Raw genomic sequence first — 72,089 nt, forward strand, 5'->3', positions numbered from 1 at the left:
TTTGTGTTTGTTTGTTTGTTTTCATTTTCCTGTAGTTCTTTTTTGCACGTGTCTTTCTTCTTTCAGAACAATTACATTGTTTTCGAAGAAGTAATCGGTTTAAGACCCTACAAAAAAATTAAAAATTACAATACCTTAATGTGTAACGCTTATTACGGGATTAGGAGTCAAATACCCTGAACTTTCTAACGTAATAAAATGTATTTTGGAGGGTTTTTTCCCCCCCAACATAATAAAACGTATTTGATGCTAGCAGCTGAAGCATATTTTCTAAGAACTAATATAAATCTCATTACCCTTCTGGCTACAGTATCCGGAAACACCTGTTATGTAGTGGTATTGAGAACTCAGATTTTCCAGGATAGACACACTGTAGTGGTATAAAGAAATGTAATATGTGTGGGTGGGTGCAACCGGCAGTTCTAGCTATTGTGATATATGTTAAATAATCCAAGAACAAATGTGTTTGAATATCAATGGTCTTTCTCACCTGTTTCCAATTCTTTTAAAACTTTGCATTTTTAAAATTAAAGATGCAAATGGATATTGATTGGAGCTCAACTTTGACGACAACTCATTTGCCATGCCCTACTTCTAGTATGTTTTCCAGGTTTTCAGTCTGGCCTAAATCTTTTCCGTTCTTTACTGTAGTGCTCTTCCATCAAAATGCTGGTCTTACCATCCAAGTGCCATGCTCAGACAGCCAACCTTGGCTTATGTCCATTCCAAAAGTTAAGCAAAACCACTCTTGGTTAATACTAGAAGGGAGACCGTTTGGGAAATTCAAGTTGCGGGGGATATCAGAAAAGGCAATGGAAAACCACTTCAGTAGTGGTTTAATTTTCTGTATCAATAAAACGAATTGGTTGTGTACAGATATTGACCAGGGTTCAAGTTCCCTCTCTCATCTGTCTAGGTACATAGGTGTGCAAGTATGTGTACTTTTTAATAAAAATGTCATAAATATGGAGACCTGTAAACTTTCAAAAGGGCATGGATTACTGAATTATATTAGAAATATTTTTCAATAACATTTTAAAAATTAAAAATGTTTTCTGCTCTATTAACATTAAAGTCACAGAAAGTGCAGTAGAACAGAAGTAAAGGTTGAATTGCAAATGCAGAAGGAAATGAACTTTCAGAAGTTGAGAATTTTTCAAACAAGCATTTGATGCAAAAATAAAACTAAATCCTGCAGATCAACCAAACTCTTTTAGAATCTTCCCGAGGAAGAGAAAACAGAGGGCTGGACTGTAGGACAGTCTAACAGTCCTTCAGCATTTTCTCCCATGGACTGAAAAGTTCTAATAAAATAAAATCAGCTTTGGGAAGTTCCAGTTTCAATTTACTCTTTGTTTGAGAGCAACCCTATTTCTATTTGGACTTTTTAATCAAATCGGAAGAACTCTCCTATAATTAAATATAAACTTATTGAAAGTGCAGGTCTTCTGTTGGATGCTGAAGCAGACTAGCAGTATTGATACATTTCATTAAACCATTGATTGTTTAATATTGAATTGCTGAATAAACAAAAATGGGTTGAATTCACCCAATCAGAATACATCCAAATTTTGTATTTACTCCATTTATTAAACCAAAACCTCACCGATCATACTATAGTTTAGTGCGTGTTTTAATTAAGCCACTAGGTTTAATGAGATTTCCACATAAAAAGCCCTTCCAAATGTATGAAGCTATAATTTCCATTGTTCGCTGTCAATGTCCAAGTCTTGAATAAAGAATGAATGTAATAAGTGGACTTGATTATCTCCAGATAGGCTATAGGAAATTGACACAAAGGTTGCAATAGAATTGTTTGCAAATCTTTGGGACTGTTGTAGTCTTCCCATTTTTGGATTAGCAGAGAGGTGTGTTATCTCTTCTCTGAGAGTGGCTGATGTAAACTGTCTAAGAAAATAAACAAATAGTATTCTATCTTGCTGCAAACTCATCATTTTGGACCTCTACGTGGTATTTTGGTGACACTTTTATTGACTATTTCATTTGCCGTGAGCTCAGATGCCAGAAATTTTGGTGTTCATACTGGGAATTATGCAAATAGCATAAACTACATAAAGTACATCATATTTAGTGACAAAAGAGAGTTTTTTAATTTCCTCATTATTCCTATTACAACATCTTTGTCAATGGGGAAAAATCCACCACCATAGAGAAAGATTATCCAGAGGTGGTATTCAGCAGGTTCTGACCAGTTCTGAGAACCGGTAGTGGAAATTTTGAATAGTTCGGGAGAACCAGTAAACACCACTTCTGACTTTCCCTGCCCCCATCTATTCTCTGCCTCCTGAGTCCCAGCTGATGGGGAGGGAATGAGGATTTTGCAGTGACCTTTCCCTGGAGAGGGGTGGGAATGGGGATTTTGCAGTATCCTTCCCCTGCCACATCCACCAAGACATGCCACACCAACCAAGACATGCCCACAGAACCAGTAGTAAAAAAATTTGAATCCCACCACTGGATCATTCATATAGAAAAGGTTAACTGATCTTTTGGTCAAATAAATGATTTTGAGAATCCCATTGTGTAGAAGCAAAAATAACAGCAGAGATTTTAAAAAATTACTTCATGAAATGATTGCAGACTATAGGCAAAACACTCTGTGCTCATTTTTAAATATGTAGTACAACCTCAGTTTAAGAAACACGAACATTCCACTTGTTCTTAAATGTTCAGAGTTGCTTTATTCTTCTGTGGCCAGTATTGAACTGTAATGTGTCTTTCAGAGTACAGTACACTAGCCTTTTGTTTAACAGGAAGATCAACTAGCTGTTGTGCAACACTCCCACCCCTTTCCCCAGTACAGTTATCAATTTAAACCATTTTCTTGCGATGGCAAAATTAAAGAGACTTTGTTGGTGACGTGACGTTTCTATACTGTACAACGAAAAGCCCATTTATGTATAAGATCTATAGATTTCTTTCTGAAGATTTCTGAATACTGCACTTGGAACCTTTGATTAGAACCATACATAGAAAGAAATGTGATTCAAATTTAGAGACGGAAGCTAGCAAACAAAGGTTCAGATCCTAGGATTAGGTCCAAGTGTACAAGTAGCATCAAAGGAGTTTTTTAGATTCAGTTATAGTTATAGACTAGGATTTATATCTGATCTCACTTCTAATGTTAGGTATGACTACACTGGTTATAGATTGTTCCACTGCTTATGTGGCAAGCAAAAGCAGATATGAACTGTAGTCAAAATATAACCCCTTATTCATGTATTAATTTGTAATAGGATCAGAATAGCCTGCCTCTTGCTTTCTCTGCATTGTTTCTAGTGCTCTTGTAAGCTGTTAGCATAGATCCCTTCCCCATATTTTTCACTAAGATTATATCACAAAGTTTTAATATTTGTTAGAAACCCTGTGTCTGAGTTTTTTCCCCACTTCAGGACACATTGTAGGGAGAGCTTGTAGCTTTTACATTTAAGAATCTGAATTAGGAATCTTAATATATTTATACTTATTTAATTATTAATATTCACTATAAGGACTAACACAAAAACAGAATAATATTTCCTCTTTCAAAACTAGCAACCTCCATCCATGTATAATGAACAGGACAAATTTGCAAAAGTAGCGTCTGTTGGCTTGTCTCCATCTTTGGTGAAATCAAGTTGCAGTTTGTCCAATGTAATAAAATCAATACTAGGTTAAAAAAGTAGATCATATATTTTGTGGGTTGTGCTTCTCAAAATGAATTTTAGAAATGCTGTTGTAATGGAATGTATGGATTATATGCTGTTCAGTATTTGGTTTACTGATTCATAATCAAACAGACCTCTGGGGTTTATACAATTTAGACAAATATGCTTGCTTGAACCACAGTTTTACCATTATATTCTTGACTTCGCATCCACAAGAATCTCTAGGATCACAACTACTGAGATGTGTTTCCCTTTCAAGTCTTGTTGTGTTGCCTACTTTTGAGAGGGAGGAGCAAAGAATAATGAGAGTGTACACCAAGACTCCCAGCTGACGATCTCCTCAGCTGCCAAGCTGAAGCAAGCAGACACCTATACCAGATAGCAGCAGTATAAGATGATAATGGAGGCAAATTAACACTGAGTGATAATGGAGAAAGCATAATTTCATGCTGTGCAGGAGGAAGGACTGAAAACCCACACAGATATTTAACCAAGAAAATTCTATGAATCATAACCTACCTCTCTTGAAAAAGGGAAAAGACTGCAACTCTGAGGAAAATGGAAGGAAAGAGAGGAAAAGGACAATCATAGAATCACAAGGTCAGGTTCAAAGTAACACCCTCCCGATGAAACTGGCCGAACTGAATCCCGCCAAAGACTGGCTGTGTGACGGCAGCGAGAAACCCCATTCTTGGGAGTACCTATCATCCATCCATGCCGCTGGTAAAGATGGTTTCCAGGCCTGACACACAAGGCTGGAAGGGACCTCGCAAGTTTACTAGTTCAACTCCCTGCCCAAGGAAGGAACTCTTATACCATCTTGGGCAAATTGTTATCCAATCTTTTCTTGAAAACTTCCAGCGATGGAGCACCCACAATGCCAGAAGGTAAGCAGTTCTATTAATTAATTGTTCTCACTGTCCGGAAATTCTTCCTTATTTACAGCAGTGAGGTTGACATTGCAATTACTTCCGTCATTCAACCTACATCAGGGGTGTCCAAACTTGGGAACTTTAAGACTTGTGGACTTCAACTCCCAGAATTCCCCAGCCAACTGGCTGGGGAATTCTGGGAGTTGAAGTCCACAAGTCTTAAAGTTCCCAAGTTTGGACACCCCTGACCTACATAGATGCTCTTCTATGCATTCCAGAGTGTCTATATATATTTTTTCTGTTAGTAGTATCGTACAGTGAACCAGGGTTACTCTTGCCGTAACTCTGTACAGTAAAAGAAAACACTTTTTGATTTTTGGTTCAATTTAAGCAATCAGCACTTTTATTTATTTGTTTACATTTCAGTTTAAACAATCAGCTTATGTGGAGATACTGATCACAACCTAAGCTTTTCGTTTTGGTTTTCTGCTTCCTTCATGTCTCCTGCAATTAATCTGCTATTTATAGAAGTTGTAATAAAAATGTCCAAGTTTTTTTTCCTCCCACTAAGATACCATGGTGTTCGGCACAGGTCTTAAGCCCTATTTGTCTGGCATTGTAGCTATTTCACTGAATGCGTCATCAGCGCTTGGAATTTTTATCATCCATTTATATCAAACAGTTCCATAGTTAAAGTAACCTTTATGAACATTTCTTTGAGGTGAAAAGAAAGTGGCAAAATGCAAAAGAGTTGATCATATTTTTGTTGTTATCGGCATCTCACCTTTATTTTCTCACAGAAGTCAAACTGGCATATCAAAAACTCTGAGATGTATTTCTATGTAGGCAATTCAGGATGCCATTCAATGTTCTATGTATAAACCTTATTTCTCTTCCCAAATCTGTATTTCAATCATGAATATTAAACCAAAATGTTGGATCATGGCACAAGCCCAAAATATATATTAGTATAGTGTTAGTAGAAGTACTACACTTACAGCATACAGATGTTGAAACCTGACCATTTCTTAAAAATCTTCTAAGGTGGGTATTTAATCTTCTAAGGTGGACATCCATTCAAATGTTGTTGAACGAATAGCATTTATGAGATTCACATTCTTTAAAACTCTGCCCCATCGACTGAGTATTAGAGGACATTGCAGCTCTGGAAAAGGCCATTCATGGTATTGCTATCACTGGTATCAATGGGTATGGGCAAGGTAGGTCAGAATGCTGAAAGCAACATCATAATGTCTCAGTGCAAGCCCCACCCCTTTTCTCTTTCTGTTATGATATCATCCCAAAGAGGTGGAGCTTACAGACTGAGTGACCCTGCTTTTGACATTCTTATGAAAGCAATGAGATCTTATAAGCACTTCCAGTTACATTTGTAACTCTAAATACAATGTACACATGTTCTAGAACCATGACGGTGAACCTATGACACGCATGCCACAGGTGGCACGAGGAGCCATATATGCCAGCACTCAGCTCCGCCACCCATGTACACAGCGGCCAGCTGATTTTCAGCCTTCTGGAGGGCCAGGGGAGGCCATTTTCGCCCTCCCCAGGCTTTAGGAAAGCCTCTGGACCCTGGGGAGGGCAAAAATTCCCCCTCACACAGTGGTCGCTTGCGCATGCGCAGGTGGGTTGCTCATACATGCATAGGTGGGTGGGCTCATGAGCGATAGTGTGCGCACACACAGCTTTGGCACACCTTTGGAAAAAGGTTAGCCATTAAAGTTCTAGAAGAACAAGATAGACAAGTTTCAGGTGAAGAAGAAAACAACGAAAAATAATGTGCACCTACAATAAAAGGCCAGATCACAATAAAAATAGCACTTAGACTTATATACCGCTTCACAGTACTTTACAACCTTCTCCAAGTGGCTTACAGAGTCAGCATATTGCCCCCAACAATCGGGGACCTCATTTTACCTATTTTAGAAGAATGGAAGGCTGAGTCAGCCTTGAGCCTAGTGACTTATTGGAATCAATTTGGTCAATAAGGGAAGACCATAGCTCTCCTATTGATTTTAGATGACACATTTCAAGCATTTAGGAGGCTCTGTTTTTTTAATTATTCCATGATATTCACAGCAATTGTCTTAAAAGTATATTAATTTTTGAAACACAGCAAGAAATAATAATGATATTGAATGCACGTTAAAGCAGCTTTTCAAAATCCATATTAAACCTAAACCTGATATGTAAAAAGTTGCAAGAATTTGTTACAGTACTGATAGGGAGAACAAGACAACAATCCTAGACTACTCATAGCAATTTATCTTTACACTAAATTGGGATTAAATTAAAAATGCAAACCCACCTAATACCAAAAACTCAATTCAATAAGGCTATTGCATAAATCAGTTCAAGCACTTCTTTATTGTGAAAAGATAATTTTGCAATTGAGTAGTTAAAATGTAAACCACCATATAAGGGTATTTAAGGATATTGCCCCACTGTACAATTTTATCTCGATTTAAGTAATCACTATATTCAAGATTTAATCCACTGTCTCTTTCTTGGAGTCATGTGCAAAAACATCACTTGAATCCAAGTGAGTGATGCTTAGAGGACTGACAGCTAAAATTACCCAAATGGTTTTAGTTTCCATTCTGCCAGGCAAGTAGTTTATTGGATCCCATTTAAGTGTCAAATTATGAGACATTTTTGGGGTTGTCTCCAGTTACCTCCCCTTACCCACTCCCCACTTAGCATTCTAGCATTTTGCTGCGAATGCAGGATTCACTTAAGGGCTTTTCAAAATCAATTGAGTCTTAATTCATTGGTTGTGACAGGAGTTGACCAACCGGTTTATTGTCTCAGCCTACATGCAGGACTGTGAGAGAGTGACTGACCCAAAGTCACCTAGCTGGCTTTTATGCCTAAAGTAGAACTAGAATTCAGTCTCCTCGATTCTAGCCTGGTGCCTTAACTATTAGACCAAACCACTAGACCAGTTGCCATTTCACTCAGACATAATGTCTATGGTTAAAGCTTGGGTGTGTGTATGTGTGTGTGAGTGAGGGCCCAGTGGACTTGTTGACCGAAAGGTTAGCAGTTTGAGACCCAAGTACTGTGGGATGGGGTAAGTTCCTTGCCTTGCTCCAGCTCCTGCCCACCAAGCAGTTCAAAAGCATGCAAAGGGAAGTAGATAAATAGGTACTACTTTGGTGAGAAAATGACAGCATTCTGTGTGCCTCAACACATAGTTTTAGCTATGTATACTATTGTTTGTATGGTTTTTAAATTTATACCTGTACACCGCCCCGAGTCCCTTCGGGGAGAGGGGGCAGTCTAGAAATCTAAATAAATAAGTAAGTAAGTAAGTAAGTAAGTAAGTAAGTAAGTAAATAAATAAATAAATAATAAATAAATAAATAAATAAATAATAAATAAATAAATAAATAAATAAATAAATAAATAAATAAATAAATAGTCATGCTGACCAGATGGAAGTGTCTTTGGGCAACGCTGGCTCCAGTGGCTAGGAAACGGAGGTGAACACTGCCCCCTAGAGTTGAACACAACTAGTCAGGGGAAACCTTTACCTTTTTAGCTGAAGCTTGGTTTCTAATTTAAAACGTTTGCTGAAATAATAAACAGCTGAATGGCTCAAGCCCAGATTAAAAATGGTTGATGTCAGTGGCTAATGAATGTCTATCAAATCAAGTCTGCCAACCAAGAGCCTTCTAATCATTCTGACTGGCAGTTATTATTCAACTCCTCTTGAGGACACACTACAAGGCAAAAATGGCTTAAATTGTAATCCTAGCCACGTTTACTAAAGGAAATTCCCCAAGCGTCTTCTGAATAAATATACTTGTGAGATGGGTGGGAATAAACTCTGCAAAATAATGGCATGTAAGATTTCATATATAACTTTTAGCATACAAAATTTCACATATAACTTTTTATTAGAACTTTTAAAAAGAAAAGTAAAAAATTAATACAAAGTACCGGTAATATAACATAAGGAAGACAAAACACAAAGAAGTAGCTTCAATAGAAGCCAGAACATTTTTTTTAAAGAACTGACTGACAAACAATTAGAAAAAAAGCTATGAAACATTTCAATAATCATATTTCAAGATATGATTATTGTGTTGAGATTGTTATATACATGGAGATGGAATGGTCTGAGACTATCCACTATGGAGGAATGGTTGGTGAAATTGACAGATCTTGCTGAAATACACTAACTTTTTTTAATGAGAGAAAAGATATCTACATTTTGAGTGATTGGAAACCTCTTATGCACTTTTTGCATTAAAAAAATGAACTTGTGATTTGTGGCTTTGATGATTATAGAAAGAGTATCACATTGTAATTTAGAGACGGGTTAAAATATAAACTGCTGTGAAGGATATTGGGAACTATTTCTTTGTATCTTTTTTCTTTGTTTTCTGTTTTTCTTTTCTTGCACTTTGGCTTTTACTTTGCTTTCTTTTTCTTTTCTCTTTCTTCCTTTATAAAAGGATATAAGATTTCAGATTTAAGGAGAGAATTATTTCACCCCCATTCCCTTCTGAAAGACTTTCATAAAATAGAAAGTACCATGTATACCTGTAAAAAACTGCTAAAGGATGGAATCATTTTATACTAATCTTCTGATTGGGAGTGGGTTGGGGTATCACCCTTACTGCTTTTCCCCAAAACCACTTAGTTGCTATGATGCCTTCACATATACAAGAATAACATAAAAATATTACATTTTTTTTAATCACATAAAAGGCTGGGCAATGTTCCAAATGCAGTCTTAACATAAACCAGGCATGTCCAATCTGTGACCTCTGCCTGCATTCAGTCCTGGACAACTAATAAAGCAGCCCCGTGTTACAATAAAAAATATTAAAAAGGAATGTTTGTTATTTATATACACTATTTATATATTTTATATGTGACCCAAGACAATTCCTCTTCACTCAATGCGGCCCCGGCAGGCCAAGACACAAATCCATTACATCCGTGACACAACTATTCCAAGTATTGGCAGAAAGCCTCATTATAAAGTTTCAATGGCACAACTTGAAAGACTGCAGCAACTACAGAGTAGTTAGTGTGCCCAACTCCTGCTTAATCCTGTACTTTCAATACCGATCAGAGATGTAATGGTCAATGGAAGGGGTTTATATCTTTACTGCATCTATCGGATTATTGGCCATCTACCAATTATGTTACCGTCCTTATTTACCTCAGTCCTACTCAAGCTAGAAAGTGGGCAGGTTTCATCTTGAGTACACAAAAAGCTGAGTAAGGATCCAAAGGTTAAAAAAACAAGACACAAAAACATGGAAGAATACAGGTCACCAAGGAAGAGACCATAAAGATAGTTCAGAATGTTAAAGATGTTGTCCAGAAAGCCACATAGATTCTGATCACATTATTCCCTTTCAAGATAAACTGTGTTAGGCAAAGCACAGGAAAGGGACATGAAGTAGTAGGCCATACTGATTAAAATCATGAGGAAAAAAAACATAGGTTTGTTTGTTTTTTAGAAAATGGGTGTGATGGGGGTGGGGAGAAGATTGTTAAGTGCTTGGCAGTCAACACCAATGCATACAATTTACTCTGGGCAAGTAGCAGAGATCTTATTGATTCATATGAAGACTATGAGTTCAATTCATATCCACATCAAAGCCCCACATTTTGATATAACCACACAGTGTCCCCTCATTACATGTTGGGAGGTGTGAAGCGACCTCTTTCTGCACAATACTTGAATTCTGAATATGTCCTGAGTTCGATTCAGTATCCCAATATGTAAATAACTTAAATGGTTACAATTTATTTTATTTGGAACGAGATGATAAACTGGCGTTGCCCGGGTATTTATTTATAGGGGGAAAATATCTGGACCAAATGTAATTTCTAGTGTTGGATTTTCCCCCTTACCAGAGTGACCCTCCTTGTGAAGTACTGTGAAGCCATTACCATGGAAACTCCACTGCGCTGTATGGTAGAAGCCATTTTACGGCAGTATAGTAGATTTAAAGGCACAACAGGCTGCATCTTAACAGAACACACACCCTGAGGGGTGTTAGGGGAGTCTGACACCACAGTATTTTTCTCCACAGAGTAAGTTATTTGAGTACAAAGTTTGGTTGAAATTGCTGGAGGCGTTCCAGAGTTATGCTGGAACATATACACACAGAGCCATTTTTACATATATAGATTCTGGCTGGGTGGCTGCCCTCTTTGTTTTTCTCCTTTTTCTTAAATAAGTTCCTCTTTTATATCAAGAGACTTAGCCCAACTGTTTTTAAAAGAAAGTCTTCATCAAATTTTGTGACCTGCAGGTCTACATACAGCATGTGCTTTCATGTGTAAATCCTGTGTTTCTGGGTATGAGGCCAGAACAATCAGAAACTGATCATTCCGGCCTTTAAAAAAACCAGACAGAAAGGATCCATCAGCTGCAGAAGCATGGAAGTACAGAGATTAGGTACTAGCCAGGGTTCAGTGACATGCATTTTACATATCCACTCACTGCCTGTAACTTTCAAAGTTTTGTTCATCAAAGTATTTAATTATCAATTACATTTCATCAATTTTCTCTATCCTATTCTGTCTGGAGAGTAACAGATTATTAAAATTGACCTGATACATTATCACTGCATTATAGCTATTTCTATTACAATAATATCATACTGCTTCTAATATATTAAAATGATTTCTGTCATGATGCCCACTGCGTTGCAAGCTAGATTTAAACTGGGTCCACTATTTTTTTTTGCCACATTTTACTTACTCAACTGCTTTACTTTAGAGGGAGAAGACTGCCACCTGCTGTCCACATCCATCTATTGCCTTTATTTGATTCAGCCACTGCCAATGATCGGTGTTCATACATGCTAATCCATAATTAAGAGAATAATTGTTTACTGAATTAACCCAATTGTTTGAACTGTAACCTGCAATGCTGGTTGAATTTGCAAAATACTCCAAACCAGAGATTAGCCAATGTTTTATCCCAGCATGAGGCAGCCAATGTCTTAAACCACAGGTGACTAATTGGACAGATTTCCAAACAACTACCCTGGAAATTCTAAGATGATGGGAGAAAAGTCAGACTAGCTCAGTGCATGCCAACATTCTCCACAGCTGATACTCAAGGGTATCTGGCTAAGCACAGTTATCAGAAGTTGCTAGTTTTTGCAGCCTTACAATTCCTAGGAACTATAGGAATCAAGAAAGGATTACTGAGAGTTTAGTTCAGCAGTGTCTGATGTGAGGCAGGCTGACTAGTTTTCTTGCATCCAGCTATTGGTAGTTTATTTTATTATTAATCACCAATTTAATTATGTAGATCAATAAGTAATCTATACTGAGCAACTATGATCTAAGTATTCTAAATACAGGTTCCTTTAAAACAAGGATGGGTAACTTGAACCCTTCTCTGACCGTGATTGCTAAAAATTGGCAACAAGGTTTTCTGTCATTATGAGGGAAACTTAACATGCATAGAGAATATTAATAGGCCTCAAAACTTTACCAAAAAAATCCAGGAAAACATGCAAAATATCTTGATACAATTTACTATGATCTCCGTCATAGATGTCATATGCAACCCAAGGCTTACCTGCTCTTAAATTAACATGCTTAAAAAAAAAAGCACTACTCCCTATCTTATCCTGTTTTTTTTTAATTTGCAAATATCACACTTTAATTACAGCAAGGTAAAAGAAGAAGGAGACTCCAAGGCTTGAAGTTCCTCAAAGTTTCATTTTATTAGAGATGTCATACTGGCACACCTGGGAAAACCCAAATCTGAGAGTTCTGAGTTTTCCCCACCCAAAAGAAAGTCAAAGATCCATCCCCTGCACCCACAAGTCCATCACATGGTCCAGTGAATACACTGTACCAACTGGAGACAACCCCCAGTCACTCCCACCCAGGTGCCGGCCGAATGCCCTTGATTCCCTGAGAAAGGAATGTTGTTATGGCTAATCTTCCACCACTCCTTGTGATTCCCCCCTCCTGTTTTCCTAGGCACTAAATGTGGCAGCCCAAAAGCTCCAATGAAAAAGATGGCTTCCAGGGCTGACAATGCCTTAATTTTGATCATTTCATAATATTCATATCACAATACATAATGGTTTATCCAGTATTGTAACTATTATACAATCATAGGAATAATTAAAAACTAACCAACCACAAAAGTTATCTGATTACACATTGAAGTTTGCCATGAAAGAAATATCGTGACTTGTAATCTGTGGAAAAAGTACACTAATATTATGGTTTTGTGCCAGCGTTTCTGAATATGATTGTATATTAACCATCATATTCACACATTTCCTGGGATACAGTATCCTGAGCCAAATTAGAAGCAGATTATGAAACAAACAAGAATGAATCCTCTCATATATTCAGTGATACCAATATGTAGGTAACAACAGAACAGAGGTTTTTTTGTATGTTAAATATGAAGATAAAGGTTAGAGAAAAAACTATGTTTTGAAAAACAGAGTCTCTGAAATAAAGTGATATTCAAATGTTTCCTTGAATGGTTATTGGCTGACCAAATGTCTAACCAAAAAATCAGCAATTGTTTCAGAGATTCAAAACTATTAGAGTTAAAGCTGTGCCCTACAGCAAAATACTGAATATGATAAATATGTATCATTTTCCAGTTGTCTCCCTAAGCAGTTTTGCTGATCAAATAAATAGGTAACTGATGGACATGCAGTATAAATGATTGAACACAGCTAATTTAATTCATCTGGAGGTTATATAGCACTATCCCTATAAGCATTTAATGTGTCATTTCAGGCTTCAGTGCAAAACATAAATACAGTTAATAGTCTGACAAGGCTGGCGCCTGATCTGATTAGCAGCTGAGCATTGGAATAATAATCTATGTTGCACTGTGTCAGTGACAATGTGTGTTCAGCAATCTTAATCCCTGAACCTCACAAATTCATGTATATTAAGAATGCTTCCCGTAAATCAATCAAAGATACGTAGCATCAAAAGTCTCCTCTCCAGCCCACCATCCCGGCTAATAGCAATGGATAAGCTTTCTCTCCATAAAGGCATCTATTCCTTTCATAAAGCTGCCTTTAAAAAGGGTCTCTCCTATCTTTTGTGAATTGAAATTTTGTGGGCGGGTTACAGGCATTTCACCAAATGGCAGGTTGGTCTTTCTTCAAAACAGCTGCCATAATGGGTAATTACATCAATTTACTTTTTTTTTAAAGGCTAATAATGTTGCAGTTTCTTGCTGCCTTTAGGATCCCTACCCATCAATTTTACCTTTTTGTGTGGTTGGATAGGTAATCATGGCTCCTTACAGAAAACATGGGGTGGCCGCCAACCTCCTTTTTTTCCCTAAATGCCTTAGGCCTGATTTTTTTTTTTAATTCTTGGAAACAAAATGATACTGATGATTGGTTCTTTGCAACATTAACAGGCTTTTGTGCTTTGATTAATGAAGAGCAAGTATTTAAAACACACTCCAATTTCATCCTTCGGATCAAATTCAAGTGACTAAATATGAAGCAGCCTTATTATATGCCAGAGAAGTTTCTTAGGTGACCTTGGGTCAATCTGTCCCAGCCCAGCTTACTTAACAGGGCTGTTACTGTGGGGGGAAATAGAAGGGGTGCTAAGTAGGCCAACGTACTTGTATTAAAAAAGCCTGGACATTGGTCAGTGTTTCCCTTCATTAAGTCTGCATGCAATTTTAGGGCATGCCATGAATAAAATAAATTCCTAAATTTCAACTATTTAGTATTGTTCAGATACTTAGATCTGCCCTATAAACTTCCCTCAAATTAAACTGTAGCTTCTTTGGTCTGCTGAGGCTGCTATAAGCAGTCCTGAGAAACAATGTCTTTCTTATCTATACAAGAGGCATGAAACTGGTATAACCCTCAGCATTGCAGCCTTTCTTTTGTTGTAGCAAATACAGAATTTAATTGTGTGTCCTTTGAAATACAGGCCTACAGTGGAGCCTCAGATCATGAACACTTCTGACCATGACCGAATTGGGTGCCGACCTAAAAATCTGCTGTATGTTTCACTCTGTTCACGAACACATCCTCGGGTGGTGATGAAACACAGCCGCAGCGGTTTTCCCTGCTGCATGATTTCCCCTTCCACACCTTTTTGTGTGTGCACGCATGCTCAATCAGTCTTGCTTCCAGTCATGACCAAATCGGATGCTGACCGAAGTCCTGGAATGGATTACAGTCGTGACCGGAGGATCCACTGTATATACCTCCAGTGCATATTAAATTGGTTATGCTCAAAACATTTTTATACCCACATTCCTCTGGAAAAAGAATATGCAGGTATTCTGTTAAATGTTTTCCCATGACCATCAGTTAGAACAGAACATGCATGACAGTCCCACGTTCTTATAGTTTGACTCAAACTTTACTGAAATGCGAGGTTAAGAATAACTTTTCCCCTTGCTTTTTCCCCCTAGAGTATTTGTTTAAATGGCAAAGTCAGTTCACCCAATCTCCATTACACAATTTAAAAGGCAACAACATAGTAGTAGCAAGTATTTAATATTTTCAACGTAGCATTTCATTTTACATTTTACTGAACATAATGTTTTTTTCCAACAAATTGGAGCACTTCCCTGGAGTTATTAATTCTGGCTTAGTACTCATTAGATAATTATACACCACCAGTATATTTTTAATAGGGATTCCTTCAATAGGCATTTACCTTGTACAGTGTATTTATTCTTTAAAAAGACAAACAAATCTAACCCTCTACCCATATTAATACATAATCACAGTGGGCAAAACTATGGAAAGAGCTATTAGTTTTACACCTTGAATATTGCCTGGGTAAATTTTTACTTTTTAAACTCAGGTGAACCTCCATCCAATTTCTTCTTGCGGTGCCCTAAATATTCCACCCTTCACTTATATATGTTATATGTTGTATGTGGGTGATTTTTCATATCATGGTATTTTCAGGGAATCAGATTTATTAACATTGTAAAATATTTCTCCATTTCTTTCCAGTTTTCACTGCTCAGTGGATCATTGATGACCACATAGACATAATGAACTGAACAGATTACGTATCTTCTCTCAAATAAACATCACTGTATGAAATTGAAAGGATACGTGTAGATGGATACATGAAAACTAGATCAAGCACAACTTGTTCTGAAGTTAGTTATAGGAATTTCTAACTAAGAAGAGTTTCATTTTTTAAAGTAGATTTAACTTCAGTAAAATCAGGAAGCTGTAGCAAAATTGAAACAAAATTCACAAATATTGGCAGGTTTTTTGAGAGAACTATTATTTGAAATTATTCATGTTTCACCTGCTAAAAATTAAAAATAAGCAAATTTTACACTTAAGGTAGCATTTATTATTGCAAAAATATGTGTGCAATAGAAATGCTACCATTAAGAGTGCAGACCTCATACTGAATGATAGTTTTCAAAGAATTTTTAAGCTGGATCTTTTTGACTGTAGCTTTTAGTAGTATTTCCCCATCATCCGAGAGGGATTCAGGCAAGACTGCTTTGTTTCCTACACAATTTCTGCTACTTCAGAAACAAAGTGAAATTGTCTGATACTATAGATGTATAAAATGTTCCATGCATGATATAGCAGGCTTTAGGAGGCCAATGCCCAAACTGATATGCATGTTTTGGCATGATGGACTGATGGGTGGGGGATGACGACATGACAGGAACCCTAACCTGAAGGGAAGGCAAATCCTGGGCCAATCAGTGCGAAAGGCAAGCCAATGCTATGTGCCATTCTGGAATGCCAACAATGGCAAAGGATAGGGAAGGCACCAGGAAAATGGGGGCAAGGGCCCCTGGTATATGCCCTAGTACAGGGGTGTCCAAACTTGGGAACTTTAAGACTTGTGGTCTTCAACTCCCAGAATTCCCCAGCCAGCATGGCTGGCTGGGGAATTCTGGGAGTTGAAGTCCACAAGTCTTAAAGTTCCCAAGTTTGGACACCCCTGCCCTAGTAGAACACTGGAGGTGGCTTAAAGAGAAAGCACTGGGGAAAGGGATGGCACATCCCCTCTTTCCCTTCCTCTTTGGCTGTTCCCAGTATAATGAGATATGGCTTACTGGGAAGCACTGAGGGAGAGGAAGGGAAAGAGGAGCAATACATGCCATCTAATCCTATTTGGCCTACTTGGATTTTGTTCCATAACCAAAGCATTCTGGGTTTGGGTTGTGCTAAGCTGTGGCTGATATAGAAAAGCTCAACAGGACATTGGGATCACAGCAGATTGTTTAAAACGTTCTTCCTAATTCATGTACACCCCTGCATAACATGGAGAAATCAATAGACACACCTCATAATTTACATTCCTAAAAAGGTCAGATTTTTTTTTTCTGGAGCACCTAATTACATACATTTAAATAACACTATTTATTAACATAAACAGATGTCATCACGTTTTGAAATCTAAACAGTCACTTTCAGACCTTCAAAAAAAGATGCTGCTTGAGCTAACTACAGCATTTGCTTTCTTTTCCTTTTTTACTTGCTGTCCCTTGTATTTGCAGAACATAATTAACTAATGAGAGCTTTGCCGTATTTGATAATCATCAGGAGTTTAAGTATGTACATACACATCTTTATGTATGTATGTACACAAGTATATACAATCTCTATATGAAAACTACTGAGGCATTATATTTCACACCACTGAGGTAGTACTTTCAGGATTAATACGCATTAGTCGTGAAACATTCCTCAGATCCTGCAATTGCTTAGCAGGTTTTCCAACACCTTCCTCAAATCTTTTTTCTACAACAGGAAGAACAGTTTCATAAAGGAAAGATGCATTTTGCCTGATGAATGCTTTCTTCTCGGGATCCTGTTCACACCGTAAACTGTAATCAACATGTTGGATGGCCACAAGGATTATCTCCATCAGACTTTCTAGCAGAACCATATGCAGCTCAGGGAAATACAACTTGAGAGCGTCCTCCAAGAAAGCCATAGTCTGTTTCGTGAAAGCCACAACAGTGTAACTAAGATTCACCCAGCAGTCATCTCCAGTGTACTGGTCAAAACTGGTCACACCACAGCTCTTCATTTCCTCTCTAAGCTTTCCTAAGGCTTCCGGGGTCATCAGGTTCATTCTCCTCCACATCTCTTCAGAGTTGCGATGTTTTGTGGCCTCAATTATGATGTCTTTGTTGCTCTGCAGAGCCCCTTTGATATCCTTTACTAGTAGGGCATGAATAATGAAGGTCAAATCCAGACCAATATCGCCAAGTTGTTTACAATGTTCCTTTGCCACCTTCAACAACAAATGACATTAAATTAATTAAATTTAAAAATGTTGTACAATACAGAGATGGCAAAATAATCTTCCTATTGGAAACATTAGAAAACACTGAAATATGACTTTAAACCAATCTCTGCATAGTATTACAGGATCATTAATAGATAATTGTCTAATCCAGGGATGGGCAACATTTTAATCAGCTGACAGCCACATTTCTTGGAAGACTTTGTTGCCAAAAGTCAATGAGGGATGTTAATACCTCTTGCATACATAATAGGCAGAAAGAAGAAGGGGATGATGGAAGGAATACCAAATATAATTTGAATTCAGAAGGCAGTTCTCTTCTTCCAGGGCTTTATTCAATATAGGACAAATACCTCAAAGTTTGTATAAAGCTCAAAAGAGGTTTTGTGCCACTCAATAAATATGACTAGACATTGCCTCATAATTGGAGCCAAGACTTTAAGATGCATTATTTCTTACAAACTTAAGTTTCTTATTCAACAGAATGTACTCAGAAGAATGTACTCAGTTTAAGCCCCATTCTTGGCTTTTATTGTCCCATCTAATGTTAAAGACAGTGCAGCTCTAATCCATGTAATACTACTTATGCTAAAATTTAAGTAAAAATAACAAGTTTGCAGTAACCATCTTAATTTAAAACATACAACTGAAACTTATTTCATACATTTAAAAGAAATGTATTGTCCAGTAATTTAACTATCCCTAATGTTAATGCTAATATGAAATAAAACTGGATAAAAGACAAGTTTCATTTCTACTGCCGTATTTTTTGGACTATAAGACACACCGGAGTATAAAATGCACCAGGATTTTGAAGAGGTAAATTTTTTAAAAACCCGTTTTTGCCCTCCCTGGCCCTCTGAAGGCCTCCCAAACCCTCTGCATGCCCTGGTTTTTGTGAGGAGGGGAGGGCAAAAATGCAACACATGGGGGGTTTTGGGAGGCGAAAAATATTCACAAAAAAGGGGCAGAGGGTTTGCGAGGCCTGTAGAGTGTTCCTGGGGGCTGGGGAAGGCAAAAACCAACCCGTTTTTTTGCAAAAAAAGGGGCATGCAGAGGGTGTGGGAGCCCTGTAGAGTGTTCCTGAGGGCTGGGGAGGGCAAAAAACGGGTCTCCCAAACCCTCTGCGGGTCCATTTTTACGAAAAATGGGATGCATGGGACGGGGTTTTGAGAGGCCAAAAATGCTGTATTCAGTGTATAAGACGCACCAAAATGTTCACACTCTTTTTTTGGGGGAAAGGTGCGTTTTATACTCCAAAAAATACGGTACTCCCACCATTCAGATTAACAGAAAAGAGTAGTCTGTATTCTATTTCAGTCTTTTCAGAGATAAGAGATAAATAAAAAATGACGGCAGATGGTATCTGCTTGTATCTTGTTTTGGACAGTTAAAAAGCAACATTAGATTATACAGAGGCTCATCTTTTGTTCTATAAAGCAAAATATGCTTTTTCAGGTAAGACAGGATCTGTGGTTAAGATCCAGGTGCACTGCAGAGGCAGTGCATATGACTAACCTGTATTTTTCAAATAGGAGAGGGAGAGTCTGTTTACCACTAGCAGAACTGGAAATGGAAATGTTGCTGTCTTCCAGATCTTTTACCAATTGCTCATAGGCATTTTGTTTTGTGTAACAAACAAGTTGCTGTATGTGCATTTCTGCTCTCCCATTACATTTATGTGTGTATCTGCATTAGGAGGCCCCAGCATAAATTCCATGTCTTTGATATGACAAGATGGGAGGATTTAGGGCTGAGCAGCTACTACATTTGAAAACACTGCCCAAATACCTCTCCCGTAGGGATGCACTGACAGACTTTTTTCAGGATTTTACTCCATTCTTCCTTTACTTACCTTTACACACTCAGCCGCAGTAGATAAACTCTCCTTACTATCAAACACCTGTTTGCTAAACGCATCTACAAACATCCGCATGGTAGACCGGGCCCAGACTACAAAAGCTGAGTAACACCCACTGTTTCCAGCAAAGTCTGTCTCAAACTCTCTTGCAGTCTCTAACAGGCTGGTAAAGAAGACGTGACAAAGTTTGTGGATATACAGCAATGTGGCACCCTCAATGCGCAACTGTCGGATGGCTGTGTGAACAGCGGCTTCCCTATTTTTCAAGAAAAGTTCACACGCCTTAGTTGACTGGCCCAAGCGAATGAGCTGAGAAACAGCCCGCCGGGTAGCTCTGGGTCCTCCTCGGAGAGACCTATCCGGAGACAATTCAAACACAAGGACCTCAGTGAGCTGTCGGACTCTTTCATCCACCTTTGCTCGCAACTCTCTAACCATCTGGGTAACAGGTTTGTCACTCAGATATTCCTTCAGCTTATCTAATAAATCAACCGCCCCTTCAAAGTCCCTCTGAGCAATGCAGACATCCAAGTCTTCTGGCAGTTCCTGAATCCATTCTAAAGACAGATCCACCATTTCTTCTTCCGGCGTCACCTTCTCTTCTTTCTCCACCTTCTCTTCCTCGTCTACTTCAAATGGATTAGTAGTCTCAGCAGGCATTGGAAGAGCCCGCGTTGGGACCTCCTGCTCCAGCCTCCGTTTCTCACTGAGAACTCGGTTTCTTTTGGCCTCCTCCAGTACTTCCAACCACTCTTTCTTGATCTTGGCATTCTCAGCTTGGAAGATGCGACTCTCAGGGAACATCAGCAGCTTGAACATATCCTTCATGGGGGGGTTGTCCTTGACATTAACCACCGCCAGCCCATCCAGTGGGTAGAGGGCATCGTAACGGTACATGCCCCGCCGGTTGGGCAGCCATGCTGCCACCAGCAGGCAATCGTTCATAAGGAAAGCGTGGACTTTCTGGATCTGGACCATGTGGTCAGCATCGTACTCCACAAGGTCCCCGTTGTACACTAGGTACTTGCCAGGACTCTCTGGGAGGAGGTCCCGACAGCCCTCCACTTTCTCCAGGAGGGTGGTGAGAGTTCGCTGCCGGCCCTCCTCGTTGGCCGAGGCGTCCTTGCCTGAGAGAGGCAAGAAAGGGTTGGTGTGAGGGTCGGCGGCGGCAGCTGCAGCGCGCCAGGCTCCCGCGACGGCCGGGTCTTCCCTCTCGCCGACATTGGCCTGCAGCAAGAGGGCCTGGGTGACGGTTTCCATGATGCCTTTCTGCTCGGTGAGGATGTGGCTGAGCTGGTACATCTCACTCTCCAGGTAGCTGATCTCGCGGGCCGTCTCGATGAACTGCCGGTAGTTCTGGTAGACGTTGCGCTTTAGGCTCTGCGCCGTCTCCTCGCTCAGCGCCTGGATGCGCTGCCGGTGCTCTTGCAGGTCCCGGTCCCCGTCCGACTGCTGGGACAGCTGCTTCACGTACTCTTCCGCCGCGTAACTCCCGGACTCCAGCTGCCGTCGCAAACGGCTAGCGCCGCCGACTGCGGCCACCTCCCCTAGAGACACCGCCATGCCTGAGCCCGCCGCGCCGGAAAAAGAACCGCTCCCGAGGATCTTTAGAAGAGAAGAGCCTGCGGGGAGGGGGGGGGAGACGTAAAACGTCACAGAACGGCGACACGTCGCTCTCCGTTTCGCGCATGGCAACAAATGTAGAGCAGGCTTTTCGCTCCGGATGTTTGGAGAGGTGCGCAAGCGCTTTGCGGCGTCGAAGAAGGGGGCTTAGCGCATGCGCCTGGTTGCAAAGCCGCTTCCGGCCGGTGAATGGCGGCTGTTGGTAGTTCGGTGTGTCGCTTCTTGGAGGCACGATGGACGAGGACTTTTTGCTGGCCCTGCAGCTGCAGGAGGAATGGCAAGCGGAGGAGGAGGAGATGCGGGTTCAGACGATCTCCTCTGATCCTCCGCGGCCGCTCTCGCTGATGGACGATGCCTGGGAGTTGCTGGATCCCAACCCGGACGTGCGAGGCCTCTTTCTGCAGTTCAATGAGACCCTCTTTTGGGGGCGCCTGGCGGCGGTAGAAGTAAAATGGAGCCCGCGCATGACACTGTAGGCCGAGGGAAGCGCCAGGGAGGGACGGAGGGAGGAGAGAGGCATCCCTAAACCAGAGGTCTTCAAACTCGGCAACTTTAAGACTCGTGGACTTCAACTCCCAGAATTCTCCAGCCGGCTCTGGCTGGAGAATTCTGGGAGTTGAAGTCCGCGAGTGTTAAAAGTTGCCAAGTTTGAAGACCTTTGCCCTAAACGGACGCCCTCCAGGGGTGGTGGGACTACCGCTCCCAGAATTCCCTGCTGCTTGCAGTTCTGGGAATGGTAGTGCAAAGACTATCGGGAGGAAAGACTTTCTCTGCGGGCTCAGGTGTCAAGAAAGGTGCCTTTAGAGCTGCTCCCATTGCAGCACATCTACCCATTAAAAAACTAAAATGTAGTCTGATGATGGTTTGATTGGCTTAAGTTACAACCCTGATATTTCTTTCTGATTGTCAGATCTGATCCTTTTAAGCTTTCCTAGTCAGCCAAGGTTGGATTGCCTGATTGCAAGCAGGCACATTTTTTTAACCTGACAACCAAGCAGGGCAGGCATAATCAGACACACATTGGTCAAGATCAATGATAGCTGTAAAATGTTTGTACTTGAGTCTCCGGATTTTGAGCTACCACAAACCAGCAGGATGAGGTAGCAGTGTGAACTATGCTAATTCAGATTGAGAAGTGGGCTGCTTTTAAATGATTTTTTACTTCTCTTTCTTGAAAAATTGTCTTCTTACTACCATAGAAAACTGGTAAATCACAATGGATAACTGTTCCAGTCACGTTCTGCTTTGGTAGGTTTTTGCTGTTGGGATACAAAAATGGATAGTTTCTGCTTTGCCTTCTAGGTGTGCTGGAGTTTGCTGCTACGAAGGTCGTGGAGGAATGTGCTCCATCCGACTAAGTGAACCACTTTTAAAATTACGGCCAAGGAAGGACCTCGTGGAGGTATTGCAAGATGGAATTCTTTCTACGAAGATGAAATGCAGCATGTAAATTTCTTGCAGCCTAACGTGGTTGAATGCTTATATAAACTGTGGAATATATTTTGTCAGTAACAATAAGATCTTGAAATATGCTTAATAATATAAGAATAATAGTAAGAGATCTAAATGTAGCAAATAGTCATATGAATAGTCAGGTCTTTTCTATGAATAGAGCACTTTGATTGATACCTTAGTGCTCTGTGGTTGCAGAAATTCAGTACTATATATATTTAATAAAGTACTCTTTCCTAGGAATTAGCTCTCATTTGCTTTAAAAACAATGTTTTAATTCTACAAAGATGGAAGAACAATGACTCCTGTATTGTAAAAATACCAGGGAGTTCCAGTGTAGCAGTATGTGCCTTATTTCTGATCTATAACAATATTTTACTTTTTTATATAATGGGATGAGTTACTGTATTCCAAACAAGGAGATATGAAATTCTGTTATTATGAGAATAGAGACTCTGCTCCGTGGCCAGTTAGCTAAGACATCTGTCTTGGTTTTCATGAGATCTGTTCTCTCCTCCATGATTGTTTTGTGTGAGAGAAGCAAACTACCTTTCTTAACTTCTTTGGCTTAGCTCATTAATGGGACAAAAAAAGTTCAATCGATCTGTTTGCTTGGTAACTACAGTCAGTTTTACATAGCTGTGGAATAAATGCAAACTAACAACAGTTTTATGAATTCTCATTGTAAACCAAGTACATTTGTACAAACCTGAATTGTAAGCACCACATTTCAAAATTTAGTTCATATTTTTCTTGCCACATGGTAGATAAACTGAAATTGATAAATTTCTTTCCAAAATATGGATATACAATGTCTTTTGTCAGAAATGGATACTTAAGTAATCTTATTAATTAATTTCAGACTCTTCTGCATGAAATGATACATGCCCTGTTGTTTGTTAATAATAATGACAAGGATCGCGAGTCTCATGGTCCAGAGTTCTGCAAACATATGCACCGGATAAATCGCTTAACAGGAGCCAATATTACGGTAAAGGCTTTTTGTGATATAGAGGCTCATTTTCATATTTTAAGCACAGAATAAGAGACTGCACGATAGAATGGCAAGCCAGTTCCTGATGGGATGGTATACTTTAGCAGAGTTGATATTTTCGGCCAATCCTCAGAGTTCTATTATTAGCAGATGTAGTTTTATCTTTTGGGTTGAGGGCAACTCATTGAAGTGAAAACACTAAACTATAATGATCAGAAAATATGCTCTGAGTTACTACAGATCAATCTGAGTGTATCTAAAAAAAGAATTGAAAAAGTAAGTGGAAATAGAACTGTAGAGAAAAAAGCATGAAGCTTATATTAAAAAGTGTTAGAAGATAAATAAATCTCTCAGAATGAATGAGAGTAATATTTCATACATTTGTTGGGTATAATAGAAATATGCTTAAGTGTGAAAAGTCGATATAGTAACATGCTGAAGAGATCAATTGAAACACATGCTATAAATTAACATAAAATGAAAATTTATGCTTGGTTTTTTTTCTCTTTGGATTAGTGCCCAAGGGAAAAAAGGTGAAAGCTTAAAAAAGAGATAACATAACATATATAGATAGAGTAATTGGAAAAAATCTCTAAATGAAGCTTGATTATTTGATTGACTATGTGAGTTGTTTCAAACAAGTGTGAAAACTGATTCTGCCTAACAATTGGAAGAATATGATTATTATTCCATATACAAAAGGAAATTTAGTTGTTGGTTGGTCATGTGAAGGTAGCACAGAAGTGATATCTATTGTATGAGAACTTGAATGACGTATGTTAATGTTAAACAGATTGTATGTATAAGGGGGGTGGAGCTGCAAATCAAAGATGAAAACATCTTTGTTGGACAGGTGAAATGGTTGAAACAGCTTCTAGTTATACTGTATATAAATGCTGAAAAACTAGAACAAGTAGAATTCATAAATGTTTACTGAAAATGGGAAAGTGGATAGACATGCAATACATGCAAATGTCTGCAGAAACACATGTGTTCTGTAAAAAGGAATGAATGTTTGTTGAAGAAGTAAAAATAGCTGTATTTAAGAGTGCGCTTTGCCCATGTTATCCATATGAAAGTAAGGATTTGGATATACAGGAGAAACAAAAAAAATAGTGAGAGTGGGAAAATTAGTCTTCTGGACAATAGATTACGGTCAAGAATGAATGGGTGATTAATTTAGATGGGCTGGGCATTGCATCAGTAGTACAAAAGAAGTACCATATTTTTGGACTATAAGACGCACCGGAGTATAAGACGCACCATGACTTTGAAGAGGTAAATTTTAAGAAAAGTTTTTGCACTCTGCAGGTCTCCATTTTTTGCAAAAAGGGGGAGGGCATGCAGAGCTTTGGGAGGCTTGTAGAGTGCTCCTGGGGCTGGTGGTGGTGGGGAACCGAGCAAAAAGCAGCCTGTTTTTTGAAAAAAAAAAAAAAGACATGCAGAGCTTTGGGATGCTCTTAAGAGTGCTCCTGGGGGCAGGGGGGGGGCAAAAAAAGGGGGCATCCAGAGGCTTTGGGAGGCTTGTAGAGTGCACCTGGAGGCTGGGGGGGGGGGCAAAATGGCCCGTTTTTTTGCTTTTTTTTGTCCTCCCCAGCACTCAGGGGCACTTTGCAAGCCTCCCAAACCCTCTGCACGTCCATTTTTGCAAAGGGTGTGTGTGTTTCGGTAGGCAAAAAATGCTGTATTCAGTGTAGAAGAGGCACCCAGATTTTCACCTTTTTTGAGGGAAAAAGGTGCACCTTATGCTCTGAAAAATACAGTGTATTGAAATAGTTTCCCTATGTAAAAAAAATGCATGTTAATCAGTTTGGAAAACAAATATATGAAGGAAGAGTGAATGCACATAGGGAAAGTGAAAGATTGGATGGAGTGTTCAGATTCCCTTGTACCTTTAATTTGTTTGATTTACTGTTTCTCACTCCTTTTCTGCAGTCGGAATTATCATTGCTTATCGTGAAAGGGAATATAGTCGCATGATAGATGTGTATGTATTTATATAAAAAGAAAACGAAAGTTATACAGTACACTTTTCCCCTCTTTGGATTAATTTCAGATCTATCATGAATTTCATGATGAGGTGGATTTCTATCGTCAGCACTGGTGGCGTTGTAATGGGTCATGTCGAAATAGGAAGCCTTATTATGGCTACATAAAGCGTGTAATGAATAGGGCGCCATCTGCCAATGACTATTGGTGGGCAGAGCACCAAAGGAGCTGTGGGGGAACATTTACCAAGGTCAGAGAGCCTGACAACAGCTCCAAGAAATCCAAGAAGAAAGATGATCAAGCAAAAATCCTAGATGATGGTCCACGTATGTACCTTTTTTTAATTTACCAACTATGTAGCTAAGTTCTGTATGGCTAAATGAAAAAATTAATTGCTAAAAGCTACTTAATTTTTTCTCAATAGTGCTGATTAATATTTTCAAGTACATAGGATTGTGTTCAGTATAAAAGCAAAAAGCACTGAATATTGATTTTCTAGATGAGGGTGATTTGAGATTAACTTGAACTCGTGATTTGGATCCTAAAAGCAGTTGGAACAGAATGAAGTTTTCCATAAGAGACTTTCTCAATTCCTCGACTCCACTAGTTAGTAAAAAGGTTTCCATTCCAGAATCCGTAAATAAGTTTATAGTGAATTTTGTGTTCACGTAAGCCTTAAACTCAATCTTGATTCCTGGTAACTGCCTGGACAACTCCTTGTAGTTTTCTTGGCATTATTTTCAGAAATTCTTTGCCATTGTTTTCTTCCTAAATCTGAGAGAGAACTGGCTTCATGCCTAAGGTGGGATTCATGCAGTGGTGGGATTCAAAATCTTTTCCTACCAATTGTATGAAAGCATGCTTTGCACATGCACTTTGCACACACACGCTACACTCAAAAGACCGCCCTCGGTGTCAGCGCTGGTGAGCTGAGCTAAGATACAAGGGAATATAGGACAGGGAAGGCGGGGCCAACCAAGAGATAGCATTTGCCAGTTCTCTGAACTATTCAAAATTTCCGCTACCAGTTCGCCAGAACCGGTCTGAACCGTCTGAATACCACCTCTGGATTTGTGATTTCTAGCCTTGTAACTTAGCCACTGTATCAGACTGGTTCTCTGAAATAAAAATAGAGAAAAATAAATTCCACCTAAATTAAAATTTAGCTGCTTGTGCTCATATTTCCATATTGGTTTTGCAGAATTCCCTCTCCAGAAATGCAATTTTATGACTGATACATCAAAATATTCTGGACACATTTCAAGCTCTGTTTTTTTTCCTCCCTCCCTACAAATAAATCTGCTAAGTTCATTTTGCAATGGGCATTACTGAGTACATGTAAATATATTGAGTAAGAAGCATTTGTAATAGCTGATGTTTATTTGAACTAAAAGAACTTCTGGTATAATTTCAGGAAAAGCTCATGGAAGCAGCATACAGAGCATAATACCTTTTAGTGGGAAAGGATATATTCTTGGAGGAAAAAGAAGTGAATCATCATTAGAGGGAGCTGTAAGTCCAAGCATTAAGAGCAGAGAACTGCTGCAGTCACAATATCATTCGCCTGCTGGTTCATCTAGGTCAAATCCTAAAAATGAAATCAAATTTGAGCAAAATGTTTCCTGCACAACCGTCTCCTCTCCATTTTCTCCAAGCAGATCTGAAAATAGCTCTGCTTCTAGTATCACATTTCCTAGATTTTCAGTTGCTAACCCTAAGGTTTATACTAATGTTAATGGCTCACCAATTAAAAATACTTCTTTGCGGGGGCAAAGGTCAGAATCAAGTTCTACAAAGGCTGTAAGAGATATACATCACAAAAGGACTCCAGAAAACACAATTTCTATATCAGCTACAGTGACTCCAAAATCCCAGTCACCATCTCAGAGAAACAGCAACACCCAGAATGGTGGCCCAGCAAAACGAGCCCGAATGGAAGATTCAGTAACGTTTGTCAACTATTTTTTAAAGAAAGGAGAACTCAAGACTAGTTCTGTGAAAAATACAGCTAAACCAGCAATCTCAGAAGCATCAACTAGTAACCAAAATAGAAATGTTTATTGCCCTGTCTGTCAATCTGAAGTTTTGGAAACCAAAATCAATGAACACTTAGACTTCTGCCTCTGAAATCTTCTAATGTGGTTTTCATCTAAAACTGCTTTGCTCAAGATTTCTGTATTTGTATATATGCGCTTTCTGTCTTTTACGGAAAAAAGTTTATATTTGATTTTGTTTTGTGTATGAAGCTCAAATGTGCATTGAATATGTGTAAAACGGGGGTCCTCAATCTGTAGTTCGCGGCGCACTACCAGTCCACGGGCTAATCACCACTCGGCCCCATTAGGGGCCAGCTGGTACACCTGTACACAGCCACACTACATGAGCCTTGTATGAGCTCCAGTTGCACAAGCCTCAATGCTTGCAGGTTGTCATGCGAGCGTCAATGTGGGTGCTTGTGACCCCACTTGCACGAACATTGCGCGCACGTGTTTGATTTAGAAAAACATGTGATCAAAAATTGCAAGACAAGATATAATCAGTCTTAACCATTCGCATGAACGTTGTTACGAACATCACAGGCGCTATGCACACATGTGTGCGTGCTCTTGTCCTTCCACAAAATCATCCCCTTTCCCCACTCTGGGCCACCAACCTGGAAAGGTTGGGGAATTCTGGTGGGAGAGAGACATGGGATTGTTTTCCCCTGAATTTGAAAGCTGGTATCATATTGTAAAGAATACTGGCTACTTTTCTGTTTGCACCTAAAGAAATGGCTCACCAAGTATTTGCTTTACAATTATCATGTCTGCTTTTTATCACCCAATTTATAGATTTTGGCTGGATTTCCAAAGCTTTTTTCTGTTGAGTTCAGAAGGGTTAGACTGATTTTTGATCAGGTAGATGTTTTTCTAAATCATAAACACATAGGAAAGGCTATCTTATGCTACCATTTCATTTATAAAGTGCCTATGAAAGTGATGCATGCCCACTGTTTATTAATAACTTTTGAAACCTATTTCCTCTTGAGATGGAAATATATTCTTGCACACAACAGTTGTCAGCCATTTGTACAATTAAAAATAAATAGCTTTTCTGAAATAGTATGTGAACAGAACTCTTTTCAAAAATAAATCATGAATTTCATAATTTGCTTTTAAAATAAAATGTAACGTAACTTGTGTCTTTATAGGTCAGTTAGGTTTTGGCGATCTCCTGTACTAGCTTTTGTTTTGAATGGCAATGTTCATATAAGCATGAAAACATCTATTCAGACTCGTATTTTACTGTTGACTGGAAAACCTACAATGCTATGAAAGGAACAGCCATGGCATCTCAGTTTCTTGCTCATGAGACATTCTACCAGCTTGCTGGTGGTCATTCATTGTCAACAGCCTGGAATGATAGATAAGTGATTGATAAGGAGAACAATTGTTGTTTCGCTTACGTGTACTTTTCTCTATAATGGCACAACCAGTCTCAAAAAAATTATTCAAAAGGCACAAAGCAATATTGAGATGGAAAAATAAATAAAAGGCATCCAGTGAATGCATTGAAATAATAGGGTAATAATAGACAATATAAATTACTTCTATTGTGGTTATGCTACGGTACATATTTATACATGATGATGCTGGCAAATTTATGGTTGATTGAGAAATGTGACCTTGATACCATTAATATCAACTTTAGATGTAAGATGCAAGAAACTTCAGCACAATCATATTCCTCTTCAGAATCAGTTGATGGAATGAGATGAGGAACTAGATAAAAGGAAATCTGAAGAATCAAGAGAACCAATTGTCCAAGATGCATAGAAATAAGTTAAAACCACAAGATCAACTTAAATAAACACCAGTTAGTTCGAAAGATGCATCAAACCAGAGTAGTGAGACTAAAAACATTTCCATTCAAAAAAAAATATATCTGGAAAACAAGCAGAAAATCTGCCAAAACAAATTCAGTTGACAATTGTGTTCACACATCATGGATTACGCTCTGTTAAATAAGCTACGTTTTGGCTGGATTCAGATAATACATCAAAGCTACCTTGGGACAAAGAAACAAATCTTTAGGGTATTAACAGCAGACATTGTATACATACATACAAAAAGCACAGCCTTGCCCCCAAAGCTGATTGGATTATGGCAACAGATCAAGGAGCAAAAAAGTAAAAAAACTCACTGTGTGCAAAAAAAGGGATGACTTAAAACTTTGCATTAAAATATTGAGGCAAATAGAATATGAAGCAACTTTTAAAAGAAGAATATTAAGTAAGCCATGGTTCTAATCACAGGCATCCATGAAGGGGCCAAAAGGTTGGTTATGTGTCAATGCAAAATCTACAACCTACACTATATTGCCAAAAGTATTCCCTCACCCATCCAAATAATCAGAATCAGGTGTTCCCATCACTTCCATGGCCACAAATATATAATGTATAAAATGTATAAAATCAAGTACTTAGGCATGCAGACTGTTTTTACAAACATTTGTGAAAGAATGGGTCGCTCTAAAGCTCAGTGAATACCAGCGTGGAACTGTGATAGGATGCCACCTGTGCAACAAATCCAGTTGTGAAATTTCCTCCCTCCTAAATATTCCACAGTCAACTGTCAGTTGTATTATAAGAATGTGGAAGTGTTTGGGAACGACAGCAACTCAGCCACGAACTTACGTGGTAGACCACGTAAACTCATTCAACAACTGTGTGACCTCACAAATGCGCTTCTGGAAGAATGGTCAAAAATTCCCATAAATACACTCCTGAACCTTGTGGACAGCCTTCCCAGAAGAGTTGAAGTTGTTATAGCTGCAAAGGGTGGACCGACGTTATATCGAACCCTATGGATTAGGAATGGGATGTCACGTACAGTAAGTTCATATGCGACTAAAAGCAGGTGAGCGAATACTTTTGGCAATATAGTGTATGTGCTTATATTAGACTGACAAATATATAAGGATGGAGTTTGCATCATGACATCATGTGAGGCAAGTAATCGTTCTATTATAATCTATGCCCGTGATGGCGAACCTGTGGCACGTGGAGCCATTTGTCAGGGCACGCGAGGCGCTGCCCTGTCAGCTGGCCAGCGCACATGCATGCACTGGCCAGCTGAGTTCACCTTTTTAAAAGCTATTTTTCGCCTTCCCCAGGCTCCAGAGGCTTTATAGGAGCCTGGGGAGGGCAAAAAGAGCCTCCCCGCCCCCACGGAGGCTTCAGGGACCGTCCCTGAAGCCTTCGGAATGCTTAAAACCACCCTCCGAGCAACCCGGAAGTCACTTCCGGTTTGCCTGGAGCCTGGGGAGGGCAAAAAAAAAATGTAAAAATGGGGGGGGGGTTTCGCACGTTTTGCGTGCATGCGCACTGGGGGGGTGTCGCGCGTTGCATTATGGGTGCGGCACGCCCGCACTCGACCCCCCCGCGCTCCCCCCACTTGTGGCACGCGAGCCAAAAAAGGTTCGCCATCACTGATCTATGCTGTAGATCAGGGGTGTCAAACTCGCATCGTCACTGCAGCATCATGTGACATTGGGACCTTTTTCCCCTTTGCTAAACCGGGCGGAGCAGGGCCAGCATGCGATGCATCTGGCCTGTGGGTCGTGAGTTTGACATCCCTGCTGTAGATTACATTCTATGCCTTTTGGGTAATGCAGCTTGAGTATAATTACTGGGTCTAGATCTGTGATTCCCAACATGGGGCCCACGCCCCACAAGGGGGCAATTTGATTTTTAATGGGGGCAATTTGAACCTTGTTTACACCAGATTAATGGCCTTTTAGGCTTCCATGTGAGTAGAGTTCACTTTTTGAGTAAAGTAAGAATTATATGCCACGGGGGGGGGGGGGGGGGTCTTCGGTATTTTAGAGATGCTTAGGTGGGGCATGGCCAAAAAAAAGGTTGGGAACCACTGGTCTAGATGATGGTATCCAACTGAATTCAATTATATTGTTAATCTAACAAAAATATATAAAACAAGCATAGAACAAGCCCCTAAGTGATCTAATCCAATTTACTCAAGTAACTGATCTAATGTATTCATTTTTATTGTAACCAACTGTGTAGACATAGTTGTTATGAAGAATCTCCAGAGATCTACTACACTGCATAACAAGAATGCCACTTTATTTATATTTAAGAGGCAATTTGTGGCCAAGCAATGGATATATATCAGCCCATAAGGCTGCTACGAGTTTAAATTTTTATACTGTAGTTTTTCTAAATTACACTGTATCTTACTGTTGTTTTTATATGTCTGGTTACATACGTATATACTTTTATAGAGGGGTCTCCCAAAATATTGGAAATAATAATAATACATCAAAACATAAACCAAGGATCTTACATTTATGTTGTTGAAAGACATTTTCTCATTGTTTTGACAAAACTCTTAAAGTTAAAAACACACATTTGTAGTAAAAACATGGTCAGAAAATTAAATTTCTCAGAACAAAGTTTTAACAGTGAAAAAAAATGTGAACTATTGATTTGATGAGGAACCATTTTTATTTAAAGGTTGTATGAACTAGCTAAAGATATGTAATCAATTGAAAAGTATCTCGTACATCTGCAATCAAGGTGCTTTATGTAGATCAGTGGTTCTTAACCTTCCCAATGCCACGACCCCTTAATACAGTTCATGTTGTGGTGACCCCCCAACCATTAAATTATTTTTGTTGCTAATTCATAACTGTAATTTTGCAATTTTCCCGATGGTCTTAGGCGACCCCTGTGAAAGGGTCGTTCGTCCCCCAAAGGGGTCGCGACAGAACCACTGATGTAGATGGTTAAAAGTGAATCCTCTTAATGCCTTCTGACAAGTATGTGTAATTGTCCCTTCCCTAGGAGATGACTAGCCTTGAAATGTATCCAGATAGCATTTTCTTTTTTTGTGGATTAGAAGACACAAGGGCAGGCAGAAGATCCTGCCCTGTTTACCTAGTGATTGTGAATTCAGTTTGTGTGGATATACTCAGAATACCTATTTACATCTCTCAATCAAAAACTGTGTTTACAGCAAGGGAGGCACTAAGGTAGTAGAGATAAAATGTTTATAATCATAGTGTTGACTTACTAACAGGCCACAGCACTTTTCTCCCTCCTCTGTTTATTTTCCCTCAGCAGCCTCACTTTTAAAAACAATCACAGCTAGATTAGATAATTAAAAACAGGGTTTATAAATAAAGCTAACAGACTTTTGACTACAGTTACAGTGCCTGCTAAAAACAGGCACATGCGTGCACACACACACAGTTTATCAGATTACAAATTTGTTGCTGTGGAATAGGCTTTAAAAAAGTTACATAATTACAAAATAACCACATTGTTTCAAGAATTTTCATAATCTTTTAATTAGATTAGCTTTACAAGCAACTCGAGAGCTATTTCAATAAGGAACACTGATTTTCAAAAGTTACATGACTTTATAATAAATCTGCCAATGAATCCTGAATTTCTTTGCCTGCTAGATAAAAGTCTTGTTTTACAGCTGGCTAATGTCATGAAATAAAAATAGCATCATGAAGCTTTATCTTTAACCAGGACTAAACAGAAATACAGGCCATAAGACAGTTTAAAAATAGTCTGAAACAGGTTTCTGTTTGGTGATGCCCCAGGCTGAAAATTTAACTAACGTGAACTGTTTTCAAATGGGCATCAGAGGCCCGGTTTGGTAACTTTTGTAAATAATGGAGATACCCAAGAGATTGTATATCTCGCCAGCAAGTGCAAATTTAAGATGCTGATTGATACCTTTGAATAAAGGGGGGAAAAGTAAAATCTTAGGTTTGCATTTTAACACATTAAACATAATACAAAAGCAGTTAAAAGTTAGATTTACTAGGCCTAATCTCTGCACTGTGCTGCAGACCAGTCAGTAAAGAATTAACACTCCTTGGCCAGGCTTCCAGAGGCACTTAAGAGTAAGATGTGTTTTCTTCTGATTTACCAGGATGAAGAGAAAAGTCAAACCATTACAAGTTTTGACAGCTAGTAAATAATTTTTGGAGAAGGGAACAGAAGGGAACAAAAAACCCAAACTTTTTTTTGTAACTTTCCCCAGCATGTTATTTTAATGTTGAATTTTCTCCCTTCTGTCAATGGTCATTAAGCACAATCCTTGTTGTTTTTCATGTTTTACATGAATAGTAAGGTTTTTTTTAATAAAAATTACTGAACTTTCCATAGAAAAGGACTTTTAAGAATATAAACTATACAGATGTTAAGTTGCATACAGAGAAACATTTCTGTACACTTACTTTATTTTGATTAAGTGAGACAAAGAGGGATTGGTGATGCTATAGTAAGGCTGGGAGAATTGAAAAGCTTCCCCCTTCAGGGAATCACATTTCAGCAGAAAAATAAAATAAATTTCACATAGCTGGTAAATGAATGGTATTGTTCCTCACTTTTTCCCCCCCAGAAACATTAGACCATTGTAAAAATTTGTCCATAGTATGAAATCCTTCACATATTAAGCCTGCAGTGATGCACTTCAGTCTTAATGTATTTAATATACACCTGACATTATGTAAGAGGATCAAGGGGCAAACAGTAAAGGATGAGGGGTGGTAATGCTTTGAGAGAAAACGTATCTCTGATTTTAACTTACGTGAATGAAAGCTTTGAAATGAGTTAAGACAGATCTCCCATCAAAGTAGTAGAAGGGGTGTTGCTTCATCTAAAAGCCTAGAAAAGCCCTTACAGTTTAGGTACTGAATGATATTTGTGGACAGAATCCACCTAGTAATTCATCTGCAGAAGTTGCACAAGAGCCCAGCTTTTATTTGAAGAACTGCATTTCCATTAAATGGCTTCACAGATGAAGTTCCCAGTGTTGTACACCCATAGTGTTCAACACTATGACAGTACAGATAGTATCAAGTTCACTTAGTGGCCAGCCAGTCACTTAGAAAACCCAAATGAGACAGATTAAAAAATGGTTACTTTCTGGATTCAGTAAGTAAAGCCATAAGTAATTGACAGAAAGACAGGCATCGTTTCATGTTGCTTAAGTTTCAGAGAGAACATAATACAATCAATCAAATCAGTATAAGATATGAAAAAAATGGGTTCTCAGATGATGATTAAAGTGCTCCTTTTTGGATTTTAGGTAAAAAGACAATCATTTAGTGGCATTTCATTTATTTAAATTAAGTTTTATATGGTAGAATAATGGGGAAAATAGCAGATTTACAAAAATAGAGAAATGCTACTTTGTAGAATGTTTTGTTCAATTTTGATCACCAAACCTAGTTATACAAAATTATTTAAACCCAACATTTATCACTTTTTAAAGAGGAAGATGAACAGCACTGAGCTGAATGACTGAATGTCAAAAGATGAATGATAGAAAAATCTCAAATGTCGGGCACTTCATGTGTCAATGCTTATCTTTACATTAGCAGTCACAGGATTGGAGTCACAATCATGGAGTACAATGCTTCAGCAGTTAAAAAGCCATTTGATGTAACATTGAAACCCATTGTTTACCGATTCAAAATCTTGATTTGGTGCTGATTTTCTTTTTCTTAATATTCACATTCAAAAGTTAATAGATATCATCAAGGTTTGATGAAGGTGAGGTGAAAAGAGCCAGGATGTAGAGGAGGGAACTGTAGACCAAAGGCTTTTACAATTGTTCTTTCCCATCTGAATCTGAAGGTTTGTTTAGTTCAACCCTCACACCTTTTTCACCTGCAAAAAAAGGGAGGATATTATATGGAAAGATGGTACTGATACACGGATTTGAAATAAATTATATTTTTTCTTTTATTAAACTTTAAAACAAAATACATATTTTTAAAACTTCAAAATCAATGCCTGCTTGAAACCAAGTTAAATATTGACTACAAAAGTTAATGACTTAATTTGGAAAAAAGAAACCAACATCAAGGCACATATTTGCACTTGGCTTTTGAATGTTAAAACTATTTCTATTATATTATTTTGTTATAATTAATACGTCTTAGTTTCATTTTTATTCATTTACTCATCTAATTTATATGGCCACCCACCTCACAAAAAAGTTCATTTTATAGGCAATACAAGCATAATTGAGCCCATAATTAGTTCTTGATGCGGGTGACACAGCAGAGAAATTTGCCTCCTGAGTCCCACCAAATGTAGTTCCCTGACAGGCCCGCCCTGATATTTTGCTTGATATTTTAATAAAGTGATAGTAGCTCAATTTCTATGCTCTAGATTAGTGTAATTTTGATTAAGTACAATCTTTAAAAATAAATTAGAATAGTCCTACTAGACCAAATTCAAGTAAGAAATTTGTAAAAACACTCAGTAAGAAAATATGGCAACTTATTTACCTGTTAAGTATTTTACTTTTGCACGGGCTCTTTCATCTGCATCAAAATACCACACTGTTATTGCGTACCTTTAAAAGAATAAAAAAGGTGAAGCAGTAATGGTACATTAAAATAATGCTTCTGTCAAGACTACTTGAGATTATTTCTATTACTTAAAAAGTACAATTCCAACGCAATTTGTCAGTTTTATATAAATATTTTCTCCCTTATGTGGTGCTCATGAGTATCATGATCTTTCATAATTTATATTAATTATAACTAGGTATTTTTTAAAGTGAAGCTCAAGATACTTACTATCTTAATTTCTCTAGAACTATGACTTCTGTAATTTATGGAAATTCATTTTAAATCAATATGAATATAAAAAATATTGAAGTATGTTGTTTCTTTGCTAATTAATGTTATATATAAAATAATTTTACCAGTCTATTAATTCTTTACAAAACATTTGAAAGATGTTCCTCAATTTTTCAATTTTGAATTGAAACAGTTTATTTTTTGCATTAGTTAAAATTGTGATGTCTTGATCTTCCAGGAAAAAATACTATCTCCAAATTATCTAAATATCATTTCTGTAAGTACAACATTTCCTAATATATGGATTTCAACTCCCAGTATTTCTCAGCCAGCATGGCTATTGTTGAGAATATTAGGAACTGAATTTTATACATCTGGAGAGCCCTAAGATAAAAGGAGGCTGTTTTAGCCTTTAAATAAATAAATAACACCATAATAGATTAAATTTATTTATCTTTTTTGCAATCTCTGAAAGAAGATACATATAGACCCAGCCCAAGAACAACATAGTTAATTTCTTTATTTCTTACATTCAATGGACAGAATCACTAGACTTTTTAACTAAACACAACTCTACTAAAACAAGATCCATTAAAGGTTCATTATTGTCCAAAATTCTAACTTTTTAGTTATATATTTTACAGTACTTAAACTGATAGACTTTGACTCTGATGGCCGACAAATAATAGCAGCATGGTAAATCCCTAAATTGCAATAAGCATTTTAAGAGGGTTTTGTTCATCTGTAACTTTCTAGAAAGCAATTAATGTGCTTTTGAAAGCTAAAACAAGAAGTTTTTAACATTTCACACCCCTACCAGGCTTCTTTAAAATCTGTATGTATGATTCATTCATCTCACCTTGTAGCAAATGCAGGCTGCACTTCATGAGGATTGCGGCGATCAGACCAGAAGAACAGCAGTCTGTCAAATTTAGGTTCAATATCAGCAAACTGGGCTTTGCCTTCTGGAAATATTCGGAGAATACCTCCATTTACCTTGAAAAGAATCCAACAGGAATTTACATTTTTAGTAGTTATCAGTTATTGTAAGATATTATTATCTGCTACAATAGATAACAATAATGGAAATACTTCCTGATATTCCAAAATTCTTCAGGATGAAGCAAAAGTAACAGAAAATGACAGTTACAAAGGGCCATCAAACTAAGATGATTCAAATTACGTTCTGGCTGTCTTTCCACACTTTCCTAAAGTTACCGCATTTTCAGAGTATAATAGGCACCTTTCCCCCACCAAAAAAGAGGGTGAAAATTTGTGTGCTAGCCCAACCCACCCGCACCAGAGGCGAAAAATGCAAGGCATGGAGGCAGCGATGGTTTGTGGCAATCCCTGCAGGCTGGAACAGCTGATTGGGGGTATTCTGGCAGTCCAATTCACCTGCCAATCAGCTGTGCTGAATCAGGCTGCATTAAGTGCTAAAACTGACCTGGCTAGTCATAGTTTGCAGCAGCGATCACATTCCAAATGCACATACAAGTAACTGATTCAGCAGGATTCAAAATAATAATAATAATATAAAATATAATACCGAAAGCAGGTTTTCCAAGGTAGAAGCAGTTTCACTTTCAGTTATCAGCTTAAACCAGGCTCCTTCCTGTCTCCTTGTTGCTCACACAGCAAATACTGTTTCAGAGTTCAAATAGCCCTCATTGGCTGACTTAGTTGCTATGCCTATTAATTGGCTAACCTTGTTACCATATGTTCCAAGTCATTAAGTCTCACATACTGACAGGAAGCTAGCTAGCTGAATACCATGGATGCGGGTAGGCAGAGGCAGAATTTTTTTTCTTCTCATTTTCCTCCCCAAAAACTAAGATGCATCTTATACTCCAAAAATATGGTCATTCTTCCTCCTCCTTCCCCTTTTCCTTTTCAACAAATACACTGAGCACCCCAGTTAAAGATATTACACATTTGGTACTTTATTATAAGTAAGCTTATTACATTTTCATTTGAATCACTTTACCAACAACAAAAATCATGATGTTGATAAAAAACATAAGCTGAAGGTAGAAGAATTACTTCAGGCTAAAGGTCTCAGTTTACATAGTAGAATTTCCAATAAATTTTCCAAAAGTAGAACCAGATAACATTTTAGATCCTAGACAGAATATATTTGCCCTGGAGACCTAGGGCTTGGTTGCAATATTAAGAATGAGTTTGCCAGATATTCAAGGGAGCCTGTTAAAAACATATGGAAAAACCAGCTAACTATTTTTAGACTTATTTAAAACAGCATAACAATCAATCACTTATTACAATCAATATAACAAGAATGCCATTTCTTAATATATTTACTGTAAAACCTTCTCCAAAAATAGAAAGTACCTTGGCATCCCAGTCTTTATTAAGGTAATATATACACGTAACACATCTTCCATCTCCATTTGGATTATCCACATGTCGCACATATCCTGTTCCATTGCCTGGGTAACAAGCTACCATTGCCTGCAATTAACAAGAAAGCGCATAACATGAACATAAAGGGACTTCTTCTCTATCTCAAAAAATGGATTTATAAATTTCAGCATTTTGAAATTTAATATTGTGAAAATATTTAATAAATATGCAAGTGATTATGTCCATGAAACTATTTTTTAAAAGCATATTCGTTCAGATGGTTGTCTAACACATTAGGGTAATGATAGCCTTATACATATTGACAATTTGTAAGCTTTAATCTGGTATAATTATTGTGCCAGGAGTAGCATTAAAAAAAACAAGTTAACACCATAAGTCAATGCTCAATAATGTTTGTATTTTAAGATTAAAACAGGAAGAAATCAAAATTATTTTGCAAGTTCTTTTTCTGGACCCAGGGATATAAGGAGTCCCATCTCTTGGTTGTGACAATGATTTTCTTGGCTGCCATGTGATTTGATTTTTGTTAATTATTATTGTTTTATTGTTCACTTCTCAGAGTCATTCATTGAGATGGGAAGCTATATAAACTGAATAAATAAATAAATAAGCAAGCAAGTAATACATCTATATTCAATAATTTCTAAGTATACGTTTGCTTCCACAATTATTTTTCCCTCTGCAGCTGTCTCTTGCTCCAGGGGTTCCTTACCTCCCTAAACAAATGGCATACAGACTTACAACCACAATTGAGATCAGAATTTCTGTTGCTAAGTGAAACATTTGTTAACTGAGTTTTGCCCACTTTACAACCTTTCTTGCCACAGTTGTTAAGTGAATCACTGCAGTTGCTATGTTAATTCACGCTTGTTAAGTGAATTTGGCTTCCCTATCATCTTTGCTTGTTGGAAGGTCACAAAAGGGGATCACATACAATGCGACACACTTGGGACACTGCAACTGTCATAAATATGAGTCAGCTGCCAAGCCTCTGAAGTTTAATCATATGACCATGGTGATGCTGTAATAAATCGTAAGTGTGAAAAATGGTAATGTCACTTTTTTCAGGGTCATTATGACTTTGAACAGTCACTAAATGAACTGTTGTAAAGTTGAGGATTACTTGTAAATATTTTTTGTAAGTAAACTGGTATAACTTGAATGATCCACATTATTATTAAGAAAATTATAATTTGGAGAAATCAGAGGGCTTTCCATTAAATTTTAGCCTGCTGTTTATAAATTCTATTATATTATTAATAATATAAGAAATGTTAGTGTTTTTGCTGCCATCTAAAGATAGTTATTAATACATTTATATGTCGTTATCCGCAAACAAACAAGAATGACTTTTCACTGGCATTTCAAAACAGTACAAAAATATTCAAAGGACACTTAAAAAAACAGACAAATAAAGGAATTCAGATATTACTTTCCTACAAAGAATTGGAAAGTTACTTTATATACTACACTAAAACCTAAGTTTCAAAATGGCCATGACAAGGAATTCTTACACACTGTTTGGGTCCACACAACCTTCTATACCTTAAAATAGATTAACAAAACACAACAGCTGTATTTGGATAATATGCTCTATTAAAACAAATTCAATACACTAGAGCTAAACAAGACTGCCTATTTCATATAATGCTAGGACAGTAGTATAAATCCCAACATATACTGAATTATAAACTATCCAACAACATTTTTAGCCTAGTATAGTGTGTTGTATGAAGCATCTTAAGCAACTCTGGGCAGCTCATAAAACAGTAAAACTAGTAACTCTTAAAACAATCATAAAATAAAACACTAAACCAATCAAACAAAAAACCTTATGCCATAATCATTCCTTTAGGATGTTGTACAGCAAACTCTAATTACCCTATATCCATAATCTTTTAAAGATGATCTTTTTCTCCATTTATCTGCAGTAATAAGTTATTCTATTGCAAGTACCTTTAGATTCCTCTCTAAAAACATCCCAGAAGAAAAGAATAGTTACCAAGAAAACTACGTAGAGATCTTAATGAATTAAGGAATTGAATACTAAAGGAATATTTTTTTACCAGAAGCAACATAATAATATATAGATTTAACTTTTATAGCCATATAATCATTTGTTCTTTGATGAGAACTTTCCTAGATATTGAAAATTAAAGGAATGGGGGTACAGATGAGTTAACAAAGTTTTTTTTTACTACTCCTACATTAAACTATTTCCGGCAAGTCATTAATGCCATGGTTAAAATTGGGTCAAAGACCACGCACAACTTGATAAACCATATAATTTAACTGTAGTCTGTGTGCATGTGTCTAGTCATATATATAAAATTCAACATACTGGATTGCTTCACATAACATAAAATAAGCATAATTGGTTTGGACATGAACCACACCAAGTTGGTGTTTCCAAGTATGAAACTTTTAGCACATTCGTACTGTGAAAGCATTTAAGTGTTCCTGAGCATAGTGTAAGAGTTTTAAGTATAATAGTAATTATTTAATAAGCAATCAAGAAAGCATGCATCATTGTTTCAACTCTATTAGCAGTTAGGGCTTCAAAAGGAAGTTGTTCATTAAAAGTAGTGGAAAGTTTTGACTTCGCATTTGACAGGTGCAGCATGATGTGTCTATTTTTACTTCAGGCTTCTTTGTAACCAATCATGTTCTTACATGTCTGTAGTTCCTTGTTGCTTGATAATAAATAAACCCAGGGTTTTTTTTGTTTCAGGGTCTTGCTCTTGAATATTACTGAACATGTCTCTAGTGTGTCTGACCATGCTTTGCAAGCCCCTTTCAATAAAGATGAGAAATCAAACAATCACATCGAGTTCTGAAAGTAGAGATGAGGACTTTAAAAAAAATTAGCTATCTTCTTTCCCATCTTTTCCATTTTATTAGTTTATAATATAAAACACAAAGATACAAAAGCAAATAAAAGGAAAAACAGGAGAGGAAAAAAGGGAAAAGTATAGAGAAGAAGGGGGGGGGGAAGAGAAGGCACTGACTTCCGACTGCCTTTGGGGCAGTAGAACAAGAAGTAACATCAAACCTCAATGTTTTACTTTTACATAATAGTATAAACTAGCCATTTCTATAACAACAGATCTACAGATGATCTACAGAGTAGGGAAAATGAATTTCACTGCATTTCATACAATTGGGTAGAAGAAAAAAAGTATACGGCTTCTTATAGATTTTCCTCTCATAGAACTTGCTAAGAGCTTAAATGGGATTTGATCGGTGGTGGGATTTGAATAACTTAACAGCTGGTTCTCTGGCTGGGTAGGCACGGCCGGTTAGTCATGTGACTGGGTGATGTCACTCATCACAGCCAGCCCCAAATTTGCTGCTTCGCCAAACCGCGCAGAATCTTAACTATTGGTTCGCCTGAATTGGTGCAAACCGGCAGCAGCCCATTTGATTCTCACTATCAAAAGAGTTGCTTCACAAATCTTTAGCATCAGGAAATGAGCAGCAAAACTGTCACTGCTTAGAAAGGGTCAGAGGAAAGGACTCAGGAATTAAGCTTTGGGAATATATATGGCAAGAGTCTGGATTGTTAGATACAGCATTTCTTTTTCTTTGAATGCTTGGCTTTCTAATTGTTTACAACAAATCTACTAATCTAACTTTGTGTCTGCTTGAGAATACAAAAATGAGTGTGTTCAACTGGTGTATTGAGTACAAAGTCTTGATATCACAAGATGTAATAATTTTATTGATACTTATCATTATCATGGTACTTGGTTATTTGGGGGATCACTTCTCTCCAGTTACATCTACCTGTCCCATAGGTCTGGCAGACGGGGCATATTATAGGACTACCCAGATAGGTAATATCTTCAAATGGCATCTAGGAAGAAAGCCTTTTCTGCCATGGTGCTTGTCCTGTGGAGCATCCTTCCCCCTGCCCAAGGTGAGGCTAGCTCCAATCTTATTGGTCTTCAGATTATATTCAAAACATGGTTATGTCAACTGGCTTGGATCCCATAATAAGAGCAGAGCCTGCCAGATGGTTACATGATGGCCAACAGAATACATTCTCTATATGGCTTCTCCCGCCACTATTTTTTAAAATCTTTTTAATTTTATCTTTGTTGCATCATTGGCTTTTTAAAATCTATTTGGATTATCTTGTACACACTGCTCAGTCACTATATGAGATGGGCGGTAATATAAATGTGATTGATAGGTGGATAGTTGGATGACTTGATAGATGGATATCCTATATTAAAAGCATTCTTAACAGAACATTTAAAATCAAACTTTGTTTCTAAGATAAGTTTCAGATTCTATGTTCCCATTCAACTGGCACTATATAACATACTATGATTAAGATACCTTCAAATGTTTTATAAACATAATATTTTCAGTTTAATTTTTTAAAATATTTTTCTTTCAGAATTCTTCCTTGCTTTAAAAAAATACTAGAAATCCATCCCCATTTGAGTCACTGTTTCAGAGATATCTCCTTACCAGATTTGTCAATGCCCTCAATAACGGCAACGTTTCTAATGTTAGTGGGAAATAAAAGTTCTTTAAAAATCTGGGACATAATCAGAGATGTATTTGCCTTGAAATTAGCCCAGATTGAAATAGCATAATTAGGAATTGACCATAGAATATATTTATGACATTTTGTATGAAATATTTGTAAATATTTCAAAAATTTTCAAATTTATGTAAGACATGGGTTCAGGATTTTGGATGCATTCTGAAAGTTACTTCATTTGAAGTATCTTGGTTGAAAATATTTTGCCCTCTATTTAACAATATTTACTCTATTAAAAATTAAAATTGATGTATCCACTGCCACTATCTTTTCTCATGATTGTTTGAAGCGATTTTTAATATGGTATTATTTTCAAAACAGGTTACCACACTATTTCAATAAAGGTCATACAAAATTATATATTTGAAGACCACTGAATAGAAATAGACACATTCATATAAAATGGGGGGAGGAATTCTTCATGTAAAATAATTTATAAACTACAGCATAATATTTTCTTATTAAATGATATGCATAATTGCTAACTGATAAAGTGGCCTATATTAGAAAATACACAAAGCAAAAGAAATGAACGATTTTAGAAGGACAGAGAGTAATGAAAATGATTAATCATCAATAACAAAGAAAGAATGACAGTTGATAATATTTGAAATTCAAAAAATGAAACCATTTAGAAAATGCTTCACATGGAATGTGTGGATTCTCAGGTCTGATCATTACCTTTTTCTAAACTTTCTCCCCCTAAAAAGTAAATAATTTCAGAATTATTTTCTGTAGCAGAAGATAATATTGAAGTACAAGACCTATTCCTTTTAACTCAAGATTCCTTTCCACTATATCCATGATGGCCAACCTATGGCACGCGTGCCAGAAGGGGCACGCAGAGCCATTTCTCCTGGCACGCGGAGCCATCATCAGTTTCACTTCCGGGTTCGGGCGCAGCAGCCAGCTGGTCTTGATACGCATTGGCGTGCCAGAAAGCAGAAGTGGAGCCGCCCGGTGCGCATGTGCACGCCAGGAAAATGATTTTTGTTTCCAGGGTGCACATGCATGTCGGCCATTTGGTGATCTGGTTCCTGGCACGCATGCACACCAAAAACCAGCAACAGGAAGAGCAACTGCCGCGCGTGCCAAAAGACGCAGAGAGGGGTTCCTGGCCATCGCTTCTTAGTAGAGCTGTGGTCAGGGCTTCCCTCTCTTCCCGCCTGAGCGGGCCTCTTGCATAGCCCCAGCCTTCCAGCCCATGGCTCATCTGCTGTCCGAAGTGCCTGGCCGGCTCGGGCGCCTGACAAAAGCAGCAGCAGCCACAAGGGGAAAGGCAGGAGCGGCTAGCCGGCCCCTGCAGCCATTCCCACACCAGCCAGAAGCAGCACTGTGACAGCCGCCGGGGGCGAGGGGACGGCAGCGGCAAGGATGGCCTTTCCTCTCTCCCCACCTGACAGGCTACGTGTACAGCTCCAGGCCGCAGCTCTGATGAGGATCCAAGGTCTGGAGTGCCTGGCTGGCTTGGGTGCCCCAGAAGAGCAGCAGTTGCAGCCACAGGGGGAAGGGCAGGAGCAACCGGGCAGCCACCACAGCTACTCCCATGTCATCAAGCCAGGCCCTTGGTGGTGTCTTTATGAGGGTAGCTCGCCTCCCTGCCAGCAGCTCCTCCAGTGTCCCTGATGGAAGCAGCATCGCAACAGTCGCCGTTACCAGGGGCGAAGGGGTGGCGGTGGCGAGAACGGGCGACCACCGCCCCTTCGTCTCTTCCCCAACAGCAGCTGTTGCGCTTCCACTTCCAGCCGGAATGCTGGCGGAGGAGCTGCTGGCGGGGGAGGCAAGCTACCTGCATAAAGAGGCCGCCAAGGGTCTGGCAGAATATATCCCGGCTGGAAGCGGCAGTGCTCCAGACCGCGGATCTTCATCAGAGCTGCAGGCTGGAGCTCTGAAGAAGTCTGCTCAGGCGGGGGGGGGGGGGGAGGGAAGCCTGGGACTGCCCGTCCTTGCCATCGCTATGCCTTTGCTTCACATAAAGACGCTACCAAGGGTCTGGCAGAATATATCCCGGCTGGAAGTAGCAGCGCTGTGGACTGCGGATCTTCATTAGAGCCGCGGGCTAGAGCCGTGCAAGTAGCTCGCTCGTGTGGGGAAGGAGGGGAACCTCCTGTGACAGGAGCTGTCACAGTGCTGCTTCTGGCTGGGATACTGGAGCAGCCAGAAGGAGAAGCTGCCGTGGGGGAAGTGGGCAGGGCAGACACCGATTGCAAATACTTCTCCCCCAGTGCAGTCCGAGAGACAGCAAAGAGCCTCGAGAGGGGGGGGAGGCTGTTTTCACCCTCCCCAAGCTCCTTGAAAGCTTCTCGAGCCTGGGGAGAGGGAAAAACGGGTCTATCGGGGGCCAAAAGGGAGGGGTCACACGCATGCGCAGGGCGTGTGTGTGCGCATGCGCAAGGGGGGGTCACGCACATAGCATTATGGGTATGGCACGCCTGCATATGACCCCCTTGCGCTCCCCCCGCTTTTGCCATGGGAGCCCAAAAAGGTTCGCCATCGCTGCACTATATGATTCTATGACAGGTCAGTTCAATATTTACTTTGCAGTGTTCATGCTTTCCTTCTAAATAAGCAAGAATGAAGATATCTATTTAGTGTTCAACAGCTTATAGCTGCATTTGCAACTAAAATTAAAAATGTTTACACAAATTAAATTGATAAACCTTTAAGCTCTAAGTCTTTTATGCACCAAACACACCAACGTTATATCCATATATTCATATTTTAGTTTCTCCAAAGTTAAAGACAAAAAAAGGATGCTCTGAATTTTAAAAAACATTTCAGATTAAAAAGCAGTTATATAGACAATAAGTTAATAACAATTTTAAGTTTTGTCATAGCATCCTTTGCTAACTTTTTTTTAAAAAGCAAGATTTCTTTTCTGGAAATGTAATGGATGTTAATATTTCCAACAATTTTGAATAACACTTAATAAAAATAGGATAATGGACAAATATACCTAAAATATATGTAAATGATTATTTTTGAAGTACTCAAAACCATACCCCATCAAGAAAAAACTGAAGTTTCTTGTCCTGAAACTCAGACCTGGGAAGGAGACATTTGTATGATTGTAATTTCTCCTTCAACTTTTGAATAATGACACGACTTTGTTTTCTTTCCATCTCTTGAATATTTGTCAATATTTGCAAGTTTCCCCCTCTCATATTGCCAAGTAAATGGCAACAACTATTCGCCACCATTTTTTTGATATTTAATGTTTGGACTGAAAATAGAAATATATTTAATGTCAAGTTGACTGCTGGTTACCAGATGAGGACTAGACTTTATTATGATTAATCTAACAAGCATGTTTTCCTCTTTTCTTCCTGTTCAAACTATCTCAGTATATATCTCAATCTACTCTAGAATCCTCTAGAAGATTTGGGAGACACACAGAACTGATGGGAATTCTTTTCTCTGCTGTCTTCCTCTGTTAGCAGATGGACTTTATCAAATACAATACAAATGTGATGCAATAGGTATCACATTCCCAAATACAGTCTAGTTCAGAAGCTACATTGGAATCCACAGTGTTACAATACTTTTAACATTAAACATATTACCAATTCCTTGGACTAACACAATTTTCTATAGAAAAAAACAGGAAAGAAGAAAACTAAAATGCCTAGACTAGAGTAAAAATTGGTATGCCACAAACTGAGCCCAATATATCCCAATAAACTAATTGTGTATTTTTTTTCTCAATAACATCATCAACATCGCAATGAGACAATGATGCTTTTCCTGCAAAAGTGTCAATTCCCAGGTTAAGAAAAAGCAAACCTGGAAAATAACTAATTTTCTATTAAATAACTTCAGTCAACCTTTGCAGTTCTTTATATTATTTTGCACAAAAAGAATACATAACTTAAAGAAAAATCAGATAATAAACTTTACCTTTATTATTTAATAATAAAGTTATATAAAGTTATAAACTTTAAGATGCAGAAATATATTCATCCTACTTTGAGATAGAGCTAGAAATACTGAGGTATTTTTTTGACTTCATCTTCTGGAATATTTTAAAAAGAACAACGAAGATGATGAACGCAAACCAGTATACCATGAAGGCTTATTGAGTACTGGAGAGGCCAAACTTGCCTGTAAGACAGATAAAATGAAGAATAGAAAAGAGACAAAGCAAAATATTACATGGCCTGTATATTTAAAAAAAAGCAAGCAAAGCAGATAACAAAACCTGGCAAACGCTAAAAGCAAGAGAAGGCTAATTTTGGCTGTACAAAACCAAGCCTTAAGAACAAATGCATACTGTACAAGATCAGAACTGAGAAGGCTGCAACAAAGAACAAATGAAGCTTCTGCAAAGAAGCTGAAGAAACAAACCCCTAGTTAACTGCTGCAAGGAGACTGAAGAGATTGATTACCAACAACAGCATGACAAAGTAGCAACAATAGAGCCTTGGAAGATCTGCAAGAAACACCATTTGCCAGCAAGCAAGAACTAGTGAGTCCACAAAATAGACAAGTAGACAATGAAGAAGCTAAAGTGCTCTGGGATTTCAGAATTCAAAACAGACAAGTACTTGCCACATAACACTCCAGACGTAACAATTGTTGATAAGAAGGACAAAAAATCTGGATAGTGGATTTTGTGGTGCCCAGAGATAGCAGAATAGAAGAGAAAGAACTGGAGACAATCACAATATGCAAATACCTGCAAACAAAAATACAGTGACTATGGCAAAAGAAAACAATGATAGTAATAGGCGCCTTAGGTGCAATCCCAAAACAACTGGAGCACAGTTTAACTCCAACAGCATAAACAAAATGACCATTGGCCAATTGCAAAAGGTAGTTTTCTTTGCAAAACTTCACATTCTATGATGCTGATACCTTTAACACCATCAAACAACACCTGTCCTTGGAAATGAATCAATAGGTAGATAAAAATGTCAAATCCAGTCTAAATAGCTGGCTTACAGTACAACAAACTGTAATACTTTATTAAATTTATATGCCACCCGACTCCCAGTTATACTGGTTTAGCAATTGTAAAAAATATTTAAAAATCAAAAAACACCAAAAAGCAAAAAGGAACAAAAATGGCATAAGTTAACAAACTCAGATGGGAATAAAAAAAAAGAGGAAAGAAGGTCTGCAATCTCATTTGCCATTATGCAAAGAGCAAGGTCTTCAGAGCCACTCAAATCTCAAGGTAAATGTCATTCCAGAGGGCAGCACAAAGAGTCACTTCTAGGATCCAAGAGATGACACCGTTTAACTAAAAGAACTTGGAGTGTGCTAACTCTATTCTACTCCTAATAGCTTTAAGCCATGGTAAACAGCAAGTCTTTACAGATATCTTCAGCATTTCTTAGGTTCCCTGATAAAATATATTTATAATTATTTTAATAATAAAAAATGGGAAGCGGATCAGTTGCAAATCCATGACCTTATAATATTGGTTTTATTTATATCAAAGCCTCTGTGGTCTTGTTTTAGAAAGTATAAATGATACATATTTGGTATGAAATTCTATGAGCCTATAATTTTTTTAAAAAGTAAACTAGAATGACATGGAGGGGGGGGGAGAAGAACACAAAGTGTAGCAGGAAAAAGCACTAATTGTTTGCTTTCTGAAGCTATGACTGACCTCGTTGGCCAGAAAACTGAAATGATCATATGGCATCTCACTTAATCATCACTTCACTCAACCACTAAGATTCTGGGCCCAATCATGTTCTTAAGTGGAAGACTACCTCTGTGTGTGTGTGTGTGTGTGTGTATGTATGTGTGTGTGTGTGTATGTGTGTATGTATGTATGTATGTATGTATGTATATATATATATATATATATATATATATATATATATATATATATATATATATATATATATATATATATATATATATATATATATATATATATATATATACATATACACACACACACACACACACACACACACACACACACATATATATCAAACAGTTATATGACTCCAATCAATTTTGCTGGTGTATATAAAAAGCAACAAAATGGAATAAAAACAATTTTATAGAAAGTTTCATGATAAATGTTTAAAATAAGTGAGTTAATTGGACAAACTGGGATCTAATGCCAAATTGACCAACACATTTATGACATTAAAATTAGAATTGCAAAATTTATTCAAAATGAACTATTTAATGTTTTGAGTTATCTTACAGGATTAAACTAGAACAGATAGAAAGGGATACTAGATGAGTGGCTTCTCTCAAATGTGACTTGCAAGCCTGCCCTTTTAAGCCACATTCATTTTTAGTGATACAAAATAGTTAGTTCATTTCAAATAAGCAAAATTCATTGAGAGTGTGCTTCTATCCAAGGGCAGCAATATTCTAAGAATAAAATATGTGTGATAGTGCAATACAAATGGTTTTGCAAATAATTGTTTTCTACAAAGAAAACTATGTAAAACAAAGATTTCTAAATAATATTCTATATTAAAGTTTTTTTATATTACCTTTTTAACAATCCTGGAGTTATTAAATAGTTGTTCACCTCAAAACAAAGGTTTTATTAGAGTTAGGTTTATGAGATTTACTCAAAGATATATGATGACAACTTATGGTTAATATTAAGACATCAAAAGACAATTTTCTAAAACTGTGCTAAATTCTACGCAGCACACAAATGTATCATGGTTCCTTCAGAAACAGTTGTAAGTTGTATTAAACTTACAAAGTTGCAGTACCTAATGAAATTGGAAAAAAATGAAATTGAAAAGTAACAAAGCTTGACAAAACAAGTTCACTTAAGGAATACAGATAGTCCTCAACCTATGGCAATTAAGTCCAAAATTTATGTTGCTAAGCAAGACAGTTAAGTGAGTTTTCCCCCCATTTTACGATTTTTTCTTACTACAGTTATTAAACGAATCACTGCTGTTGTTAAGTAACATGGTTGTTAAGTGAATCTGGCTTCCCCATTGATTTTGCTTGTCAGAAGGTCACAAAACCAGGATACTGCAACCGTCAACAATATGAGCCAATTGCCAAGCATCCAAAGTTTGTTCACCTGACTATGGGGATGTTGCAATGGTTGTAAATGTGAATAATGGTCATAGGTCACTTATTTCAGTAGTGTTGTAACTTCCAATGATCACTAAACAAAAGGCTGTGTGTTGAGGACTACCTGTAATGAGAGAAAAAAAACCAGAAGAGTTTTGAAAGCAGAAATAGCTAGTCTGACACACTGAAGTCGTTGTACTACACGTAGAGGTAGCATGTTATGGATTAAAATGTTCTGGTCACCACGATGTAAAAAAGATGTGGAGACTCTAGAAAGAGTGCCGAGAAGAGCAACAAAGATGATTAGGGGACTGGAGACTAAAACATATGATGAACGGTTGCAGGAACTGGGTATGTTTAGCTTAAGAGAAAGAAGGCCTAGGGGAGACATGATAGTATTGTTCCAATATCTCAGGGGTTGCCACAAAGAAGAGGGAGTCAAACTATTCTCCAAGGCACCTGAGGGTAGAACAAGAAGCAATGGGTGGAAACTAATCAAGGAAAGAAGCAACTTAGAACTAAGGAGAAATTCCCTGATAGTTAGAACAATTAATCAGTGGAACAGCTTGCCTCCAGAAGTTGTGAATGCCCCAACACTGGAAGTCTTTAAGAAGATGTTGGATAGCTATTTGTCTGAAACGGTATAGGGTTTCCTGCCTAGGCAGGGGGTTTGACTAGAAGACCTCCAAGGTCCCTTCCAACTCTACTATTGTATTGTATTGTATTAAAACATTCAAGTTTGACAGGATTTGAATATAAGAAAAATATTATACAGAAAATTGAATTTTATATATAATATTACGAGAATCTAAAAATGGAATGAGTGCTCTAAAGCATTTGAAGGGAAATTTTAGCAAATACATTTGAGTAGTAATCTGAGCTACCCCTGCTCACCAGCATTCATTAAGAAGTTTAACTATTTCCTGTGGATAAAATATTGATCATGTGTCAAATCAGTTCATGAGTAGAAAAATCTAAAAAAAATTATCAAGTACTATAGTTACATAATCTGTAACTTCTTCTATATTTCATTTTACTTTGACTTCACAATTCAATCTGCTTTCTTCCATATTTTTTTTATGTATATGACATATGTTTTGATTTGAGGGCACAAGATAGTCCAGATCAGAGGGCGAATGTAGCACCTCATAAAACAGCCTTACCTCTTCTTGGGGTTGTGTTTAGGAGGTTTGCCCTCTGAAACTGCTGCATAATTCTGGGAGAAGATAGGGGCTTGTGTCTTCAAATATAAACTGTTACATGGCTGTAATACACACTCATATTTCAGGAAAGTATTCCCTGCAAATCTTAAATGATTTTTCTTTCTTCAAATGCCCATAAAAACTATAGGGAGAGACTTTTACATCATCTTTTTCTTAGCACTATCAAATGCACTGTTTCCATGAGGTTCAAAAGCCAGCAAATATCATGTTTTTTTTAACCGAAACAGATTTAAGGAATTCTTAATTTAGATTATGTATCATTTTGTCCTATTTTATAAATCACAATGAACATTTTTTCTTAATATATGTGCAACACAAAGCAGTGTAGATAGCTCTTCTCCTGATTTTTATTAACTGCATATCTTCAAAAGTATACTCTTAAGTGGGCAAATATAAATAAAATAAAAACAGACCTCATTCCTCATTCCCTATGCTTTCCCAGCGCAAAGATTTATAGAAAAATGTGGACAGAAGTCTTCTCTTTAAAACTACACTGACCGAACCATGAAACATTTTAAACAATGCTGCTGCCCAATTATATTTTAATTTATGGTTAGCAAAGATATAACTTTTCTAACATATTGGATTTAAGTAGCATATTATTAATTCTATCACTGATAATTATAATATAATTATAAATATAACACAACACTTTTTCTAATGAGTGGATACTTCCACATTTTAAACCTGTTAATTTTTTCCCACTCAGTTCTTTCCAACAAATGTACAAGTGTTAATCCTCATCAAAATTTGCTTTATCCTTTTGGTTACAGACTAAGAAGAGAGCATATAATCCCAGGCAATTTCTTCATCTTCAGCATTTACATTTAGAAAAAGCTGTGGCTCATCCTACATTCCTTGACCTCTATCATGTGCAAAGAAACAAAACCACAATGAAGATTTGTAATACTTTCTAATTATAATACAGTTCTGCTATGTAATATTGGTAACACTATGAAACTTTACTCCTAATTATCAATGTTAAGTTCAATAATGTATTAGTTCCTATAAATAAACTGAAAAACTAATTTTATGCTTACCATAATATTCAAGAATGCTTTTTCAGCTTACCAGAAGAAATAATCACTAAATCTCAGTAAGCATAATTGTGCAATATTGGCATTAAGAGTCTTGTGCTATATGTAACAAGATGTGCATTTAGCATTACAAAATAATCAAGACTGAATAGGATGTCAAGTAGCAAATTCAAATTCCCCAGGTTTACACCATGATTAGTTCTAGCTAATTCAACATTTAGCATGTACTGGTATATACTCTTATAGGTATACTGATAAAATGAGAGTAGATTAACAGTACTCATATTGACACTATTATGCTCTATTTTACTGTTTCTCTTCCACACATTTGCTCAACTAGAAAACAGAATCTCACTTTAGGAGAGAGTCTCACTTCAATCACTCCAACACAACTCTGTAACACTTCTGTGTCATCAACTGGTTATATGAACAAAATTATATAACTGTGGCATCAATTGGTTATAGAGAAAAACTTATTTTTTCAATGTTCTGTCTTCATTTCTCCTCCAAGAACCTTAAAATAATATTGGTATCTTTGAATTAGGAGCAAACCCTAATGTTTTGGATGGTTTAACCAAGTGCTTATTAAATAAAGTGTTATTCAATCAGAAGCATTTAAGTTCTACTAACCCCAAGCAGACATATATCAAGCTACCCTCAGGGATCCCTTACAGAAGCTGTCTCTCAATCTTTCTCTGACCCTTACCACTTCACCCACAATTTTGTGGCCTTCAATTAATCTATTAAACCATCCTAAAAATAAATGTGCTTAGGGACCATAAAGAATCAACAGCTAGAAGGCCTCACTGCCGACAGCTGCATAAGTACCACCAGAGGATGGCAAGAAAGAGGAGGTGCCACTCACTTTCGTCCTGCCGTTGATTTTGTAGTTACCCAGTTTGCCATTGCAGTGGCGTATAAGATCGTCCATACTGTTCATAAGCTTTCCGATGGTTTTGCAGCCAGACTCTTTGCCTTCCACCCAGGTGATTTTATCGCCACGAATGTCCCTGGAGGAATCGCTCTTCTGACTGACCAGCTGCCCGTCGGTGAAGCGTCCGGTATGGTGCAAAGCCCGAACCTCCTGCTCGATCTGCCCGCCCAGCTCCTTGCCCAGAAAGTCATCCACCACGCAGATGCCATGCTTGTTCATGCAGGGCACGATGTACTCCAAAGCCAGACGCTGAGGCACCAGCGATTTCATCTGCCCATTGGGGCGCAGGGACGCTTCGCCAGTCAAATTGGATTTATCCCGGTAGAAGTGCCCCGCCTCCACGGCCGGACCTGCCGCAGCAACCGCCGCTTCCTTATCCTCCTCTTCCTGTGTTCGGGCTCCTGGCGCCACTTTGGCAACGTGGTTGTTCGTTACCGCCACGTTCTCCTCCGAGTTGGTGTCCCGCTGCGGCTTGGCCGGGAGCGCCGTCGCCGCCCTCTCCTCGCCGTCCCGTCCTGCAGCATGCGGGCGGCCGTGACGAGCGCTCTGGTGGAAGGGCTGGTCGTCGCCGGGTTTACGAGGCTCAGCAGCGCCCCCTTCTGCCGCCGGGGAGCCGCCTCCGCCGCCGTCGCTTCCCCGACAGATGAGCTTGTGCTTCTTCCAGTCCTGACGCTGATGCTCTTTGCTACAGTAGAAAGAGCTGCGGCAGCGGCCGCAACGGAGCAGGTTCTCCATCTTCCCGCACAGCTCACAGTACTGCCGGTCCCGCTCTTGGCTGGCGCTGCTGCTGCTGCTGCCGCCGCCGTCGCATCCCCCGCCTTGGCCGGCCCCCCCGCCGCCGCCGCCACTCCCACCACTGTCATTGGCCATGTTCTCGCGTCCCCCTCCTTGGTCGCCCCTGGTTTTTTTTTCTTTTTCCGCGGCCTCGGGAAGGCGGCGAGTAGCTCACTTCATCATGGCCGCCCCCTAGCCCGTCGGAGCCGCGCCGCGGCTCTGCTGCTTCGTCCGTCTCCTCCTCTCCTCCTGATGGGCGGAGGAGCGCCACCAAACCCCGCCGCCTTCTCGCCTGCCGCTTCAGAGGCGCCCTCCTACCGACGCCTCATAGCAGCCTCTGGCAAATGGGAAGAGAGGCGTCCTCCTCTACAACTCCGCGGCTCTTTTTCCCCCCCTCCTCCTCTGCCACCTCTTCAGGCAGAGGGAGAAGCGAGAGACCCGTCCGCTGCCGTCGCGAGCTCTTCTCCCCCCGCCATCCCCCACTCGCCCTATCTCCTCCTCCTCCCTTCTCACCGTTGCCCGGGCCTTTGGAGGGGGCGGGGCTTACGCCGCCACTCTCCGGCTCTGCTTTGCACGTACGCCACTTCCAGTCAGTTCACTTCAGAAGATGGGAAGGGCGAGGTGGGAGGAGCGCGCGCGTTCCCGAACCACCCCCGGAGGTTCAGTTGAGAGGCGGAACCCGGGGTGGCCACGCGCGTTTAGGGGCTTTCCTTTCTTTCCCTCTTTCTCTTGCGCGAGTGTCGGGGCCGCGTGGCTATGTGGCGGAGGACATCCGAGGCGGCGGCTCCGACAACCCGCTGAACCCTCAAGCTCCGTTGTAGCTCAGTTAAGCGGATTGAAAGGGGACTTTGATTCGCATAGACTAGCTAAATCTCGTTTCTCTGGTGTGCCCGCGACTCATTTTCTAGTTTTGGTTCTCCAAAGCTGTAACGCAACTTGGCCGCCCGCAACTCGGCGTGCGTAGTTTATTTGTTCTACCGGCCGAACCTAGAAAATGTGGTTGAATAAAGCAAAAGAGAGCCTATCGTTTGAACCTGACCAGGAAATTGACAATGCCGAGAAACGTTGTAGCTGCTGATGTGAAAACACAGGAAGCATTTCTAGGTTTAAAACCCAATATCCCTTCGATCAGAAGAAGGCATAAAGCAGTGGTTTTCAAACTTGTTCACTTTTAAGTTATGTGGACTTTTCATCAATTAATTTAATAATCATTTTGATAAATGTATAATTTTGGTCTGTAAATTGCTGAATTCTGGGAGTCGAACTCCACACATCTTAAAAGTTGCCAAGTTTGAAAACCTGGGTAACGGTTCCAACATCCAAGCTGTATGTTTGACCCTAAGTATAGAAGTTATGTAGGTAGGGGTCTTTGTAAAAATTTAGAAAGTTTACATTAAAAAGATGGGCATTATTACTTAACAGTAGAATCTGCTGCATTGTTTGGTCTACTTGGAATTCTATTCATGCCAGAGGAAAAATAAGCTTATTTAGTCTGTCTGCTCCCAACTTTCTGTTCACAAATGTATCAGGTTGATTGGTTTTGATTGATTATGGCTGTCAAGTTTATGTCAGCTCTTAATGATCACATATTTCCAATTATCTGTGGGCTAGCTTTTCAACAGTTTATGTCATGGGTTTATAAGGATGAAGAAAAATTTGAATATCTCCTTCCTTGTTCAAGATAGCTATGTATATCAAGATAGCTATGTATATAGCTATATTGCTGAAAAAGAATACATTAATTAAAACATATGCATTAAGATAGATGGAAATTTTAGAAATAATAAATGGTGAATAACCTATATACAGTACCTACTTGTACTGCTGTCTAGATGCTAGCAGTAAACAACTGAGTTTTCTATAGTTGATCTCAGATACATGTATTCAACTAAAGAATATCTTCACAGCTAAAAAATGTATCCAAATGGATTGTTTTTATTTTGATACTATAATGTGACACGGCCTTGAGTTTTTATAAAGAATTAGCAGTATCTTCATTGTGAGCTTGGATTTTCACGTATTAATCCAATATTTAATTGTAATTTATTGATTATATCGCAATAAAAGAAACCAAATTGTAAGTTAGTGCAAGTTAGTGCAATGCAAATTCTGGCCTCAATGTATTTCTATAAATGAAATATCACTTCATTGATTGATACAGCTTGTTTCCTAGGATTAATTATTCTATACCCAGTCCTAATAGGCTCACAGTTCTCATGTCTACAATTATAACACTGCTGAACATTGCTGAATGCTGCAAAATTTCAAGATATTATATTTCCCTTGTCCTTAGTTTAAACTCTGTCTGAAAAACTGAAGTACATTGTATGGGAGATTTTTAAGTAGCTGCCACACTTGAGAGGTTTGGTCTACACAGTATGCCCTCTTGCTCAAGCAGATGACTTGCTCTTAAGGGCTAAATTCTGATACAAGACAGCTGAGGAAAATAACTCTTGCAAATTCCAGGAAGTTTATCAAGTACAGTAGCAACAGTTATTCATTGCAAAACTTAGAACAGATCCTGGAAAAACTGCTCAGCAGTCATTAACGTCTAGAAAAACAAATAATGCACACAAGAAATCTTACACAAGAACAGTAGAACAAAATAGAGGCTTTTTTCCAGGGAAAACATTGCGTTTTGAAAGAAACTGAGCATTTTAAAGAATGTTTTCAGATGAACTATCCAAAATTCAGTAGAGTGTAATTATCAATTTACCACATGTAATATCAGAATGAGAGCCATGAAGTAATGGGTAGGCAATTTGATAGCCTCTAGAAGGATTGGTTATGGTTCAAGTTCAGTTCAGCAGAACCAATTATGAAAATTTAGGAAGTTGTCTTCTGAAGAACTGATTGATTACTGTAGTAGCCCTGTTTATAATATCTATCTGTATTAGGTTAACCTACATATCTTGGCTACAAAAATCTGGACTACTGTTGGATGGCAGCACACAAGATAGTTTTTTATATCTCCATTTCCCTTCAGTGGTTGTCATTTTTATTTATTTATTTTTATTTATTTTATTGAACTTATTAGTCGCCCCCTCTCCCCACAGGGACTCGGGGCGACGTACAGAGCAATAATCAAGATAGCACCATATATCGTGCAGAGGAGGTAAAAATAAGTCCATAAATAAGCATACTTACAAAATTTAAAACCCCAAAAATATTAAACTCTAAAAACTTTAAAAAACAAAATTTCCCATTATAAAATGACCTGGGGTGGCAAGATTGTAACGTTATGCCAGGCCGGCTTGACAAAACAGGTAGGTCTTCAGCTTCATACGGAAGGAGCGAAGGTCGGTTGTTGTCCGGATGTCTGGGGGGAGGTCATTCCAAAGGGTAGGGCCCACCACAGAGAAGGCCCTACTCCTGGGCACCGCCCTCTGGCACTCTCTAGAGGACGGCACCCGGAGTAGCCCCTCTCTGTGTGAGCGAATGGGTCGCAGGGATGTATGGGGCAGGACGCGATCCCGCAGGTAACTGGGCCCTGTGCCATGGAGCGCTTTGAAGATGGTAACCAGTACCTTGAAGCGCACCCGGTAGGCCACAGGAAGCCAGTGCAGCTTTTCTTGTGGTCTAGTAATAATATGCATAATTAGCACTACCAGTTTATAGCTTATGTGCTGCTTGAAAAAAAATCAATGTCTTCCATAACTAGAACAGTTTAATCACACATTTATTTGGCAAGGGAACAATATATCTCAAACATATTCAGCTTATATAAGTTTCAAAAAGTATAAATGTTGCGAGTACTGTAGTGAATTTTAGAATATGACTGGATACTATTGGCAAACAAAAATTCTAAAATAGTTCTAAAAACAAATTATTGGAAACTGCATCATAGCATATTACATTTACAAATGCTTAGTAGAAATCTGTTCAATACTGTGCTTTACCTCCCTGTCTTCAAAGAAAGGCACAATCTCACCATGACCTTACTTTGCATTGTGATGTTTACTTAACAGTTACATCACCATGACTCAGCGTAGAAACATGAGAGCAGACCTTGTGAAAACCACAGTAGAATGCCAATTCTTGCATTTTTTGCATAAATGTGTTTAATAATTAACTTGTCTTATGTCCATCCATTTCTTCTTATAGCAATTTTTTATGCATCATTGTGTAATTTCTAAAGAACAGTCATATACATTATGACTTTACTGCTCTCTAACAATACGTGCCTCCTACAAAGCTGGATGTTGTGATATGGAGTAATTCAATAATAAAAGCACAGCTTTATAACCCACATGATGTTTGTTACATTTTGTTTTTGACAGAGTTCCTTTTTTTCTTATGCCATGAACAATATAATATTTGAAGTGCGCTTTACTTTGCATGAAGATGGCAGTCATGAAGAAAACATCGACATTTGTCTGACTTGTAATTTCAATTAGAATATGTTCTAACTCCTGCAAATAAGGTTTTATTTTCAAATGGATGACAAAAATGTATTTTTTTGCACTTTCCACTTTTTTACAGTAGTGGCATTAGTATTAGGAGCTTTAGGAGAAATCCACTGTATGTGGAGAAAGGCGCATGATTTAGAAATGTGAAATATAAATAAAAATGTTGTTTGAAATATGTACAATTCTTTCTACAAAATAAGCATTTTGCTACTGACCATGACAGAATTAGATATAAAAGAAATGCAATTATGAATTCCTGCAGAATTTCACATTCAGGAATCACACTGCTATATTTTTCAATAATAGTCCAAAAATTATATCAAGCAACACACCAAGCTGCTCAAACCATATCATGTAGCTATTGTCAAAGGAGGCCCAGGAAGATCCATCATCTGGTGGACGATCAATTGCTTCACTCGTTTCTTCCCAGAAATCCCTTCACCTATGACAGCAGAGAAAGACAACCTGAAGCGAGTGCTTTATTTTACCATGAATAGGCTATTGAAACATGAAAGAATATTGATTAGTTTATTCAAAAAAAAATTGGATCATTAGATTTGAGGGAAAAGACCAATGTGAAATTTATCAAGCTAAACTGGAATCTTAAAAGACATAATTATTAGAATAATCTACATTCACATCATGCTTAGCTTTAATGGATTTTACATATCTCCCTAAGCCAAAAATAGCAAAAATACTTTATGATTTCTATCTGAACTAAATTTTTGTCTAACTTTAAACCAGGTACAGGACTTTCCAGTTGCAGCTGATAGAGTAATCTTATGTGTTATATATATTTGTTCTAGTTAGGGAAAACAAGCAAGAGAAGCAGAGCTTTAGGCTGTAAATATTCTTTGGGAAGATTTTATTTCTGGCCATATACAACTTTGTTCTTTTTCCATATTTTTGTTTCTCAGGAAAATCAATGAATTTTATGTTTGACACAATGAAAGAGAAAATCCAGAATACATAGCTTCTTTCATTTTGCTGAGGGTATCTTGATTTCAGCGTTACCTTCTGCCTGCCTGCTTCTTTTAAGCAGGCAAAAATGAAGATACATAATTCTTATCCTTCAGCAATCTGTAATAAGCTCTAATTGTCACATAAATTTAAAAGTTTAAATCAAATCAAATATATCATCTTTGTCAATTACCTCATTTTCATTTTATATTCAGCATTTTCTAAGCAAACCAAATTATGCACAAGAATAAAACCTCAATCTTACATACTAACCAGGGAGAAGGAATATACACTAGAGTTATATGTCTGTTTAATACAATTGATGTAACATTGTATGCATATTTACATCATTATGCAAATAGGTAATTAGCATATAAATTATGTCAGTTATCTATACTGCTTTGGAAATAATGGGCTTTATCCTTCATTCAGAATTTGCTCAACCTAATATTTTACCTAGAGAGATATGTCTGACTATCTGTCCATCCATTCATCCATCCAAAACCCTCAATAAAGAGGCCCTCATCTAGTGATGATTTGGGATGATGTTAATAAGAATTTGTTGTAAAATGTATGTATGTATAAAATGTATATATGCATGTGTGTAAAACGTACAAAATTTTACTCTACATATATATTCCGTTATAAAGAAATCTGGAAAAGCTGTTTTCCTTTTAACAAATATGGGTATTACTTATTCATAAGTACATTTTAATATGGTTGAATATGCAGGATCCAATTGGAAGACAAAACCTCTGGTCCTGGTGACGATCCAGATTGGATCCTGCAATATTATTCTGGGTTTATGTATATTTGCCTTCGTTCATGGTTGAATATGGTTTATGAAGTTTTCATTTAGCCCATTGTTATCAATGCAGCCAGGGTGATTTGTAAAGCCATGTTCATGGCTTGTTTACAGTACAGTATGTTATGCATAACCTGCCAGTTGTATATTATTCAATGAATCTTGGCTAACGAGACCATGACTGAGTGTTGCCCATTTCACAAAACAACAGCAAAAAACACCAGTTTGGAAACAATACTTTGTTAACAGAGTGGACATAATAACCCGAGAGATCTAGAGAAAGTAAGACAGTGATCCAAAGAACAAACAATGATTTATTTTGCAACTTGATGCACCTCCCATATGAAAATTTATAATAAAGGTACATACTCCCCAAATTTATGCAACAGGCTAAACCTTGCAAAGTTCAGCAACAATGATTTTATTATCCTGGGTTGTCATAGGGGATTTAGAAAACTAGGACAACATATCTGTACTTTGGAGTGTTCAGTATATTCTTTTTAAACAAAATATATCAGTGAAGAACAGTCCTTTATTGTCTTGCTGCTAATGGCACTATCACAGGATGTGGAATGAATGTTGTTCACCTTTTTACTCTTGGTTACTAATATGTGTCCTTTCTCAAATAATGTTGTTTGTTTTGGCATTTGGATCAACAGTCAAACAATTGCTAGATCTAATAGTAACTTCCCTTGGTTTGCTGGAACAAATATTGCCCTGCAGTTCCTTTACATTTAATCTAAGCAGCATACTTTTTATTTATTTTATTTATTTGTATTTCCTATTTCTAAACTGCCCATCTTTTATCTGGCAAAAGCCACTTTGTTTTCTCTTTCTTCTCTCACAAATCTCCCCCCTCCCAAGTATAACTTTTGTCCCCCCCCCCCCTATACATACATACATGGCGTTTTGGGCTTTTTTTAGTGTTGGGTAATGCCAATATCCGGTATACTGGCAGCAGACTTTTTAATTGCCGTGCCAGCCAAAAAGGGAAAGAAAAAAGATTTGGCAGCTTGTCTCAGGGTCCAACTATTTGTTTTGCTTCGTACACTTCCTTCCTACCCAGACCATTCTGAATCACTACCATGCAGACTCCTTGGAGGCTACTTAACTCAGTCATGCAGCTGTGTGAATTTTTACTGCCTCCAAATTAGGACTATAACACCTGGGCTGCAGAAATTGAGACAACCATTAAAGAGATTTTTTTAAAAAATGTTATTCTCTAGTGGCCATCCAGAGGTTTGCATCCCAGGTGATTGCCTTGCTGCATCACATGAGCTGTCAGCAAAGTAGATCAAGGTTAGAGCAGGCAAAAAAAGTGGAGAAAATGTGAATAGAGTGCAAAGTTTTTAAAATTCAGATGATTTGCAAAAACTTCCAGATATCTGGCCATCCTATTCACTGAACTGTCATTGTATGTTTTTGTTTTACATTTGTATGACAAGATGTTTTGATTATGCTTGCATTACACATTTTACTGTATACCATCCAGAATTCCTCTGCAAAGAAGATGGGCAGTTCATACGATAGCTAGCTAGCCGGACAGACAAGACTGTTAAGGCTTAGTGGCATTTTGACTCTCATCATTTGGTACTGCTGTCTCCCTTGAGTATAGAACAAAAACTTAAATTGACATAATTTAAATTCAGTGTTTGATTTCTGTTAATTTGAACAATTAAACTGTGGAGGTTTCTAGTTAGTACACCAATTGAGTTTCTAATTGCAACTGTGCATAGTCCCTGAAGGGATAACATAGTAGTGCGTTCATTGTTTGAGCTTTTCCCTTATTGTCTCAATAAGCTTAAAATTAACTTGGGAAAAAGGCTTTGGAATGTGCAGGATTACAAGTGCAGCACCTGTTTTTGAATGAGCCACTTTTGAAGCTTTCCCTGCAACCCTGGAAACAGAACAGATTGGGGCAGGATGAAAGCACATGAATGCATGTGTGGTAACAGTCCCTTTATTATGCATGGATAAGAGTTCCTTGGTCCAGGACTGACCGACTGGACTGATTTTCACTTTAGAGAGCCATATCTATGACTACCTATTGTTACTTTATTTTATTTTGTACCTCAGTATTTAATTTTCATAGTATACATTATAAGGAATCCACCTTCTAAATATTTAACATTAATCTAGAAACCAAGAAATCTAAAATGTTAACAATCCAGATCTTTCACTTTCCGCTTTATTTTCCACAACGAAAACTTCCTTTTAACTTTGATTAACAAACGGTCATAATCGGCATATTTCAAATCTATAAGTATTTCAGGCCACAATTCTGATTCCAGCTCTCATTCCTCCCAATCGAATCCCGAAGTTCTTACATTCGCAGTATAGTGCACGCTTCACTTGAAGAAAAACTACGTTTCCCACAAGGTCTTGCTCGATTATAAAATCTTTAAAAAGCCCCCATAGCAAACCGGATATGTAACTCACACACTAATGCCTGTTTAGGGAAATGAATGAATTCCTCTGCCTGCTAAAATACTTCAATAAGGCCTGACAAGAAGCCTAGCTCCTTTTCTGCTTTGGCGGAGTGGAGATGTTAATCCCAGCGGGGCTCGATTTAAGAAAATGAAAGGTTGCTCTCAGGGATCGGATTAGACACCTCGAGAGCGGTGGGAGGGCGGATGATTGAGGTCCTGAGAGGTGCGGAGACGGAATTGGAGTGAGGGAGCAGCGCCGAATCTCCGTTGACCGCGCGACAGCCGTTGGGCGCGCGTGCCGGTCGCTGAGGTCGAGCCTGACAGACGCGGAGTTGCTCGAGATCACAGCGCGGACAAGATGAGCAGCAAAGAAGGTGGCGTGGGGCAAGGGGTGGGGAGAGCCCCTCGGGCGAGGAGCAAAATGCAGGGGGCGCGGGGAAGGCCAGTGGCTGCTTTTCCTCAACTGGCTGCCTTTCCCGGGCCCTTTATTTAAACCCGGCTTCTTCATTTCATGGCTTCGTTTCAAACGCAGGTAGTCCTCGACTTACGACCACAAGCGAGGCCGAAATTTCTGTTGCTAAGTGAGACATTTGTGAAGTGAGTTTTGCCCCGTTTTACGACTTCTCCTGCCACAGTTGTTAAGCGAATCACTACAATCAATACTTTAGTCACCTGGTTGTTAAGTGAATCTGGCTTCCCCCATTGACTTTGCATGCCAGAACGATGGGAGAGGTGACCTTGGGACACAGCAATGGTCATAAACATCAACCAGTTGCCAAGCATCTGAATTTTGAACACATGATCATAGGGATATTGCAAATGCATAGAACAGTCATAAGTCACTTTTTGCAGTGATGATGTAACTTTGAATGGTCACTAAATGAACTGTTGTAAATCAAGGACCACCTGTAATAGAATAACAGAGTTGGAAGGGAGGTCTTCTAGTTCAACCCCCAGCTCAAGCAGGAGCTCTGTACCGTTAAGAATAAATGGCTGTCCAATATCGCCTTAAATATTAAAAACCTCCAGTATTGGGCAATCAACAATTTCTGGAGGCAGGTTGTTCCACTGATTAATTGTTATCACTATCAGGAAGTTTCTCTTTTGTTCTAGGTTGGATCTTTGATAGGTTTCCACCCATTGCTTCTTGTCCTGCCCTCAGAGACTTTGGAGAACAGGTTGTCCCCCTTTTGTTTATGACAGCTGCTCAGATATTGGAAAACTGCTAGCATGTCACTCCTGGTCCTTCTCTTGGTTAGACTAGACATACCCACTTCTTGCAACCAATCATCATACATTTTAGCCTCCATACTCCTTATCTTTGTTGCTCTTCTCTCTACTATTTCCAAAGTCTCCACATCTTTTTTGTATTGTGAGCAGAACTGGACACAGTATTCCAAGTGTGGTCTTACAAGGCAATATATAGCAATATTAACACTTCACATGATCATGATACTATTACCCTATTGATGCAGCCTAAGACTATTTTGCCTTTTTTGCCAGCTAAGCACACTGCTGGCTCCTATTTAAGTGGTTGTCCACTAGGACTCGTAAATCCCTCTTGCAGTTACTGTTGTTGAACTTAGCTATTCTATATATCTGTGTATTTGTTTTTCCTTGCCTACTAATAGGTGTAAACATACTTTTCTTTCCACTGAATTGCATTTTTTTGGATAGAGCCAAGTATTCAAGAATGTCTTTCTGGATCTTTTGAGCCTATCTTCTAAAGTGTTGGCTGTTCCCCCTAGCTTGGTGTCATCTGCAAAATTCATGAGTCCCCCTTTTATCCCCTCATCTAATTTGTTCATGAAGAGAATATGATAGTAGCAGTGTTCCAATATCTAAGGGGCTGCCATAAAGAAGAGATTCTCTTTGGCGGTCCTTCTAGTCCAATCCCTGCTCCAACTCTGTTATTCTGTTATGTTGAAGAGTGCTGGGTCTAAGAAGAACCTTGGGATACCCCACTGCATATTCCCTCCATGTATATGTAGTTCCATTATGGCTAAATGTTGAGTGCAGTTTGCCAACCAGTTACGGATCCATTGGATGGTGATACTTTCTATCCACATTTCTTATCTTACCAAGAAGTAGGTTGTGGTCTACTTTGTCATATGCCTTACTGGAGTCCAAGTATATCAGGGGTCTCCAAACTTGGCAACTTTAAGACTTGTGGTCCACAAGTCTTAAAGTTGCCAAGTTTGGACACCCCTGAAGTATATGATATTCACAGCATTTTGTTGGTCCACTAATTTAGCAACTTTGTCAAAAATTGCAATAAGTTTTGTTTGTCACAAATCCATGTTGACTTCTAATAATAGATTTGGTTTCTTCTGGGTGTTTGCAGCTTTATTGTTTGATTACCTATCCTATATGCTGGTATTCTTCCTTAGTTATGTGGCATACTTTCCATTTTTTATATTTTCCCTTTTTGTCTTTCAGTTTAACATTGCTGCATTTTCTTGTCTTCTGTAATCCTATTCTTGTTCTTCCTAATTTTTTCCCCTTGTATTTAATCCCCAGACGGAGTTTAGGCATCAATAACAAGGAAAAAAAAAACTTGTTGACCTTAAAATGAATACAACCAAATTTCCAAAGGTTACTTTTTGGCAGGGAGCTCTTGTGCCTGTAGCAATTATGATGAAGCACATCACGTAATGGAAGAGGCAGAAACCCACCATCTGAAATATTCTATTTATATGTACAGTCCAGAAGTTCACATGTCAGAGCGTAGCATTGTTTTTGTTGCTTTTTATTTACACATAGGGCAAGACTGGGCAATGTATACTTCCCCAGAATGCAGATTTTAACAATTCTGTTTTAATGGCTATTTCACTTAAAACATAGAAGTATTATCTGGAGAGAAAAACACATTGTCCATGAAAGTAGGAAAACATGAAATGCAATTAATATTATATTACTTGTATGCTAGTTCAATCAATTGAATGTAATAAATGTAAAAACGGTTTGCTGACCTTTTGAAACAATCAAAATCAGCTGACTATGTTTCCTCATTGTTTTGAATGATAAGCTATATAGGTTATATATGAAGTGCCATCACCTTGTTTGGCAGTTAGTTCTAGTCTTAAAATACCATTAAATCAAAGTTTCCAGATCAGTAGACTGAATCCAGTATTCAGTACAAAATGGTGAATGGAATTGTGGATAGTTTTCTAGTTTCACAAATGCATATGATATGGGCATTTGGGCTATGAAAAGTTGTGAACATTTTTTTGAGAACTATATTATAATTTGGTAATACTTTTTTCAATCTTACACAAACAGGTGGATTCAGAAAAAGGAAACATGACAATTTTCCACATGGTCAAAGGAGGGAAGAGAAAGATAGCATCAATTTTTCTTCATCCATAATGACATCCTTCAAGAGTAAGTAATTTTAAAGGACTTATTTATGGCACATATACTTGTATATGAAGTGATGATATATGTGATTTTTCCATGCAATTCCTCTTAAGGTATAATAGAACCCATTCTGCACCATTTCTATAACAGAGTACTGTTTTTTTCTTTGATGTGTGTGAATTGGACACAATTCGTTAAAGGTTTAGGTCAGAATTTTTGCAGAAAGAATGAAGTTTATTAAACTATTTAGCAAACTTTTAACATTCTAAACAGTTAAGCTGTATTTAAACAAAGGTTAAAATGTATTTTAGTAGCTTTATGAGTTTTTCAGAATATGTGAAATCTGTTTTGGTACAGCTATATATTTTGTAGAGTTTGCATGTTCATTTCTGTATTTCTAATATTGTTTCATTATATTTATTGACATTCATTTCCAGTGTTTCAGCTGGAACTTGATACAAGACATGATAAATATGAAAGACTTGTGAAACTTAGTCGTGACATAACTATTGAAAGTAAAAGGACCATATTCCTACTTCATAGAATTTCCAGGCAGGTATCTATGTTTGTATTTCGTATTTCCTAATATATATACCTTTCGCTTTGGTCAGATATGCAAAAGCAAAGGAATCCTGTAATAAGTAAAATTAAAAAAAGAAGAGAATGGAGGGAAGAAATTTTTTAAAATATTTTTTGAATATATAAGCTGCCAACCAGTGACGTGCGGTGAGGTTTATGACTGGTGAGGCACTGACACAGTGCTGGGTTTCAAATATTTTTAGACTTGTTGACTTCAACTCCCAGAATTCCACAGCCAGGCATGCTCAGTTCCAATTTAAAGCGACAGCATTTGTTTTTCTCCTTTGCTCCTTCTTTCTTTTTCTTTTTCTTCTCCTTCCCCTCCTTCATCCCTCTCTCCCTTCCTCCCCCTCTCTCAAACACACACACACACACACACACACACACAGAAGTTGGATTGGACTATCTCTCCTACCCCTTCCCTCTCTCACTCACTCTCAAACAAACCCCCCCACACACAAAAGTTGGATTGGATATCTTTTCCAGTGGCTTGAAAGCAGCTCCTCTGCCATCCCCCCCCCCCCCATTCCTCTGCTGCCTTTCCCAAACACCTCCACCATTGCAAATGCAGCCTGCTGTCTGGGTGGGAAATGCCTGGAACACAATAAAGCCCACCCACCACCTCCTGCTGGCAGGCTGGGGTGAGAGGAGAGGCAGAGAAGCTGGAGGGGAGCCGAGCCTTCCAAAAGAAAGAGGCTGGGGGGAAGTGTGTGTACTACAGCATGGCTCTGCCTGGCTTCCTGCCTCCTCCTGTGGTCTCCTCAGTGCTCGCTTGTGTTCTCCCTCCCCAAGTGTAGTTTGATTGCAGATGGAGCCACGTTGCCTTTTCAAACTTGTAATCAGTGAAGCTGGGCTAGATTTTTATATAGTTTTATCCAGCTGTGTGTATGTGAGAGAGAAATGAATGGGGGCCTGGGGAGGAAGTCACTACACTTGGGGAGGGAGAGCACCAGTGAGGTTAAGCAGAGTTGATTGCAGGTGGAGCCACGTTGCCTTTTCAAACTTGTAATCAGTGAATCTGGGCTAGATTTTTATATAGTTTTATCCAGTTGTGTGTGTGAGAGAGAGAAATGAATGGGGGCCTGGGGAGGAAGTCACTACACTTGGGGAGGGAGAGCACCAGTGAGGTTAAGCAGAGTCATCCACGGTGAGGCAGCAACTAGCTCAGCTTTTTCCTTTTACTTTTTTTGTTCATGATGAGAGTGGTGAGGCTGTGCCTCACCTGCCTCACCTGACTGCACGTCACTGCCGCCAACATATATTTTGAAGTTCTAGTGCTTATAATAGTGTTTGAAAAGTATTCATGTGATAACTTTTAAAGCAAAATACAAAATGATATGTTGTATAGCATATGTCATTGCTTCTTGCTGATGTTTTAATAGCAGTCACTTTTTAATTTGATTGTTTTCTGTAATCACAGTGCTTCCAATGTAGAAGAAATACTAACAGAATCTGAAGTCAAATTGGAACTTGTGAGACAGAAGATAAAACAAGTAGCACAAGAATTGATGGGAGAAGACATGCATCAGTACCATAGAGCTATTTCTCCAGGTATGTGTGAGAAATTAAAAAAAGCAAACAAAACTTGCAAAGGGGATAATTCTGGAGATTTTATCAGTCTTGATTTTATTACATTGGGCAACATATTGATGACATCTTTTGATTCTATCACTCAGAGATAATGTTTGTTTCGATTCCATTAAAATATTTGGATATAGGATTTTGTAACATTGATTTAGGGATTGGCTTTGCATTGTACAGAAATCAGTTGCAATTTGTTCTGGACTAGCTAATTAGTGAGTTAAACCTTAATTCTGTTGTACCTATTTCTACTATAAGGAATTCTACTATAAAATTCTACTTATTTTATGTTAGATAATCAAAGAGATGCAAAAAAAAAAAATCCAGAATATTTATTTAATTATTTAAAAGACATATGTTTGCCCATCTTGTAAATCACAACTCTGTGTAACTATAAAAACTACAATAGTAATAAAAACCCCAAAGATAATAAATCAGGCACCTGATCTACAATTTTTAGTCCAACAAATAATGAAATCCTCGGGCTCTATCTCAGTGCCTGGGGAGAAACCCAACCCTTTATGGCTTTTTGGAAGCTAAATATGAGGAAGCCTGCTAGATCTCAGACAGGAAGAGGCAGCTATGGAAAAGGGATGTTTCTTGAGTCCCACCAGATTTAAGAGATGGAACCTGGAATCTCCCCACACTAGCCTAATAGAGTGGGCAGATGGAATCAGGATGAGCTATTCCACAAATAACCTGGCCTCATGCCATGCAGAGTTTTAAAAGTAATAAGCAAGAACTTGCATTGCACCTGGAAAGAAATCAGAAACCCAAAGACACTCCATCTTGCTAGGCTTGAGTCGGAGCCAGTTTCTCCTTATCCAGCCTCTCACAGGACCTGGGTCAACACTAAAATAATGCTAGCTTTGGTAGAAAAAGGAAATGACAGCATCATCATACTGTACCTTACCCAGCAGTTTTATATAGATGTTAAAGAGGAACACTGAGAGTCCTGAGATACCTCATATTGCAGGAACCTAGGGCTTGACCCCTGCCCCCTCAACACTGACTGGAATAATAGCCACAGAAATGAATTCTAGGAATGTGGGATGCCTTAGGTGAGTGGGGAAGATCCTCAGGTGCAGTCTGCACATGAGTGACTCTCTCTCAGGCTGAAAATCCTGCTTGAATTTTGGCAGGGTGGATTTTAGCTCCTGAGTGGAGCCTCCCAGGGAGCTTCTCCCCAAGGCCCATGGGAATCCTTACTTGGGACTCTGTCCGCTTATTGACAGCCACTGGGACTGGCAGGGTTGTGTTTGAGCAAAGCAGTTCTGGCAGTCATATGACATCTCACTTAATGATCACTACATGGGATTCTGGTCCCAATTATGGTAGTTAAAAGAGGATTTTTTGCACAAGAAAGAAATACATAGACATTAAGGTGACTCAACAGTACTCTCCTATTTAATGCTACAAAAGGAAACAGCTTCTCACAAATAAAAGCCAGGCCCACAATTCAATTTGGTACAGAATTACTAATGACACAGCAATTATTTCAGTTTGCTTTATATTGTTTAATTTTGTAAAAGACCTATAGTAGATTAGAAATGGGTTCAACCAATTTCAAAAAAAATCTGGCCACATTTTAATAAAGTACCAGGACTACAACTTTTATACGTGGTGGAAAATGGTACGGTAAGGTGTTATTAATATATAGCTTCTCACACCATCTTTTACTAATTTAGTGATACTATTAAATGTTAGCACTTTGTAATGAAATTCTACAACATTCAATAAGCTCATCAGGAGAAGCGTCTTTTCCAAATTTAACTCTGAATGTTATAAGTAAGAAAGAATGCCATTTTAATTGCATTTGGAATTCTTACAAAGTACTTTTATTTCTTCAAATATGTTTGTAGGACTTGATGAATGATTATATAATTAGAACAATGAATAAACTCAGAAATATAGAAATAACACGTCTATATTGGCTCAATAATTCCACACAGAGCAAGATCATGGCATTCCTCAGAAATTCTTAGAAAAGTAAATTTGGGAAAGCATACTAATTATCCAAACTATCAGAACTAAATAAGTCTGAAATTTAATTCCTTTGGTAAGCAGTAGAGTGCTTACAACAAATCCAAGGATTTTTAGGCAGGAGTTAAAAGGTCACATTCTTAGGCAGTTTTTCAGGGACAAACCATCAGTAGAATCATAGAAACTGACAGTGATTCAAGAAATGTGGAAGCATTTATTGTTTGGTGTTTTATATGTAGCCTGAGCTCCAACATAAGGTTTTAGCTAAGTTTTAATCACAACTTGCATAAGTTTCTGTATGTACACTTAGTACTGTGCCATCATACAAGATACAAGGCTTTTGCTGAGGATTTGAAGTTTAATAAAACAGGACTTATGAGAGAAAGGGCACCTGGAGAAAAGAGAAATAACATGCCAGATGTCAACTAGAAGTAGCCAAGGAAGACCATAAACAAAAAGGAATAAGTAGATCAATTTTTATGTCTTCATTTAAAAAAAAACAGATCACTAGGGAAAGATTGTTATAGGCCATTGAGGTATAAAAGTAAAAGCCACAAATAAAAACAAATATAGGACTTGGAATGTGAAGCTTCAGAATATTAAATGATAAAGAGATAGTGAAGGAATATACAGACATTTTTAAAAATGAAGTTTGTGCTTAACATTTAGGACTAAGTAACTGCTGAAAGGAACTTGTTTTGCTATTACTCATAATCCAGCTAAATAGCATGTAGTACCGAGTCCTAATATAGTTTCTGGTTTTCTACCATATCCTAATGAACCCTTTACAGCTACTTCTTGATGAATAACTTGCTTACTATCATATTTGGACATAAAATTATAAATCAGTCCTCAACCTTTCATCAGATTTGTAAGGAGGCATATAGCAGAAAAACACTTTTGCAATAAGATTTAACATCAAAGTTGTTCCAACCAAGAATCTACGTTTTGAGGCAGTCTTAAATATCAGTGTCTTTTGCAGTACTATCCATTTAAATGCAGCTGAAACTAAGCAGCTTTAATTTACTAGGATCTGCCTATGCAAAGTTTCAGCTGTTATCAAGATCCTTTCCCTGTAAGTGGCTGTTGCTTTGCTAGCTGCCGCTTTTTCCTTTCGTTATGCACGTGTTTCTAATTTCAGGTCAGTGATCTGCATTGTGCTTGGGAATGGAAATGCCCACATTTGGTCTTTCAGTGCTGGTATTGTGTTTAGTTTCTCAAGGTCTGAATTGTTAGGTTCATTACCTTGATCCCCTTTTGAGAAAGACCTTGTCTCATGATGATGCTCTGGTTGTTTTCAGACATTTTAATTGCTTAGAAAAGACAAAGAGAATATTGAGAATCATATTAGTAGACAAGGATAAAGATCTCATTGTGAACAGATAGTGACATCCAAAGATTACTCTTCCACAGTGTTTGAGTGGAGAGAAAAAGATCAGTCTACCCTTATGTATAAAAAGTAGTACTTTTTAATACTTTTGTACTTTTTATAAAACATATTAATGAGCTACTGTACATATTTTTTTGGTTTAAGCATTTGTTTTAATATTGGTTTAATACTTGGTTTCTGTGAGTTGGGCTTGACTCCTGGTTCCTCTATGGATTGTTGTTCACTGTTGTCTTCTCTTTAGCCAGTATATTTAGCCTTGTTTTTATTTCTTCCATTTCCAATAGGTCATTTGCAAAAATCTTCTAGTGCAAATGATTACTAGATAA

The 72,089-nt window shown here is 38.2% G+C and overlaps 5 protein-coding genes across 6 annotated transcripts in view; 2 read left to right on the forward strand and 3 right to left on the reverse strand.

Annotated features, from left to right (window-relative positions):
- The window catches only part of RHOU (ras homolog family member U), a 14,381-nt gene extending 12,470 nt beyond the window's left edge, over positions 1–1,911 (reverse strand). The window contains exon 1 of the mRNA XM_081942704.1: positions 1–1,911. This exon is cut by the window's left edge and continues 1,031 nt beyond it. The gene's annotated coding sequence lies outside the window, so the exon portion shown is untranslated.
- A 14,574-nt stretch (positions 1,912–16,485) lies between these two features.
- EXOC8 (exocyst complex component 8) lies at positions 16,486–21,262 on the reverse strand. The gene is made up of 2 exons (XM_081942691.1): positions 19,668–21,262; positions 16,486–17,800 (listed from the first exon to the last, which is right to left on the reverse strand). Exons 1-2 carry the CDS (start codon positions 21,234–21,236, stop codon positions 17,192–17,194), a joined length of 2,178 nt encoding a protein of 725 aa, XP_081798817.1. The 5' UTR covers positions 21,237–21,262; the 3' UTR covers positions 16,486–17,191.
- A 122-nt stretch (positions 21,263–21,384) lies between these two features.
- On the forward strand, positions 21,385–29,289 carry SPRTN (SprT-like N-terminal domain). 2 transcript variants are annotated; one of them, XM_081942693.1, is made up of 6 exons: positions 21,385–21,768; positions 22,599–22,698; positions 23,611–23,739; positions 25,799–26,057; positions 27,146–27,243; positions 27,499–29,289. In XM_081942693.1, the coding sequence occupies exons 1-6, from the start codon at positions 21,530–21,532 to the stop codon at positions 27,856–27,858; spliced, it is 1,185 nt and encodes a 394-aa protein (XP_081798819.1). In that variant the 5' UTR covers positions 21,385–21,529; the 3' UTR covers positions 27,859–29,289. The 2 variants fall into 2 exon arrangements, with proteins under 2 accessions (XP_081798819.1, XP_081798818.1); XM_081942692.1 differs by having other exon boundaries at positions 27,146–29,287.
- A 3,079-nt stretch (positions 29,290–32,368) lies between these two features.
- Positions 32,369–54,764, reverse strand: EGLN1 (egl-9 family hypoxia inducible factor 1). Its single transcript, XM_081942702.1, has 5 exons — positions 53,425–54,764; positions 38,698–38,817; positions 37,208–37,344; positions 36,052–36,119; positions 32,369–35,425 (listed from the first exon to the last, which is right to left on the reverse strand). Exons 1-5 carry the CDS (start codon positions 54,361–54,363, stop codon positions 35,361–35,363), a joined length of 1,329 nt encoding a protein of 442 aa, XP_081798828.1. The 5' UTR covers positions 54,364–54,764; the 3' UTR covers positions 32,369–35,360.
- Positions 54,765–62,895: 8,131 nt separating this feature from the next.
- Positions 62,896–72,089, forward strand: part of TSNAX (translin associated factor X) — a 16,859-nt gene continuing 7,665 nt past the window's right edge. Inside the window, exons 1-4 of the mRNA XM_081943030.1 lie at positions 62,896–63,244; positions 66,153–66,254; positions 66,668–66,782; positions 68,230–68,360. Coding sequence (XP_081799156.1) covers positions 63,229–63,244; positions 66,153–66,254; positions 66,668–66,782; positions 68,230–68,360 — 364 coding nt within the window. The 5' untranslated portion in view covers positions 62,896–63,228. The remainder of the gene's footprint in view (positions 63,245–66,152; positions 66,255–66,667; positions 66,783–68,229; positions 68,361–72,089) is intronic.

The sequence above is a fragment of the Natrix helvetica genome, assembly GCF_964273705.1.
Source record: "Natrix helvetica genome assembly, chromosome: 2".
NCBI classification, from domain to species: Eukaryota; Metazoa; Chordata; class Lepidosauria; order Squamata; family Natricidae; genus Natrix; species Natrix helvetica.

What these genes read in the sequence shown, in the direction of transcription:
- EGLN1 (XM_081942702.1), bottom strand. Translation starts at nt 54,363, where the DNA reads ATGGCCAATGACAGTGGTGGGAGTGGCGGCGGCGGCGGGGGGGCCGGC. An exon ending in AAATCAACGGCAGGACGAAA is followed by an intron (nt 38,818 to 53,424) that starts GTGAGTGGCACC and finishes TGTTAATTGCAG; the next exon opens with GCAATGGTAGCTTGTTACCC. An exon ending in ATAAAGACTGGGATGCCAAG is followed by an intron (nt 37,345 to 38,697) that starts GTACTTTCTATT and finishes ATTCTTTTCAAG; the next exon opens with GTAAATGGAGGTATTCTCCG.
- EXOC8 (XM_081942691.1), bottom strand. Translation starts at nt 21,236, where the DNA reads ATGGCGGTGTCTCTAGGGGAGGTGGCCGCAGTCGGCGGCGCTAGCCGT. An exon ending in CTGCGGCTGAGTGTGTAAAG is followed by an intron (nt 17,801 to 19,667) that starts GTAAGTAAAGGA and finishes TTGTTGTTGAAG; the next exon opens with GTGGCAAAGGAACATTGTAA.
- SPRTN (XM_081942692.1), top strand. Translation starts at nt 21,530, where the DNA reads ATGGACGAGGACTTTTTGCTGGCCCTGCAGCTGCAGGAGGAATGGCAA. An exon ending in TGGAGCCCGCGCATGACACT is followed by an intron (nt 21,769 to 22,598) that starts GTAGGCCGAGGG and finishes TTTGCCTTCTAG; the next exon opens with GTGTGCTGGAGTTTGCTGCT. An exon ending in CAAGGAAGGACCTCGTGGAG is followed by an intron (nt 22,699 to 23,610) that starts GTATTGCAAGAT and finishes AATTAATTTCAG; the next exon opens with ACTCTTCTGCATGAAATGAT.